The following is a 72,089-nucleotide window of genomic DNA, read 5'->3' as shown; positions in this document are numbered from 1 at the left end:
TCCGATGACCTGGGCAGTAAATTTGAACATAGTCGTCTACACTGAGACTATTCCGGGTCCTGCCCCGGGAGTGTACTACCTCTCCCCTTCGGGAAAGGCCCGTGATAAAATATATATCTTCCACTTCTACCCTGAGTGGCATCTGATCAATCACAAAAGCTTCCTCCTCGACATCCCAATAATCAATGAGTCTCTCGAGTAGACGCACGTTTGCTTTCATATTTGGAAACTTGAAGAATTTTAACAATCCGCATCCCCGTAGGGCATCTAATGCCTCATCATTGTTCATAAATTCATTATCTACGGCTGAGTGCTCTCTCTCACGCCATGTGACAGTCATCCTGGAAGAAAAAATCATTTTCATCCGTTAGTTTTTTGTATAAAATTAGTTTGCTGCGCACACGTGGGTTCACTTGTACACAGTCGCGTGTAGGGCCGTCGTATACGCGAGTTCTATACAGCCAACCCGCGTGTATGCCGCAGAGCGATTTTTTGCAAAAATCTAACGGTGAAACATCAATTAAACTTCCTAAAAACTATCAGAATTGATTGCAAGACAAGTTTAGTGCCTACCTGGAAGTTTTCGACAAGTTTGAACGGTTGAATAAGTCACGGGGAAGTTTGCTCCTTTTGCTCCACAATTTTTGCTCTCCAAGTCAAACGGTGAAAATGGTAAGTCCAAAATTTCTTTTTATAAGTTTTGAAAATGCAAAATTTTTTCAAAATTTTATTTTGTTTGGTTTCATGTCACTTTTAACTTGGGAGCTTGGAATGTCGATATTGGGTTGTTTTTCTGGACATTTTGGACATTTTTCGACGGTTCGAGACGGTTCCATGACTGCTAACCCGTCATGGCAGGTATCGTGTTCTCACTGGCATATAGGTTAGGGACACCATTTTTCCGTTGCATTATGCATACTAGCCTCCATTTGACCGATACATCTGTCGTAGGGTCGACCCCATCATGTTATGGTTCGTAAGCCATTTTCACTCGCCGATTCTTTAAATCATGACATGATGGTAGAGCCATCCTTTTACATGGGCATCCTAGTTAGCACCTCACTGACATTTGTTGCCCATGCTGCTTCGTTTTGAGTAGGCTCGGGAGTCCTCTGTAGTCCCGCCATGACTTATGCATTGAATACTCATTCCCCTTTGCTTCTTCGCTTTGTTCTGGCCTTATACCCTAGAGGCTCCTATGTGTGTTGAGTTGTACTTCTGCATTGCATGTTGACCATTTGCACCTTTTGGCCTATAGCCGGCTTCACTTGGACTCGTGTTTAAGCCAACTTTTGACCATGACGTCTGCAAAATCAACCTTGCATACCCTTGACTTCTGCAGCTTGACATACCCAGATCCGTGGAAGGAACTTACCTCTGAGTGTTAGTGACCAGTTTTTCACCTCCCTGCATTGAGCATAGGAACGTTCCTTTCCCAGGAACTAGATCATCTGTTTCACCGTCACTCGTTCTTTCCACTGTACCATAGCATTCTTTTATTCTTTTTCCGGCTTATCAGAAAAAGACAAAAAAATTAAATATTCCAAAAAAGAGCGGGAACAGGGACATTATTTCCATTTATTGTTGGCAGCTAGAGTTAGTCGTGTCGCCCTTGAACAAAGCACTCAAAACAAAGTCTCCTCCGCATGGGTGGGATTTAGTTTGACTTAGGTACGCCATAACCTTGTTATCGAGTCAGTTCTCCCCCAATTGGTTATCTCTTCCAATCATATGGAGGGTTCGTTCGTGCCCCCTGCATGACGAACTTATACAGATTCATCATATGCTGCCACATAGTCACATTGATTCGTGCTTTTGTTCAAGGGAAGTTAGCCTGAGTCGGCCTTTCTGCGGTGTCTCTTGACTCATTTTTCAGTCGGCCATCCCTGGTTGTCAGTGTCATGCCTATCATCACATCAGTTATATTGGTCCTTTACTCGTGCCGGTTTGAGAAGGTCCCCATTGACTTCTTGCTGGCGGGTCTTGTCCTTATCGACGACGACACATTGCTCTGAGGACAGGCCTAGAGCCGCACCCTGGCCCTATTTTCATTATTGATAGGTCACCTTGTGCTCAACATCGATCAGTATCATGGGTCTTTGACTGAGTGGTTTCCCTTGTGTTCGACATCAGCATACATTATCACACATTGGGATTCGTGCAGTACCTTGGTTTCCATTTGACCCTATTGGTGGATACCTCACCTCTGTGTCGGCTTTCATTATTGGTTGGCTCAGAGGGTTTCTGTCGTGCGCTAGCCACATCTTGTGTACGCCGGAAACGTACTTCGGTTGGGTTACTACATCTTTTTCGTCCGATTCCTTCCACATTATTGGCCTACGGGTTACACTCGCGCTAAATTGATGAAGGATGCCTTAATGCCTTCCTTCTAGCGGATCTTTCCCTATCGACTCCGACTCATTGCTCTGGGGCAAAGATCTAGAGTCCATTTGGCAGTACCTTGGGGTTTGCAGTCATTAGTGGTAGATTCCTCGCTATCGACAGTGGGAAACCATCATTGTATCCTGATTGATAGATTCTTACAGGTGTTCGACTTCAGCTCATCTATTCACACTTGTTAGATTGTACTGGGTACCTTGACGCTCATTATCATTATCGGTGAGTAGTCTCGCGTTTGTTAACGGTATACATCAATGACCGGTAATCAAACGATTTCTCACATGGTCAACTTCAGATCATTTATTCCCATGGTGTAGAAATGTACCACGGCGGTCAGTGAAGACCTCAGGTTGTATCAGCATTCATTGGTTCACTTGATAGTTGCTCCTGTTGCTGCTAGTTGATACCACTCCACCTTATATGTTGCAGTCAGTCACGGCGACATTCTATATGCTGGCACTTGAGTTTGCAGTGTAGTACCATCCTATTCCATCATGTTCAGTTGGTACCTTTTTGGGATCAGTCTTTGATATCAGTGATCCGTTGCATCTTTCAGCATCATTGACAGTCTTATATGTGATATTCAGACATGTACTTACTCATTATGATCAGATGATCCATTATGTATTTTCCAGTCATTTATACTTGTATACTTAGTGGATCCGCTTGTACTTGATATGCGGACATGCTTTACTTTTCCTAAGCATGGGTATGCCCGCCTCAGACAGTGTTTCTTTCTGATCTCCTTTCGGTGGCTTGGCAGGCTGAATTCTGGTGAAGTCCTCCTGGGTTTTTCGGCAGAGTTCCTTTCCTTGTAATTACTTAATATATTTCCGCCATCATGTTCCCCTTCTGACCTCATACATTAGGGGGCATCTGTAATAGCTCCAAATCTCACTCTTATGGTTTGTGATGCTGCACTTATGGCCTAGGGCAACCCCTCCTTCCAGACCTGGTCCAAAAATTAAAAAAACAATGTTTTATTCCCTATACGCGACATTGCCCTGGGTTAAACGCATGTACACGCGGTTCTGTCATACCCAACCCACATGTATCTATTAAAACACTTAAAAAAATAATAAATTCCTCTTTTTCGGGCGGAGATCACGGGTTTTACCTGCTGGATCACCGGTTAGTGCCCGTGGCCCAACTGTTCCCAACCAACTCCTAACTAAAAAACTACTTTGGAGAGGGTATAAACAGACATCAAAGGGAAGGCCAAGGAGGGAGAAAAGAGAGCAAGATTATTATGCTGAGATTTTTCCCTTAGACCAGGTCTGAAGCCCTTGGTGCTTTCTGCACTTCCCCCATTTTGCATAGGAAACCCTTGTTTCCATGTGTATTGGTGATCATTCATCCTTGATATCATCATTGAGTAAGACTTGGAAGGAGCTCTTGTTGGAGGCTTGAGGCCGGAACGAATCCGTGAGGAAGCTTTTCTTGGAGCCTGCTGAAGGTGTTCAGGTGATATCTTTCCGTTATATGTACTTTATTTGCCTTTATATATAAAGAAACACGTCTTTGTTCCCGAAACAATCTTTCTTTATGCTTATGAGATTCTTGTCTTGAATTCTTATGCAAGTGGTTACTTAAAGATTTTTATAACTAACTTTATAGCATAAAGATGGTTTATACATAAGTATCTGTACATGTACTGTTGTGTTCTTTGATTTGTTCATCTTGCAGGTCAAAGGAAGAAGAAGGGAACTCCAAGAAGGGACCCTAAAGGCCTTCTCGAACGTAGGACCTTAGGTACGTACCCTAAACATTAGAATTTGCTTAAAAGTAAAAATGATGGCTGTGTGTGTGTTTCTTTGAATAAGCAATTTTCAGTCTGGTAGAGTCTTAGCCCAAAGGACCCTAGGGGTACTTTCCCTTCAACCACCCTCTGAGCACTTGGTAGACCCAGAATTAAGATGGATCTAAGATGATAGAATTTCCCCTTTAAATAGTCTATGCTCACATGAATACCATGGTATTACCATGGGTTATCATAAACCTGGAGCTTAAAAATTACTATTAGTAATTTATAAAAATTAATAAAATTAATAGTTGATTTTTATTTTATTTTTATTTTAACCAAGCTAAAATGTTTAACATACATTAAATTACAACATCCATTTTTACTCTTGATCCACCAAGCCCTGAGAGGGATCAAATATTTTTTTACTCTATGCTAATTTGCATATCACAATATTTGATACCTCTCGGGGTTAGTAGATCCAGAGTAAAGATGGATCTATGCTGGTTTAATTCCCCTCACTCTATGCTAGTTTGCATATCACGATATTTGATACCTCTCAGGGGGGTTAGTAGATCCAGAGTAAAGATGGATCTATGCTGGTTTAATTCCCCCATTTAAAAAGGCTACATTCCAGGTGAATACCATGGGTCAATACCATGTGCCATTATGGTGAATACCATGGGTCAATGCCATGTTCCATTTTTATTTTTATTAATACGGGTTAATAATGTTTTTTTGCATGGTATTAATAATAATCTAGCCCATGGTATTTGTCCCATAGTATTTTGCCCATAGGTTTCACCTAAATATAACACATTTTTGAGTGTTCGTAAATATAAGGTGACTTATGGAGTAAATATAAAAAAGTGTTTTATTTGTTTACCATACCTCTCGTTTATTTATATTTTATTAACTTACCATACCTCTTTTACAAATATGGTATTTGGCCCATAGGATTCACTTAAATAAAACCTCTTTTTTGAACCTTCATAAATAGAACGAGAGTTATGGACTAAATATAAAAAGAGGTTTTATTTGACTAAATATAAAAAGAGGTTTTATTTATTTACCATACGTCTATTTTATTATATTTATATTTATTTACCATACCTTTTGAGTAAGTATAAAAATACGTTTTATTTATTTACCATACCTCCACTTATATTTTTATTTGTTTATACCCTTGCATGTATATAAGGTGACTTATGGAGTAAATATAAAAAATGTTTTATTTATTTACCATACCTATCATTTATTTATATTTTTATTAATTTACCATACCTATTTTATAAATATGGTATTTGGCCCATAGGATTCACTTAAATAAAACCTATTCTTGAAAATTAGGGCGAATGGAAGGTTGTAACTCCTAATTTCAAGGGCTAAATTTACCTTTTTTACCCTCTCCCTTAAAATAAGGTGGGCTATTTTAGGTGATTTGTAAAAATGTACCATGATACAAAATATTCGCCCACTAAAAATTTAAAACCCCTTAATTTCCCCAAAAGGCGAACATTCGCCCCTAAAATTTTCCATGCTAGGGACTCTTTTTGTCTATGTTGTGCTGGCATCCCCAAGATTTGAGCCGCTTTTTCACGCCCAAAGCCCAGGTCACTGCCCAGAATTGAATCATGTCTTCAAAATATTAAAATAACAAGGAAATGACAATATAAATGCAATCATTTGAATGAGACCTTGACTAGACCCTTACTAGCCATGATATACATTTCGTCAAACATATCACAAATATGTAATCTATAGGTGTAAATAATAGATCTAAGCATAGGGGTCTCATACTTAGCTGAGAATCCCTAAGTAACATTAATGCCTCAACACATCAACTGCCATATCATCCATTAGGTCATAGATACATTGATCATTCATTTACATGTAAAAACATGATGAGAGCCATACATAGCTTTTTTCATAAAACACATAAATAACCAACATAATAGCAGTAGAAATACTCATGAAATCACAACCATATAAACCATGTATAATCCAATATAATACTCATAGAAATAAAAGGATAAATAACTTATATTGATGATGAAAGATCCAAACCCGAGATGGGAATTCCATGTTCCACCCAACCATAGAATGGCTAAGCCAAATCTCTCTTCATCCATTCATCCTCGTGCCATATTCCAAGCATGAATATGGGATCTCATAAAACACATCAATCCAAAACCATCTTGGGCTTCTAGAGGCCATCCACCTCAACCCATCAAACAGTGATTCCACCTCACGGTCAAACATCACAAAACCATCATCAAATCAACCTCTATACAAGCCTTCCAGTGCTCCAGAACTAGTAACTCAATCCACCAAGGGCTCCAAAGAGTTTGTCCAACCAAGGCTACGAGACTAGTAACTCAACCCAAGTTGTTACAGGGCTCCAAAGCATTTGTCCAACCAAGGCTCAAGCACTAATAACTCAACCCAAGCTAAGGAAACATGAGAACCAACCAAAAAAAACAATGAAAATAAACCCACAATCTCCATGGCTATCTAGAAAATGGCAAGGCTAGGCAATCCACTGTCAATCCCAACCATCCTCCATGCCCATGTCATATCACAATCAACAAACCATATGCACATGCCATGCATGCCAAAACTAGTGAGGAAAAAAAATGCATCTCGGTACCTACAAGAAAATATTATTGTAGTTGCTGATCCTGAGGTCCTATTGCGCTTTCCTCCTCTTCCTTTGCCTTCTTGCCCCAAAAATCAAAGTATGCCACACCCTCCAAGAGCACTCCAAGAAAAATCCAAGTCTCCAAGAATATGAGAGAGAGAGAGAGAGAAAATAATGAGAGAGCTCCAAAACTGAATGGAAAAACGGTTACCAACTGATCCTTAGAAGCGTTTTTATGAATGATGCCTTTATTTTCTTCATTTTCCATTATTTTCCCCCTCACATGCAACTTGTGACCTTTCATCTCCATTTTATCTTAATTTCCATTAATTTAAAAAATAAACATGTCTAAAATTCCATTTTTCCTTTCCAAAGCCTTAACCATTGGCTTTGCCAATTTCCTTAGCCATTAATCAATCATAAGTGATCCCTGTAGGAATTTACAGGGTAAGTTCCTCAGACAGAACACCAAAGGACACCACTCACAAACATATCACAGATCAATAAACCAGTATTGTTGACATGGTTAAAACCCTCAAAGAGGGAAACAGTCCACGGCCTGAGCCAACGCGGCCACTTCAGGCAATTTATTAATAAAAGAATGAAAATTTACATAAGCTTCTCTCATGAACGGTTACCCTACAAATGACCCTCCATGCTCTTTAAATAGAGATCATGGACCAATCGAGTGTTAGGCCACGAATCAAGTGTTGGTAATACCGAGGAGAGAATGAATTGTCGGATCACTACATATTGTGACCGTCGGATTGTAAGTTACAAAAGAACATAGTAAAGAAACACACTTTACCTAACTCTACACTAGACCAAGTTATACTTAACTATTTCCTATGTGTCGGAATATCCTAACATCCTCCCTTAAGAACAACTTGGGATAGGATTGAAGGATGTACAAATATGACACAATAGGAGAAGGAAGGAGGCATTAGAGCTTATCCCCCCTTAGTGACAACTTCCTGAACTCCAACCATAAATCGAAGTTTAGTAAACTTCGCCTCTATGAGAGCCTTTGTAAAGATGTCTGCAACTTGATCATCTGTTGAACAATATTGCACTTCAAGAACATGGTCGTGAATGAGCTTTTCGATGAAGTGCATGTGTAGCTCAATGTGTTCGCTGCACTGATGTTGGACTGGATCTTTGCATAGTTGAATGGAACTTTGATTATCACACCAAAGTGTAGTCGGATGCTGCTGCTAAAAGCCAAATTTTGACAGGATCTGATGAAGCCACAGGGCTACCTTACTAGCTTCTATGGCACCACTATACTCTACTTCTGCTGAAGAAAGAGAAATGGCACTTTGTTTCTTGCAAGCCCATGTAATAGGTCCTGATCCAAGAGTGAACACATAAACTGCAATAGACTTCCGATCATCAGGGTCACTCGCCCAATCAGAATAAGTGAAACCAACCAATAGAGGAGATGCTTCTGCATTGTAATGAATCCCAAACTAAACTGTACCTCAAACATAACGAAGTATTCTTTTAGCTGCTTTCCAATGACTTTCATGTGGGTTTTTCATAAACCGAGCAATAAGGCCAACTACAAAGGAAAGGTCAAGATGAGAATGGGTGAGATACAAAAGTTTTCATACAAGTTGACAATATAAGGTAACATCAACTTTAGGGGAAGTACAAGTGACTGAAAGTTTGGCTCCAGGCTGAAATGGAGAAGGGGCTGGCTTATAGTCTTCCATGTGAAAATTCCATAGAAGATCACATGAATTCTTGGACTGGGAAAGGGAAATACCTTCCTTGGATTGCAAGAATTGAAGACCAAGAAACTAATGCAAGTGTCCTAATTCTGTCATTTCAAACTTCTTTTTAAGGCTCGACTTCACATGGTTTATAAGGTTGGTATCACTACCAGTAAGGATAAGATTATCAACATAAAGAACAAGAATGAAAAGAGACTTGCCCACTTTCTTAGTGTAGACAGTATTGTCAAAATGACACCTAGAAAATCCAGTTTCTAAAAGAAAGCTATCCATTTTGGCATACCAAGCCTGAGGGGCTTGCTTGAGACCATAAAGGGATTTCTTAAGTCAACATACAAGTCTAGAGTTTGTTTTCATAAAGCCTGTAGGTTGTTCCATATAGATTTCTTCATGCAAGTCCCCATGCAAGAAGGCAGATTGAACATCCATCTGGTGGACTTCCCATTTGAAAGAGGCAACAAGGGAAAGAACAAGGTGGATAGAGTTCATTTTGGAAATAGGGGAGAAGTTTTTAGTATAGTCAATGCCTTCAACTTGTGAAAAACCCTTAGCAACAAGACGAGCTTTATGTTTATCAACTTTTCCATCTAGTTCATACTTGGTTCTGTAAACCCATTTGCATATAACCAGTTTTTGTCCCTTTGGAAGGGGAACAAGGTCCCATGTATCATTTGCCAATAATGAATGATATTCTTCATTCATAGTTGCGTCCCAATCTGGATGGCTTGAAGCTTTTGCAAAGGTGTTAGGATCATAATTAGCTAAAGCTTGAGCTAGTAAAGAAGAGGCTCTATCGAACTGAGAACGTGTACATCGCTTATCTATAGGATCACCGGCAAGAGCACTTGCTGCATCTCGAGTAGAACATACCCATTTTGGAAGCTGAGGAGCTGAAGGAGGATCCTAAGAAGGTGGGCGAGGATTGTCATCCTCACTGTCATGATCTGAAGAAGAAATATTTGTAGAAGTAGAAGGGATAGGGAGAGGTGGCACATCCGCCAAACTAGGCTCGTAGGCCGATATATTTTTAGCAAACTTTACATCTCTTCTAATGATAAAATTTTTGGACTTAAGTGGAATAAGTCTATATCCTTTGACATCTTCAAAATATCCAACAAAAATACATTTTTCACTCTTATGTTCTAAAGCTTTATGTTTCTCATCTAGAATATGGGCCCATGCTTCACTTCTAAAAACACAAGAGTGACTTACATCTGGTTTAATTGAGCTCCATGCTTCTTCTAGAGTGATATTCTTTAAAACCTTAGTAGGAGTTTGATTTATTATGTAATTTGCACAATTAATTACTTCTGCCCAAAAATTAAGACTAAGTCCTTTAGATTGAAGCATACAATTATCCATTTCCTTTAAGGTGTGATTCTTCCTTTCATCTACACCATTTGGTTGTGGAGTATATGGAACAGTATGTTGAATTTGAATTCCATTCTTAGTGCAAAAGTTGATGAATTTGTTGTTAACATATTCTCTGCCATTATCAGATCTTAGCTTAAGAATTTGATGCCCATATCGTTTTGCAACAAAGGCCTTAAAGGCTAAGAACATGTTAAATACTTCACTCTTGAGCTTTAAGAAGTATACCCAAGTGTGTCTGGAGAAATCATTAATGAAAGTTAAGAAATACTTGTAGCCAGAGAATGAAACAACTGGAAGTGGATCACATAAATCACTATGCACAAGCTGTAAAGGGGATAAGGCATGTCAAGAGGCACGTTTTTCAAAACTATCCCAATGATATTTTCTAGGTACACATCTGGAACAAACACCATCTCTGCATGATATCATTGGAAGACCTGTCACCATATTTTCTTTACATAGATTCTGAAGGGAGCAATAGTTTAAGTGACCAAATCGCTCATGCCAAAGTTTGCTCACTTCATCATTATGAGCAAAAAATACTGAGGGAATATTTGATGACCCAAAGTTGTTAAACTTATACAACCTTGTAGAACCATCAGCAATGCCAATAGCTAAAATCTGTCTAGGATCTCTTAGGTCCTTAATTACAACATCGTGAGGTGAAAATTCAATGATTTTACCTTCACTTGAATGAGTTATCTGATATACAGATAGAAGGTTACAAGATAAGGTTGGAACACATAATACATCATTGAATTGACCATTGTCTATATGAACAGTTCTAGTCCCTACAACACTAAGAGATATATCATCACCAAAATATATATTTTTGGTGTTACAATCATTTAAATAAGAAAACATGGCTTTGTTTTTGGCCATTTGATAAGAATCTCCAGAATCAATGAGCCACTCATGAGAATGAGAAGAAGAAGATACATTTAGTGCATATCCAGATCGATATGCTTGACAACCACATGCAGAAAGTGCTATTCCTGGAGATGAAGTTGAAGTTGTTGAGTGCTCCAAATGAATGTTATGCTTCTTCATTACTTCTTACTTAAGAAAGATCTTTTTTGCCTACAAAACAAAAAACAGAAACCCCAACACGAACATTAAAAAAAAAAAAAACTTATGGCCTGGAGTTAGCTTTAGTCGGAAACTAAATATTTTCCTCAATGTTTCTAATTTTCTGAGATCACACTAGGGCGCGACGGAAAAGAGCATATGCATGAGAAAAATCCTTCCTTTCTATTTTTGATTTGCCCAGATCGCACAGAGTCGTGGGGAAAAGAGCATACGCAGAAATGAAAGGTGTAGATCTGGTAATAAAAAAAAAGAGCTAAATAAACCGAAATAAACAGAGAGAAAAAACTAAAAATTGCAAATAAACACTATATACCTCCAGATGTTAAAAATAACGTAGCTAGGGCTACCAGAAACCTTTTCTCATCAAACGAAAGGGGTTCCTCACTGGAACATATGCTCCTAACATAATATAGTAGTCCTCACAGCCCGAAAGCAGTCAGTAACAGTAGATATAGGAAACGACAGTCGGATGCAGTTCTACCGACTTCAGATTTGGATCACCAACAGATGCGGCCCTCAAATAACTTTGATACCATGTATGAATTTATAGGGTAAGTTCCCCAGACAGAACACCAAAGGACACCGCTCACAAATTGATCACATATCAATACACCAATATTGTTGATGTGGTTAAAACCCTCAAAGAGGGAAACAATCCATGACCTGAGCCAACACGACCACTTCAGGAAATTTATTAATAAAAGAATGAAAATTTACATAAGCTTCTCTGATGAATGGTTACCCTACAAATGACCCTCCATGCTCTTTAAATAAAGATCATGGACCAATCGAGTGTTAAGCCACGGATCAAGTGTCAGTAATACCGAGGAGAGAATGAACTGTTGGATCACTACATATTGTGACCATCAGATTGTAAGTTACAAAAGTACATAGTGAAGAAACACACTTTACCTAACTCTACACTAGACCAAGTTATACTTAACTATTTCCTATGTGTCAAAATATCCGAACAATCCCCATCACTAGGATTTGCCCAACATTAAGCTTGGAATAAGTGTCCCATCAACCATGGTTATTATTTTTCCTTTATTAACTTTTGTTACATGGAATTTTCACCAGGGCTATTATAGAACCCTCCCCCTTGGGGGAAAATCATCCTCGATGTTCAACAAAACTTATAACCACAAAACTGTTGTCAGACAAATATACTGCTGATGGAGCTTTATAACTTAGCTCGATGCAATATTTATAATGATCAACCTACTAAGAAGAAAACCAACATCAAAACATAACAACATAACATCATAATGAGATGAAACCCATACCGCTTATTGGGGCTTTATAACATAGCTCATGGTGGTATTTACATCCATACACATATGTACATATACCAAAACATCACAAAACATATAACAAAACATATATCAGGGCATATACCAAAACATCATAACAAAAATGCTTTTCCTCAACCGAAAAATAAGGAAGGATACATAGCTCGCATCTGATCTACCATCTCCCATGTAGCTTCATCGGGCCTGTTACACAGTAATTTGTCACTGACCTCATCTCAGTCCCCCCGTTGTGTCATACATCAAGATAAACATGTCCATATCTTCCCACTCATGCAAGAAGATTAAGAAAGTGCTCCCTAATGTTGAAGATTGACCCTGTTTTCCTAAGTTTCTGCATCGTCGCTAGTAAACCCTTAAAATCTGTGATGGTTCCCTATAATGAACTGTATTGTTGCGACGTCATCATAGGTGTACACCTATTTCTTGCGACGGTCAAATTTTAGGGCTCCACGTAAGTCTTCTGGATGCTTATTGCGACGATTGGTCTGACGACATCGCAAGGGAGCAATGTATTCGAACCAATTGTCGCAATAAGCATAATGAGCTTCGAAGCTTTATAACTTATCTCGATGCAATATTTACAATGATCAACCTGCTAAGAAGCAAACCAACATCAAAACATAACAACATAACATCATAATAAGATGAAATCCATACAGCTTATTGGGGTTGTATAACATAGCTCATGGCGGTATTTACATCCATACACATATGTACATATACCAAAACATCACCAAACATATAACAAAACATATATCAAGGCATATACCAAAACACCATAACAAAAATGATTTTCCTCAACTGACAAATAAGGAAGGATACATAGCCCGTATCTGAACTACCATCTCCCATGTAGCTTCATCGGGCCAAAGTGCTTCCACTGCACTTTAATTTGTTCGAAGGATCGGTTATGGAGCATGAGCACCTTTTTTTTCAATTTACACTGAGGCTCCGACTGGAATTCTATATTGGTTCTATTAGAGTTGGTTAGTTTATTAGTCGATGGTCTTCAAAAATTCATAGTTTTGCTGTCATACAAAGGGTCAAACTCACAAATTTTTTCACTGTTATGAGTTTGACTAACCACTGCCTGGGAAGTCATTATGAAAGTGGTTTTTCATTTGGTCATCAAGGTCTTTATCATTAATGGGAAGGGGTGTTTGAGTTTGAAAGCTTTCATTATGATTTTTTAGTCGGAATTTTGGGGGTTTGTATGTCAATTTAGCCTATGATCACTATTTTCATAGTCTAGGGGGTCATTACATGGGGTTTCCATTTATCACAAGTTAAAACCATAGTAGTCAAGTTTCATTTGTTAAACTTTTATAGTTTTTTAATGGTGTCTATTATATCCCCATGTTACCATTCCCATGTCCATCGTTCACAATTTATTATTCACTTTTATGTACTCCTTTCATGCACCATTTATCATCATTTCATCCCTCAATTCACACCTCATCATCATTCCATTATAGCCCCCCTCCCCCCCCCCCCCCAAATTCATAAGCCATCCTCATAATTCATAATTCATAATTCATAATCCATGTGGAATAAGGTTGTTGCACAAACTAGGATCAACCATTGTGGAAACTTGAAAATAGGGAAAGGAGAAATTAAAGGATTATACACCATAAAATAGACATTTAAATCCTACCCATTTGATCCATTTTTCCAGAGGAGGTGTGCAACCATACAAAACATGGAGGGCTACTTGGATTCGCTGCACAATGTTGCACAAAATACCTTGTTTTAGCCATCATTTTGAAACAATGTTTCTGAACAATGGAGCCAAATTTCAAAAAACTGAAAGAGTTTTCCTCAATAATAGAACAATTAACAATAACATCCTCCATTTTCTTCATAGGTGTAACAGATCTAGAGTTTCGAATGCATATTCAAAGCTCATTTTGTGCAATTCGTAACTTTAATAGTTTAAGTCATTATTTTACAGAGAATTTTATAAGAATATGGGGAAGAATTTGGAGAAACTAAGAGAGGTTTATCTTAAAAAAAGTTTCATCTACAATAATCTCATTCAACTTTTATACAGGTATTATTGTTTGGGAGATATACCCAAAACATTGTCCCGTTGGGAAAGTGTTGCAGAGGCCATGCCCACACTATTAAACTGATGTTGGAGGGAAGACACCTGTCATTTTTTCAAGGGGTTGACATGGAGCACGTGTGGCAGTGTTTTGGAAAGTTTTAGTGTCTACGGATAAACGCCAACCCCTAGACTAGTAGCTAAGTCTAGAACAAGAGTGCAAAGCATTCTCTACCTTTTTTATAACCAATAGATTAAATAAGATAGTAAAGAATCCTACCTATAGCTTCCACTTAATCATTATATCCCTTGACCAATTCTATCACTCCTTTCTGTACTTAATCCGCTTGAAAAGTACCTGCACACAGATAGAAGACAAAAATTGTTCAAAGCATATGATAATGATCTATTGATTAAAAATAGCATGGAATCAAGTTCATAATACACATATGAAAGCATCAATGAACAATACAAGCATATGGAAAAATATTTGAACACTTTATTAGTAAAAGGAAGAGTTACAACCCAATTTGCTTGATCCTGTATCTCTCCTCCAGTTCAATCCCATCCTCTCCTCATAACAAGCAAGACATTTTGACATCATTACAATACTTGAAACCAACTCAAGTCTCATACTAATAGCATCTCCCTATAATTCAATTATTTCCAGCCCCTGATCACTTAGATGAGTGGTCTTTTTATAGGTGAATGAAGGAAGTTATGCCATAAATGGTGATAATGAATGCCCTCCCAAACTTAGGATTTAGTTCCATGGAGGAAGGGATAAAGGGATTGATGTTCCTTAACTCCCTCCCTCATCCAATTTCGAGCCCAAAGGAGTGGATAGCCTTAGGAAACTTCTAGAGGCATCCTATGGATAAGAATATTCCAAACCCCAATGCAGATTTTACTCAAATTCGCCTAGCGCACCCTGGTAGTGTACTAGGCTACACTGCAGTGCACCTTGGTAGTGTACTGGGCTGCACTGCAGCGCACCCTGGTAGTGTATCTACCTGCACTGATCCTCTTAGAGATAATTTTTGGATGATTTTAGTCATAGAACTTCTTGGGAAGCTAGGCATTCTAATGGTTGACTTCTTTAGGGCATGTAACAACTGAATTAGGGTTTGATGGGCCCTAAAGCACTGATCTATAAGATGGGAGTGATGTGCCCAAATGGATCTATAACAGTTGCCCCCTAAAGCATGAAGTCGAAAATATATATGTCGAGTGAAATGCTTTACCATGTGGAGAGGAGGTTTCGAAGTGGAAGGTGACCTGCATCAATTACAATATATATATATATATCATGATAATTTGTTTTTTTATCATGAATTGCTAAGGGAAAGCATACCCATGCTCAACATATAAAATTTCATTACATGTACATAAATCAGATAGTCATCTACAGATATAGACTCATGTTTCTATAGATATAGACCCAGGATTAGGATGACCACATATGTAAGGCCATTGTACATTTGATTTAGTACTCCTGAAAATATCACAGCCTGGATGGATGAAACTAGATCAGGGGTCGTCAATCTCACTCAATCTTTCGCTCAAGTACAAGTCTAACCATGTGAATAGATGATCTGAAGTTGAACATGGGAAGACATTGTCTGATTACCAGCCAACAATGTAAGTCGTTAACAAACATGAGAGGAATCACCAATAATGATAATGAACCTCAAGGTACTACAATACATTTCGCATGGTGTGAATAAATGATTTGATGTAGAACACCATACAAAGTCTTTTGGTCGAATGCTAGTGATGTCAACCTATCGCTGGAAGTGAGAAACCTGTTGTTGATGTATGCAAGCCTCAAGGTACTGAATGGGTGTTTCTAAGTCAACTTCTTGGATAATTTACTGATGTCAACAAGAAGCGACTCATCGCAGGAGGGCATGGATGTATCTCACATCAATGACACGAAATGAGGTAAATGATTTTGGAGATGAAAAATCGACTGACGGCAGAAGGTTCATGAATGGCGGTCATGAAAATGAAGGTTTATGGTATTGCAAAGGATGAAGTTTGAATTGAATGACTTCTCTTGAACATGTTAGCGACACTAAGATGAGTTGGTAGCATTGACCCAAAACAAAGTAATGGATGCTATGACAGATCAATGGTGTGATAACCATCAAGTTGAATGACCCAACGCACATAGTCATGGTGATGAGGTGAAAGTGTCATGTTCAAGAGCGACTTGCTACCATAAAGTTTTTTCCCCTTTTTCCAATTTCCCCTAGTCATTATTGACCAATACCTCTTTATTTTTTATCAAGCTTGAGGAGGATAACATATGCTTGTTGTATAATTCCACCCTTCGGGTGAATCCATCGCTATTTGATGCTTTAACGAGTTTAGCGAAGGTGAAACTCGGTCTTGTCTTTATGGACAAGTTTGTCACTATTTGATGTTTTTTAACGAGTTTAACGATAAAGATAACTCAGTCCTTTTCATGTTTAGAGATTTTGAAAAGGGATGAAAAGGAAACTCGAAAAGTTCTTTTTCGTAGATTAATCTCTCAAGTCCGAAAAAGCGTAAAATAATACAAGAGAGATATCTTTTCCAATCCGTTAATGAGCTGGAAAAGACAAGTGCTCGATAATATTTTCATATTTAGAGAGTCTGAAAAGAGCTTAAAGAGGACTCCACTTTGAGGAACGAGTGGTTTCTAGGGTAGCAATTGGTTCCAGTGATGTTGGAACTTCTCAAAACATGTTGATTTTTGTGAAGAGGCTGGCTAATAAGACCACTCATTGCAACTGTTCCTAAAAAAGGGTAAAACAACCAAGTGAAAGTGTATGATTGGCCAAAGGGATGGTGGCGATGGGATGAAAACAACCAAGGATGATTTGAAGAAAGAGGCTGATAGACTAGTAATCACGAGGGTTAAAAGAGGAAATGGGTTCATTTTTACACAAGCTTGAACAATAGGGAACTATGCTTGGATTTAGTTTCATGTTTATACAAGATTGAAATGAAAAACTATGCTTGGAATTGGTTTACATGCCCCCAACATGATGAAAGGAAGAGTCTCCTATAACTAGATGGAAGTCGCTGCGGTGAAGTAGGACGGTTATCCAACACCTTTTTGGCTTTGTCCAGATAGGGACAAAGGTGAATGGGGTGATTCCCTTCACATAACCTACAGGGAAACTTAACTTTACCATTAGGTGCATGCCCCCCAAGCTTCATTACATTCACCTAAGTAGACTACTTGTGGCTATCAGGTGGATGGAATGAAGGTTAATTTACAAGATCAAGTGAAAGACTCGACTGGGATTTTATGAGATCTACTCAAAGACTCCACTTGGAACTTGGGACCTTGTTTCATTTTTTAATGAGCTTTACACAAGACAAGGAACTCTGCTCATATTCCTTGTTTCATTTTTTAACGAGGTTGACATAAGACCAGGAACTATCCTTGTATTCCTTGTTTCATTATTTTAACGAGGTTGACGCAAGACTAGGAACTATCCTCATGGGCCCTGTTTCATTTTTTAATGAGGTTGACATAGTAAAAGAACTATCCACATATTCCTTGTTCCATTTTTTAACGAGGTCGACACAAGACCAGAAATTATCCTCATATTCCTTGGTTTCATTTTTTAATGAGGTTGACATAAGACAGGGAATTCTGCTCATATTCCTTGTTTCATTTTTTAACGAGGTTGACACAAGACTAGGAATTATCCTCATATTCCTTGTTTCATTTTTTTAACGAGGTCGACACAAGACCAGGAACTATACTCATGGGGACTATTTCATTTTTTAATGAGGTCGACACAAGACCAAGAACTATCCTCATATTCCTTGGTTTCAATTTTTAACGAGGTTGAAAAAAGATAGGGAATTATCCTCATATCCTTGGTTTCACTTTTTAACTAGGTTGACACAAGACAAGGAACTATCCTCATGGGCCTGTTTCATTTTTTAACAAGGTTGACACAGTAAAAGAACTATCCTCCTACTTTGATCACAACCCATAAGAGGTCATGATGGAGAGATCTGGTTCCAATGCCCCCAATACATGACGTATAACATCACTGAATTGATCATCAGTTGATGTAGGTATGGAACAGGTTGCCACGTAATTAACCTATGGTGGGGATGATACCATTGGTACAAAAGGACCATTTAGGGAGGATGGTTGACTGGGAGCCATATTTGGACTGGGAAAGGAAAGCTGGTCAACGATGACAATTTTGCTTTCATGCAGGAAACAAATCACTTGAAAGAGTGTTGAAACAACAGCTCCCATGTCATAAACATAGTCACGCCCTAGAAGTAAATTGTAATCTAAAGGGCCTGGGACTACCATCACATTTAGATAAATGATTTTTCCTCCCAAGTAATAGGCAACTGAGGGAGGATCCCTATGGTTGACTGGTTCCTCTGTTAAAAGCTAACAGATTCTGGGTAATTGGCACAAGTGGCGGCGAACCAAGTGCTTTCCAAGTAGCTGAGGAAAGGATACTCACAGACGGACCTTCATTTATAATAGTGCCAGATACAATTATATTACAAACCTGTACTAGGATTTTGAAAGGCACATATGAAGGAAGATAGAATCCTTCCAGTTGGTTCCAATCAAAGGAAGTGACTAGACTACTTGGAGGGGGTACCGTAGAAACAGGAAAATTAACCCATCGAGTTATGAGAACGAGAGGATTTTCCTCTTGTATTAATGGAACAGGTGGATTTCCCCCAAGCTCATTTGAATCTGAAGAAAAAAAAGAAATTGAGTGGTATCATATTCACTCTCTTCGGGAAAGGTACGATTTACTGAAGGTGAAATCGGGTCAACTGTTACTCGACCTGTTGATTTGGGTCAGGTAGAGACTCATAGGATTCACTTTCAGAGAGAGTGGGTTTGACCGACGATTGATTTTGGTTAGTCAATACATCAACTAGTGAAGTATTTAGGGAGAGTTTCCTGTAACCGGATGGAAGTTGCTACGATGAAGCAGGATGGTTATCCAACACTCTTTTGGCTTCGTCGAGATAGGGACAAAGGTGCATGGGTGATTCCCTTCACATAACCTACATGGAAACTTAACTTTACCCTTCTTTCCAAGAAATTTACTTCCACTAGTCGATGGTGTGTCACCAACATGATCTCCAAAAGTTGATGACATAGGATGATGTGAACAGGAAGACCATTCTTCTAAGACTTGAGGAATATCAGGACAATTTCGAAGAAGATGGTCTCCCGCACAAATTTTGCATGGAAATCGAACTTTGTGAGGCTTGAAGGACGGTTTCTCATCAAACGTTGCATTCAAAGCCCTGGTTGCTTGGTTGCCCCTCTGCTGAATTTTCTTCTTTTTCTTCTTCTTCCCTTTCTTCTTGTTCTTAGCCACCTGGTTACTAGTACCAATACTTTCACCAGGCGAAGAGGAAGAAGGGGAGGAAGAAAAAACCAAGGAACAAGGCAAAGGGTTAACTTTAGGATCAATTGGAGGTTGATTTTGTCTAGTTGGAGGTGTACTCGATTGCGGAGAAATCACGACATTTTGAACCAAGGAGGTTGAAAAAACCATACTGGCAAGCCAATGGTAAATCTCGGAAGGGACAATGTAGCCATATATGGAGCACCAATATTTCCGAAAGGAGGAATAGGACTAGGATTCCCATCAAAAGGAATTCCTTGATCGGTGGACTCTGGATTTATCGCCATATGTTTCAACCTAAGATCAACTAAGGAGTGAGCATGGAGGATGTTATCCATGGTCAATCAAAGTAACAAAACAAAACAAAAGAGGGATGTTCTAGGAAAAAGGATTACCAAGTAACTGTGAACTATAGAATACCTCCTAGCGAACCAAGAAGCACGAGCTGGAAATCTTCCCAAATGTTGTGTTTGGTGTATCACAATGTATAAGGTGACTGACTCGGTTACCTAAGGATGGATAACAACCTAGTGTTCTCCTCCCATATATACCCGAAAGTACGTAGAGGCCCAATTTGTATAAGCACTGTCTAATGCAAAACTGCATAGTGAGAGAATTCCCATATACTTTACGTACTGTAACACTGCCCTATATACCCGAAGGTGTTGAGGGACAAAGTCCCCTAGGGTTTTGGGTCAACACCCTAGCAGAGCGAGGGTTATCTACAGCAAAAAACAATCATTCCACAAAACCATGATACTTAAATAAGCAAACTACGTGAAGAGAGGTGCACATGGGGGTCCTTCGTTCGAGTAGATCCAACCAGGGTCTAAACCCTCTTGGAGTTCCTCTATATCCTTGAACCTGCAAAACAGCCAATTCAAAGAAGCATAGTAATATATAGGCAAAGTATCATATAGAAATCAACTTCATAACTTATTGAAAGATGGTTAGTTATACATTGAAACAATTATTCATATGTAAACCATAACAATAACATCATATGCATAAAGAAGATTGATTTCGGGAACAAGAAAAATGTTTCTTTATTGCAGATAACTAAAACGAAGCAAGGAATGATATCACCTGAATCTTCCTCTTGCTGGCTCCAAGCAGAACTGTCCTCTGGGTCCGTCCGATCCCAAGTCTTCAAAAGTCTCCTTCCATGACTCACACAAGGATATCTCAACTAGTGAAATGACATCATAACTCAAGGAAACAAGGGTTTCCTGTAGTGGGGGAAGTACTGGAAGCACATGGATCTTCCGAATTGATCAGGGATAATCTCAGTAGAGTCATTCTCTCTTCTCTCCCCCTTTAGGCCTTCCCATTGAAGCCTTTTTATCCTTCTCCCAAAGTGTTTTTTAGTTGGGAATTCGTCGGGAACAGTTGGGCCAAGGGAACTAATAGGTAATCAACAGGTAAAACCCGTGATCTCTGCCCGAAATTAAGGAGATTTAATTTTTTAAATTGTTTTAAGACATATACTCGGGTTGGGTATACATTGACTCACTTACACATGAATTTAGCTCAGGGAAATGTCGCGTACAAGGAGTAAAACACTGTTTTTTAAGTATTTGGACCAAGTCTGGAAGGAGGGGTTGACCTAGGCCATAAATGTAGCATCAAAAGTATCAAGAGTGAGATTTGGAGCTATAACAGATGCCCCCTAATATATGAGGTCAGAAGGGGTACATGATGGCCGAAATGTATTAAGTACATGGAAAAGAAACCTATCAAAAACTGAGAAGGACTTCATTAGATTTCAGCCTGCCAAGCCACAAAAGGAGATCAGAAAGAAACACTGTCTGAGGCGGGAATACCCATGCTCAGAATAAGTAAAGCATGTCCGCATATCAAGTACAAGTGGATCCACTAAGTATACAAGTATAGAAGACTGGAAATACATAATGGATCATCTGATCACGATCGAACAAGTACATGTCTGAATATCACATATAAGAATGTCAATGATGTTGAAAGATGAAGCTGATCACTGATATCAAAGACTGATCCTGAAAGTACCAAATGAACATGATGGAATAAGATGGTACTACATTGCAAACTCAAGTACCAGCATATAGAATGTTGCCATGAATGACTGCAACATATAAGGTGGAATGGTATCAACTAGCAACAACAGGAGCAAATGTCAAGTGAACCAATGAATGTTGATGCAACCCGAGGTATTCATCGACCACCGTGGTACATTTCTATACAATGGGAACGAATTAGCTGAAGTTGACCACGTGAGAAATCGTTTGATTACCGGTCATTGATGTATACCGTTAACAAATGCGAGACTACTCATCGATAATGATAATGAGAGTCAAGGTACCCCAGTACAATCTAACAAGTGTGAATAAATAATCTAAAGTCGAACACCTAGAAGAATCTATTGATTAGGAGACAATGATGGTTTCCCACTATCGATAGCGAAGGATCTACCACTGATGACTGCAAACCCCAAGGTACTGCCAAATGGACTCTAGACCTTTGCCCTAGAGAAATGTGTCGTAGTCGATAGGGAAAGATCTGCTAGAGGGAAGGCATTAAGGCATTCTTCATCAATCTAGCATGAGTGTAACTCGTAGGCCAATAATTTGGAAGGAATCAGACGAAAAAAGATGTAGTAACCCAACCGAAGCACGTTTCCGGCGTACACAAGATGTAGCTAGCGCACAACGAAAACCCTCTGAACAAACCAATGATGAAAGTTGACACAGAGGCGAGGTATCCACCAATAGGGTCAAATGGAAACCAAGGTACTGCACGAATCCAAATGTGTGATAATGTAATATGACGTCGAACACAAGGGAAACCACTCAGTCAAAGACCCATGATACTGATCAATGTTGAGCATAAGGTGACCTATCAATAACGAAAATAGGGCTAGGGTGCGGCTCTAGGCTTGTCCTCAGAGCAAGATGTCGTTGTCAATAAGGACAAGACCCACCAGCAAGAAGTCAATGTAGACCTTCTCAAACCGGCACAAGTAAAGGAACAATATAACTGATGTGATGATAAACAAGACATTGACAACCAACAATGGCCAACTGAAAAATGAGTCAAGAGACACCGTAGAGAGGCCGACTCAGGCTAACTTCCCTTGAACAAAAGCACGACTCAAATGATGACTTTGTGGCAGCATATGATAACTCTGTATAAGCTTGTCATGCAGGAGGCACGAACGAACTCTCCATATGATTGGAAGAGATAACTAATCGGAGGAGAACTGACTCAATAACAAGGTTAAGGCATACCTAAGCCAAACTAAATCCCACCCAAATGGAGGAGACTTTGTTTGAGTGATTCGTTCAAGGGCCACACAACTCTAACTGCCAACAATAAATGAAAATATTGTCCCGTTCCCGCTCTTTTTTGGAATATATAATTTTTTGTCTTTTTCATTAAGCTTGAAAATGAATAAAATAATGCTACAATATAGTGGAAAGAACGAGTGTCAATGAAGAAGATGATCTAGTTCATGGGATTGGAACAATCCTATGCTCAATGCAAGGAGGCAAAAACTGGTCAAAGACACTCAAAGGTATGTTCCTTCCACGGGTCATTGTGTGTCAAGTTGCAGAAGTCAAGGGGATGCAAGTTTGATTTTCCAGATGTCATGGTCAAAAGTTGGCTTAAACACGAGTCCAAGTGAAGCCGGCTAAAGGCCAAAAGGTGCAAGTAGTCAATATGAAATGCAGTAGTACAACTCAACAGGAAGGAGCCTCTAGGGTATATGGCCAGAACGAAGCAAAGAAGTAAAGAGGAATGAGTCTTCAGCGCATAAGTCATGGTGAGACTAAAGAGGACTCCTTGAGCCTAAGGACAATGAATCGGCATGGGTGCCAAGTGACAATAAGGTACTATCCAAGGCACTCATGATAAGGTAGGCTCTACCACAGAAGTCATGATACTTCTAAGCAATGAGAAGGTTCTGCATCATAACTTGGTGGGGTCGATCCTAAGGCCAAAATGGGAAAGGAAACTGATAAGTGCACAGTGCAGGTGGAAAAACCTAACCTATATGCCAGTTTCGAGAACCAATACCTATCAAAACGGATCAACCATAAAAATTTCCAAAGAAGAAATCTTCCAAGTTTTGTAAACATAAATAGGAACACTAGACAAGAAGTTAATACATCCCACTTATAAACTTCATATAAAATCTTGTGTTATAGAATACAAAACTTGAAAATTCATACCTTATATATACAATATGGTACAGGGAACCACGCAACCTTGCAGTTTACGCATAATAGTTCTTCTGGACAAACCCCTTGCAGGGCTCAGGTCAAGGACTCCTTTGGTAGTCAAAACTCATGGCTTCAAAGAGTTCCTCCTATGATGGCAAATCAAATTCCTAGAAATCATGAGAACTACAAGGATCAAAAGAGGGAATTAAAGGGTCCCATTTCCCTATAGGAAGTATCTCTCGGTCAACTGAACAAGTCCTAAGAAGGAGAATAATAGATCAAAGGATCCTTCTCAGAAGCAATTGAACGTTGAGGATTCAATGCCACATAATTCACCCGTGGCGGGGTAGAGTATATATAAACACTTGGAACAAACCAAGGGGTATCCTGCAGTAAATTCGACTTAGGGTGGTAATTATCAGATGCAAGCCGATCAATAGTGACAATATTACCGTTATGAGGAAAGCACATCACTTGAAAGATTGAAGACACCACAACATTCATAGCATAGACATAATCATGCCCAAGTAGCATATTAAAGTCTAAAGGGCTATCAACCACCATCATATCGATGAAGACAGTCTTCCCACCTAAAGTAATAGGAAATTGAGGAAGAACACCCATAGATTCCCCAGGCCTTATATCATAGGCTAACAACTGATTCTGAGCTGTCAACAACTTTGAGGAACCCAAAGCTTTCCGAGTCAAAGAGGATATAAGACTTGTAGAGGATCCTTCACCCACCATACATTGATAGATGTTTGTGGAATTAACTCTAACCTTTATTTGGAAAGGTGCAGCGGAATGAAGACGAGGCTCAACAAGACTATCCTAATCAAAGGAGACACTCCTAGAACTTCGAGGGGGAACATTTGAAGAAACCTGAATGCCCCCTATATCAGAAGACTCTGTAATAGAAATCAGACAGAATCTTTTGTTAGGCATTTCACCCCCCAAAAGAAGAGTGTAATCAGCCATAGATTGCACTGGCTCAACCACATTATCGACCAATGGTTGATGGGAGTGTTGGGAAACCATATTAGATCTAGGAGTAGAAGAACTTTTAGACTCGGACCATATCCTTTGTACCTCTGGAATACCAGGGCACAAATGAGTATGATGGTCTCCCTTGCATATCTTACAAGGGAACTTAGATTTAAAACTTCTACGTCCAGGTTTCTTATCAACATCCATTCCACCAACATGACTAGCAGTGGTTTGCAGAGAGTCCCGAACATGACTTGTAGAGGTTAGTGACTCTTTGCTAGTATGAATTGCAGTGAATAGACTTATGCCCCCAGCATGACTTGCAGCGGCTGAAGCCTCATCTTCGACATGACTAGCAGAGGTTGATGATGAGGTGCTAGTATGACTCATATTGACTAGACTTGTGCCCCCAACATGACTTGCAGTGGCTGAAGGCTCATCTTCAACATGGCTTGCAGGGGTTGATGATGAATGGATAAAATTATTCTTCTTCTCCGTCTTCCTCTTTCTCCTCCTTTTAGATTTCTTATTACAAGAACGACGAGAAAGAGGAAACCTATATTTCTCTTTGAAAGAAGATGAACAATTAACATCCATATGATGCCCCTAAAATAAAGCATTCATCTGAGAAGCTTCAAGAATATCTGGAATATTCGGAGTGGACCACAACCAAACTAGTAGTCCAACATTCAATCCAAGAATATTCAAAGTGGCCATCAAGGGAGTACCAACATTTCCAAAGAAAGGAAAAGCACAAGGATCCCCTTTTGGGAGGGTACCTTGGTTGGTTTCCATGGGAATATGGGCCATATCCAACGTATTCGCAGATCCTTCCCTTATGGGAATGCATAAATGACTTTTCAAGGAAGATAGACACACAATCAAAACCTTTGCCCTCAAGGAGGCAACTCCACAACTTTTGAAAGAAAGATCAAAATCCTTTCAAGATTGGCGGAGTGGTAGGTCATGTTATCACTTAGATTTTCCTTAGAAGTTATTAAAAGAAGGAAAGGATCCAAGGTAACCACAAACCAACTTTTAGACTTGGGTGCTAGCCCACCTAAGTCCAGAGAGGGCTCTCTCTTTATGATTTATCTATGTTTGAAAGGATTTTAGGCTAGTATTAATGTTCAATGAGGTTGTTTTTTTTTAGAGTGGTGGAGTTCTAAAACAAATGGGAAAACTTGGGTTTTAGGCCATTGGGCTATGGAGTCAATTAGGGATGATTCACTGGATCAAGTCAAATTGCTGAGGTATGAGTTCAACAGGCAGGATAACAGAATAGAAACAAACCTTGGGGCCTGAATGGGTGATAGTTGTGCTCCAAACTAGAGGGCAATTAAGAATCCTCAAGTTAGGATTAGAAAGAAGAAAGGAAGATAGGTCAACTAGAAGAGGGCAATTAAGAATCCTATACCAGGGACTTATGAGAAAAACTACGGGGATAGAGGAGCAATTAAGAATTCCTTTATCGAAATAGTTTAGAAGAAAACATAAAAATGGTAGACCATTGATAACAGACAGCAATAAAGATAATTCTGATATACTTTAACTATTTTACCATTTAGATTTAGGATGCATGAAACATTGAAACATATAGAAAACACATAAAATCACAAGGATAGAATACTTATTTTTTATCACACTGCGCAAGAATCTGATGAAATGTCCTCAACTTTCATTCCTTTTCTAGAAAAAATCCAAGGTTGGTTACAAAAGCTTTATCAGCTTGATAGCATAGATTTACAAAGATGTTATAGAATCCACACACAATACTTCGAATGGAGAAGTATTTATACAAAAATTACATCAAAAATATCTCATAACTACATGAGATTTATTCTAGGGAATAGAAAATATCTTTTATAGAAGGATAGGGATAGATGGAAAACTGATTGTTGCTGTCCTTTTATTCATGCATGAGCTGGAGGTTGAAACTTGGATTTGCCTCTTGATGTTGCTTCAGCAATTATGTGCTGGATCTTTGTTTACTTTTATCTCATGACACTTTTTACCTGTATTCTGATACTCTTTACCTGTGTTACCTGACCTTACTGTAGTAAATATTTTATACTTTACAGATTTTCTAAAACAACTCATAGTATCTGTATTATATCAGTCCACCATTCATCATTTGGTATTTTCATTCTTATCAATTTCCTATACACTTCGTCAGCTTCAATGTACTTTGCAAAGTTGGGCTGGACCATAAACAGGTGTTTCACTTCATGCTCAATATAAAAAAGGTTTTCTAAACCATCATACAACACTTTTCCTGTAGGTAGTGCTTTCACTGTGGATGAGCTGGCTTGACTTTTAGCTTGTTTGTGTAGTTTCTCAACATAGTCTCCATGAGTCATCAGCTTGTCATTTATGACCATTGGACTTGGTAGGTCTTTATATCTTAAAATGCCATATTTTAATATAAAATCATCTATGTCCTCTTGAATACTTAGACATCTTCTTTCCAAATTAAGCATCAAGTTATTTTTACTAATAAATTTCTTAATTTCCAGGATGGTGGCAGTTCTATCATCAATATCCAATTGTTCCAGCGGATGCTTACTTTTGCTATTCAGGAAGTTGATCAATTGGGTTGCCTCTTCAGGTTTCTATCCCAATTCTTCCTTAGTCTTTTGTACAGCCTCTGTAGCTAGTTTGACTAACTCTTTCAGTCATTCTTCTATTTTTCCTCTCTTCTTCAGTGTAATTAATCTCTGATAGCTCATAATTTCTTTCCAAGTTGGCAACTATTTCTTTTAGTTTCTTTATTTCAGTTGCTTGGATTTTCATTTCTTCCATGGACTTTATTAAGTCTTCTATTTGCTTTGTTGAAGTTGCTACTGCTTTTGATTGTTATAGACATATTTGGGCACTACAAAACCAATCACATATGTCCATAAACCAAGGGCTTCTAAACCCCTAAAAGTGTTGTTTCATACTCTAAGGGAACAAGGTCAGCTGATTACATCATCTCCCAGAAGTTCTGCATGAAAAACTGCTCAGAATTGGTCAAAACAAGACCATACAGGCTGCTCAGTGCTAAAGGTGCGATGCATCTCACCTGCCACATGCAAAAAGTGTGATGCATATTGAAAATCCCTTCTGTAGGGTGCGATGAGTGAGAATAGACAAATGGCAGAGGCAGTTGGCTAGGTGGAAACCCAAAGAATCTTCTAGAAACTGCCCATTTGACACTTGCCTCTGTAAATTCATCCAGGGATGAGTAAGAGATCATGAAATATCCAAGTGGAACCAAAAACTATCAGAGAGATGACACTAATCAAAGCCCCAAAAGCTGACTCACCCACCTGCAAACATCTATATATGGATCCCTCATCCTAGAGATCCAGAGGCTGGAATCTTGTATTTTGTAAGGAAGTGTTGTTGGTTTCTCTGTGCAACATTGTATTGTTGGGTGATCTAAGATTTTCATGAGGTGAAGAGGGATTTCATGTTGGGAGGATGGCATTGGGTTAGACCAATGGGTTGTAATCCTCTCTTATACTACTTCTATTAATAAAGCTATTTGAGTTTTCCTCCATATGCTTGTGTATCTTTGAATCTTGTATTTGTGTATGCATTTGTATGGTTAATATACATCTGATCCTATATTGTTTATGGTTATAGATATCTATGCTTTGATGGTATTATGCTGCTTTGAATCTACAGGTGTTCTTTGAAGCGGGACAAGTGAGGAAAGAGTGGTGAAGTTCTATCAAAGGGGAAAGGAGAAAAGCAAGGAGCCAAGCAAAAGACTGAGGTTGGTACTCTCTGCTTCTTTCTCATCTATCTCACATAAAGGAAGACATAAGTGACTTTAGTTTGTTTGTTTCTAAGATAGCTACCCATCTTAGTGGGACTAGCAGCTTTGAATGGACACTACACCGGCTATTGTGACGGTGTCGAAAGTACAAGCGCTTACTGTTGTATGTCAACCTCCAGTGTCTCAGGTCGTAATACAACAGCCTCTTGTCTCTGCAACTCGATCACAACCGTCGATCAGTGGCTCATTAACTGAAGCGGATTAGGCTCAAATAGGTACTATAGCCCCTCATCTTGGTCAAACATCCAATATTAGGCAACAACAAATGGTCTCACAGCCATTGCTAGTGCAATATCACCAACCACAATTCCAACAAGCTTACTGAGGACCTGAGCAACCAAGCTTTGTAGGTAATGGGCAACCGTACATTCAAAACGGTTATCAACAATCATATTATAATGGTTATGCCAATCAACCTTATCAAAGTTATCAACATCAAATGCATTATGCTAGTATGCAAAGACCCACTGCTCAGGCGATCCCATCTTATCCTGGGTATGCTTCACCAAACCTGAATCAACAGTTGCCTTTCATCGCAACTTTGGAATTACCAGATCTGAATCGGCTAACAAATGATCCAATTGCTTACGCCCCTTAGTGGCCAGCGATTCCACATAAACTTCTGTCAGATATTCATAAATTCAATGGAAATCTGGGTGAAGATACGTTGAATCATGTGATGACCTTTCATCTATGGTGTTCGTCCAACACTCTCAAAGATGATTCGATTAGGCTTCGCCTTTTTCAGTGAACGTTAACTGGTTTGGAAGAAGAAATGGTACATCGAATTGCCTAGAGCTTCATTCGATAACTTCAGCACCCTTGCCACCACCTTTTTAACCCATTTTCAGTTACCCATAAGGTACGAAACAAGAACGGAGCTTCTTACCAATTTTAAGCGGATGAAAACCACTCACATATCTGATCATATTCATGAGTGGTGAATTCGTCATCGAATGGTAAAGACATATGTTCCTAATTAGTTGTTAGCTGAATGTTTTATTAAGTCATTATTACCTTCTATTACAGAAGATGTGGCGAAGGGAGGAGTTGTCACTGAAGAGCAAGTCATTTCTCGTGCGCAATATCTAGACTTGATCTATACTCAGTCTGGCATGCTCTACGACAAAATTCCTGATGCTCCTAGATCGGAGTTTTCCGTTCCTCCTCCTCCTAAATCGAATAGGGAATCTCATGCCGGCAACAACGTGATTGGCACCTCAAGTACACAAACCGCAAAGGCTACATTTGGTAAAGCCCTTGCAATTTCCAGTAAAAAGGCAAATGACAAACTTCCTACCTCGGAGGTTAATGTCGTGTTGACTGACAAAGGCAAAGAACCAAAGCAACCAGGGGGTAAGAAGAAAGGGAAAATCAAAAAGAAGAAACAGGATGATTCACCTCCTGAAAAAGCTTCTACAAACCCTTCTAGACAAGCAATGTCCTTCAGCATGTCACATATGTGATGAAGACCATTGGACGAAGGACTGTCCATATAAAGCTGAGATTAAGAAATTCTTTAAGAGTTCAAAAACCTCAGCAGTATTAACCGATCCGTTTCCAAACCAAGAAACCAATCTGGTTGCTAGCGACAATGCTTCCCCATCCCAAGTGCTTATGTTTTCTATTTCGAAACAACAAAATTATGATTTGATATTGACAAGGAATAAAGATTACAGGAATCCACAGCTGTCGAACAACAAGGCTGCAGATCAACCTAGTAGTTCGACAACAACTTCAACCGAAGTTGTGCCACCCATCATTCCTGAGCTAACAATAAAGCCACCAAAGGGAGTAGTACACAAATTGACATTTAATCCTCATGCCAAAGTCGCACATAATTATAATATAGTAGAGGACCTGGCCCAATCACCGTCTGCTATGTCGACACTTGAAGTACTGCAAAATTGCCCCTCCTAAAAGCAGGCTCTATTATCAGCGATAGGTGGGATTGACCCAGCGGATTCGAATCTTGTGGCCTTTAATCATAAAGGATATGAACCTAAATTACCAGCTCAACTCGCTTTCCTCATTCAAGTGAAAGCCCTCAAAAAAACTGTTCATCGAACAATTATTGATTAGGGGGCATCTACATGTATTATGTCAATGAGTTGCTGGAAAACTTTAGGCTCACCACCCTTGGTGCGATCCTCAACGATGTTAAAAGAATTTGATGGATGAACATACACTCCGTATGGGATTTTAAGTAACTTGCAAGTTGAATTGGGGTGAAAAATAGTAGAAATTGATGTTGAAGTTATCGATGGAAAACTCGATTACAACATCCTACTAGGAAGGCCCTGGATTTATGCTATGGTTGCTATTATGTCAACATACTTTAGAAAGATTGCATTTCCTTTTCAAGGAGGAATTACAATCATTGACCAACAAACCTTCCTCCCCAACGGTTCACAAGTTATGGGAAGCATCCCGATGATCCATGGAAGCTCTCAATCGCTTCAAAATATCGGAGTAGGCCTCCTAAAAGACCCTACATTGATGGGTACTTTTGCTCTACCGCCTCCGAGTAATCTGGAGGAAGTAGCCACGGTGGAGACTTGCAATATGATATCTTCTATATCTAAAAGATTTATAAGATTCCCGAACATTTTGTCAACATGGATTATTGCCAGGTATTGCCCCCAAGCCCAATAGAAATATTGTAGCAATCAATTTTCTTGGCTTTGAGGGCAAACCCAAATCAATGCTCATCGAGTGTTTGGATAGATAGGTCTAAGGAATATGGTACCTCTTCAGATCCTTGGTTGCATGTACATTCTACAGATGAAGGAATCATTCAGTCAAGATGATAAGAGAGGCACCATGGGAAGATCACCACCATCGTTCCCATCTTCTGGATTACCACGAAGATTATTCCAACGACCTTAATCATCCTTCAGTTTTTTATTTTCTATCAAATACTGTAAATACGATGGATTCCGAGGACAGTTCTTATCTTGTGTCGACCTCGTTAAAAAATGAAACAAGGAGTAATGAGGATAGTTCTTTTACTGTGTCAACCTCATTAAAAAATGAAACAACTCCCTTTCCAAGTCGAGTCTTTCAAAGATCTCGAAGGTAAACCTTCATTCTAACCACCGCGTTGAATGCAATGAAGCTTGGGGGGAATGCACCTCAATTTGAGTCATTATACTGGGGGTATGCAAAATTATAACAAGCATAGTTTTTTGTTTCAAGCTTGTGTAAACATGAAATCGAATCTGAGCATATTTTGTCGCATGGTTCAAGCTTATTAAAAAATGAACCAGGCCACGAGAAGTTTTACGCGAAGTTCAAGCTCGTTAAAAAATAAACCTAGCAATGAGAATATGTTCTACCAGAGTTTAAGCTCATTAAAAAATGAACACACCTGCAGTAAACAACCATTGCAATCGCATAATTATCAGCTTTTGAACCTTGGTTGTGTTCTTACCATCACCTCCACTTTTGTTTAACTGATCATACGCCTCCATTTGATTGTTTACCCCTTTTGAGGAATAAATGCGATGAGTGATTCTACTAGCCATCTTCTTTACACTACCGTGATTGAAAAGTTCCAAACCTTACCTGGAACCAGCTACTATTCAAAAAAATCACTCATTCCTCAAAAAACGAGTCTCCTTTAAGCCCTTTTCACCTGACTCGTAAAATATGAAAAGATTGTTGAGCAATTGAACTCTCCAGCTCGTTAAAGTGATTGGAAGTGCCATCCCTCCTCTAGATTTTAATATTTTTGGACCTGAGGGATCATTACACTAAAATATCGAGTGCTTGTCTTGTTCGGCTCGTTAAAACTATCGAAAAGTCATCCCTTTCGTATTATTTTATACTTTTTCGGACTTAAGGGATTATATTACGAAAAAATATTACTGGAGTTTCCTTTCTATTTCTTTTTAGACTCTCTAAAATTGAAAAGGACCGAGTTATCTTTGTCATTAAACTCGTTAAAACAATAGCGACAAACTTGTCCGTGCAAACAAGAGCGAGTTTCACTGTCGCTAGGCTCGTTAAAACATAGCGATGGGTTTACCTGAAGGGAAAATTATAGAACAAGCATATGTTATCCTCCTCAAGCTTGACAAAAATAAAGAGGTACTGGTTAGCAATGACTGGGGAAAAATTGGGAATAAAACTTGAAGAAAATTTATTGGTAGCAGGTCGCTCTTGAACATGACACTTTCACTCCATCACCATGATTGAGTCAGGTTGGGTTATTCCATTCACCGATCATATCACCATTGGTCCTCCATACCATCCATTTTTGGGGTTAACGCTACCAATCCATTTCAGCGTCATCGATATGTTCAAGAGAAGTCGCTAAGAGAATTCACGAACCTAGATTATGTCTCATCTGCTGCAATACCTTCACGCTTCATTCTTTCATGACCGCCACCCTGAACCTTGTATCATCAGATCATTTTCATCTCCACAAAATCATTTTCTCCATTTCGTGTCGTAGATGTGCGATTCATTAAGGCCCTCCTATGATGGGTCACTTCTTGTTGACATTATCTCATTATCCAAGAAGTCGACCTAGGAACAGCCCTTTTAGTACTTTGAAGCTTCCATGCCTCAATGGCAAGTTTCTCACTTTTGGCGACAAGTTTACATCAATGGCCTTCGACCGAAAGATTTTGCGTGGTGTTCAACATCGACTCATGTATTCACACCACGTGAATTGTACTGCAGTACCTTGAGGGTCATTATCATTATCGGTGATTCCTCTCACGCCTGTTAGCAGCTTACACCATTGGATGATAATCAGGCAATGTATTTCCATGTTCGACACTAGAACATCTTTTCACATGGATTGACTTGTACTTCGGGCGAAGATTGAACGAGTTTGAAGACCTCAGATCTAGTTTCATCCATTTGGGCTGTGATATATTTAGGAAAATAAAGAGACCAAATGTACATCATAGTTGCACAAATAATCATCCAAGCCAACGGATGATGGCTCTACCAGAATCATCAGTCTGTCACACACACGGTTGTCTGTACTATGTACATGAAAATGAATTTATAAAGCTGAGCATGGGAATGCCCTCCTCAGCTAGATCATGAAAATATTATGAAGATAATGTATTGTATTGTATCTTATTATAGGTCACCTTACAGTTTGAAAAACCTCGGATCCTCATGATAAAGCATTTCATCCGACATTAGAAGATTTACGACCTCATGCTTTAGGGGGAAACTTTTATAGACATATTTGGGAACTGCAGCACCAATCACATATGTCAATAAACCAAGGCCTTCTAAACCTCTAAAAGTGTTGTTTCATACCCTAAGGGAACAAGGTTAGCTGATTACATCATCTCCCAAAAGTTCTCCATGAAAAACTGCTCAGAACTGGTCAAAAAAAGACCATACAGGCTGCTTAGTGCTAAAGGTACAATGCATCCCACCTACCACATGCAAAAAGTGCGATGCATACTAAAAAGCCCTTCTATAGGGTGCGATGAGCAAGAGTAGACAAATGGCAGAGGAAGTTGGCTAGGTGGAAACCTAGAGAATCTTCTAGAAACTGCCCATTTGACACTTGTCTCTCTGAATTCACCAAGGGATGAGTAAGAGATCATGAAATCTCCAAGTGGAACCAAAAACTATCAGAGAGATGACACTAATCAAAATCCCAGAAGCTGACTCACCCACCTGCAAACATCTATATATGGATCCCTCATCCTAGAGATCCAGAGGCTGGAATTTTGTATTTTGTAAGGAAGTGTTGTTGGTTTCTCTGTGCAACATTGTATTGTTGGGTGATCTAAGCTTTTCAAGAGGTGAAGAGGGCTTTCATGTTGGGAGGATGGTGCTAGGTCAGACCAATGGGTTGTAATCCTCTCTTCTACTACTTCTATCAATAAAGCTATTTGAGTTTTCCTCCATATGCTTGTGTATCTCTGAATCTTGTATTTGTGTATGCATTTGTATGGTTAATATACATCTGATCCTATATTGTTTATGGTTATAGATCTCTATGCTTTGATGGTATTATGCTGCTTTGAATCTATAGGTTTTCTTTGAAGCGAGACAAGTGAGGAAAGAGTGGTGAAGTTCTGTCAAAGGGGAAAGGAAACAAGCAAGGAGCCAAGCGAAAGAATGAGGTTGGTACTCTCTGCTTCTTTCTCATCTATCTCTCATAAAGGAAGACACAAGTGAATTTAGTTAGTTTGTTTCTAAGATAGCTACCCGTCTTAGTGGGACTAGAAGCTCTGAATGGACACTTCACTGGCTATTGTGATGGTGTCGCAAGTACAAGAGCTTCCTATTGTATGTCAACCTCCAGTCTCTTAGGTCGTAATACAACAGCCTCTTGTCTCTGCAACTCAATCACAACCGTCGATTAGTGGCTCCTTAACTGAAGCGGCTCAGGCTCAAACGGGTTCTATAACCCCTCATCTTGGTCAAACATCCAGTATTAGGCAACAACAAATGGTCTCACAGCAATTGCTGGTGCAATATTAACAACCGCAATTCCAACAAACTTACCGAGGACCTAAGCAACAATGCTTTGCAGGTAATGGGCAGCCGTACATTCAAAATGGTTATCAACATTCATATTATAATGGTTATGCCGATCAACCTTATCAAAGTTATCAACATCAAATGCATTATGTTGGTATGCAAAGACCTACTGCTCATGCGATCCCATCTTATCCTTGGTATGCTTCACCAAACCTGAATCAACAGTTGCCTTTCTTCGCAACTTTGGAATTACCGGATCTGAATCGGCTAACAAATGATCCAATTGGTTATGCCCCTTGGTGGACCGTGATTCCACATAAACTTCCACCAGATATTCCTAAATTCAATGGAAATCTGGGTGAAGATCCGTCGAATCATGTGATGACCTTTCATCTATGGTGTTCGCCCAACACTCTCAATGATGATTCGATTAGGCTTCACCTTTTTTGGCAAATGTTAACTGGTTCGACAGCAAAATGGTACATCAAATTGCCTAGAGAATAATTCTATAACTTCAGCACCCTTTCCACCACCTTTTTATCCCATTTTCAGCTACCCATAAGGTACGAAACATGAATAGAGCTTCTTACCAATTTTAAGCAGATGACAACCACTCACATATCTGATCATATTCATGAGTGGCGACGTCATTGTCGAATGGTAAAGACATTTGTTCTTGATTAGCTGTTATCTAAATGGTTTATTAAGTCATTATTACATTCTATTACAGAAGATGTGGCCAAGGTAGGAGTTGTCACTGAAGAGCAAGTCATTGCTCGTGCACAATATCTAGACTTGATCTATACTCAGTCTGGCACACTCTACGACAAAATTCCTGATGCTCCTAGACCAGATTTTTCCGTTCCTCCTCCTAAATCAAACAGGGACTCTCATGCCGGAAACAATGTGATTGGCACCTCAAGTAAGCAAACCACAAAGGCTACATCTGGTAAAGCCCTTGCAGTTTCTAGTAAAAAGGTAAATGACAAACTTCCTACCTCAGAGGTTAATGCTGTGTTGACCAACAAAGGAAAGGAACAAAAGCAACTAGGGGGCAAGAAGAAATGGAAAAACAAAAAGAAGAAACAGGATGATTCACCTCCTGAAAAATATTCTGCAAACCCTTCTGGACAAAGGAAACCTCCCTCGGCATGTCACATATGTGATGAAGACCATTGGACGAAGGACTGTCCATATAAAGCTGAGATTAAGAAATTCTTTAAGAGTTCAAAAACCTCAGTAGTATTAACTGATCTGTTTCCAAACCCAGAAACCAATCTGGTTGCTAGCGACAATGCTTCCCCATCCCAAGTGATTATGTTGTCTATTTCGAAACAACAAAATGATGCTTTGATATCGACAAGGAATAAATATTACAGGAAGCCATAGTTTTCGAACAACAAGGCTGCACATCAACCTAGTAGTTCGACAACAACTTCAACCAAAGTTGTGCATGTTATCGGGAAATCTAGTGTCTATGCAGAGCTGCTAGTACCACTAAGGCTGGTAGCTACCTTAGAAACAAACAAACTAAAACCACTTTTGTTTTCCTTTATGAGAAGTAGATGAGAGGGGAAAGAAGGAGACCAACCTCTGTCTTACACTTGGTTCCTTGCTTGATTCCTCTCTCTTCTGATAGATCTTTGCCACTCGCTTCCTTGTCTATCCAGCTTCAAAGAGCACCTGTAGAATCAAAGCAGCATAAGACTATCCAATAACATAGATATACTATCACAAACAATATAGGACCAGATATATATTGACCACACAAATGTATATATCATCAATCATACAAGAATGTGGAGGAAAACTTGAATAGATTTATTAATAATCAAGAATAGAAAAGAGGATTACAACCAATTGTTCTGACCCAGCATCATCCTCTCAGCAAGAAATCCCTTCTTCACCTCATGAAAAGCTTAGATCACCCAACAGTATGATGTTGCACCAAGAAACCAGCAGCACTTCCTTATAAGATACAAAATTCCAGCCCCTGGATCTCTGGGATGAGGGATCTATATATAGATGTTTGCAAGAGGGGTGAGTCAGATTTTGAGATTTGATTAGTTTCCTCTCTATGATAGTTCTTGATTCCACTTGGAGATTGATGATCTCTTACTCATCTCTGGGTGAATGCAGAGAGGCGAGTGTCACAGGAGAAGTTTCTGGAAGATTCCATGATCCTCCACCTTGCAGATTGACCCTGCCATTTGTCCACTCTCGCCCATCGCACCCCATAGAAGGGATTTTCAGTATGCATCGCACCTCCCGTGTGTATTTAGGTGGGATGCAGTGCACTTTGACCATGGAGCAGGTGAGATGGTCCAGTTTTGACCAGTTCTGAGTAGTTTTTCATGGAGAACTTTTGGGATAAGATGTAATTAGTTGACCTTGTTCTTTTAGAGGTTGGAACAACAATTTTAGGGACTTAAGAGCCCTTGGTTTATGGACATTTATGATTGGGGTTGCAGTGCCCAAAAATGTCTAAAACAGTTTCCCCCTAAAGCATGAGGTCATTAATCTTTTGATGTCGGGTGAAATGATTTATCATGATGATCCGAAGTTTTTTCAAGCTGGAAGGCGACCTGTAATAAGATACAATACAATACATTATCTTTATAATATTTTCATGATCTAGCTAAGGCGGGCATTCCCATGCTCAGCTTTATAAATTCATTTTCATGTACATAAGAGAGACAATCGTCTGAGTGCAGACTAATGATTCTGGTAGAGCCATCATCCCTTGGATTGGATGATTATCTATGCAGTAATGATGTACATTTGATGTCTTTATTTTCCTGAATATATATCGCAGCCCGGATGGATGAAACTAGATCCGAGGTCTTCAATCTCGTTCGATCTTCACTCAAAGTACAAGTCGATCCATGTGAGAGATGTTGGAGTCGAACATGGAAAGACATCGCTTGATTACCAGTCAATGATGTAAGCTGTTAACAGGTGCGAGAGGAATCACCGATAATGATGATGACCCTCAAGGTACTACAGTACAATTTACATGGTGTGAATAAGGGACTTGGTGTCGAACACCACGCAAAATCTTTCGGTCGAAGGCCATTGATGTAAACCTGTCGCCAGAAGTGAGAAACTTGCCATTGAGGCATGCAAGCTTCAAAGTAATGAAAGGGTTGTTCCTAGATCGACTTCCTGGATAATGATCTGATGTCGACAAGAAGCGATCCATCATAGGATGGCCTTAGTGAATCCCACATCAATGACATGGAACGGAGAAAATGATTTTAATGGAGGTGAAAAATATCTGATGATATAAGGTTCAGGGTGGTGGTCATGAAAGGATGGAGCGTAAATGTCTTGCAGTGGATGAGACACAGGTGAATTCTCTGAGCGACTTATCTTGAACAAATCGGCGACATTGACATGATGGATTGGTAGCGTTAACCCCAAATATGGATGGTGTGATGGACCCATGGTGATATGACCAGTGAACGGAACAACCCAACCCGACTCGGATGCGGAGTGAAAGTGTCATGTTCAAGAGCGACTTGCTATCAATAAAGTTTCTTCAAGTTTTCTTCCTAGTTTTTCCCCAGTCATTGCTGACCAGTACCTCTTTATTTTTGTCAAGCTTGAGGAGGATAACATATGCTTGTTCTATAATTTTCCCTTCGGGCAAACCCATCTCTATGTTTTAACGAGCCTAGCGATAGTTAAACTCGTTCTTGTCTGTATGGACAAGTTTGTCGCTATTCGGTTTTAACGAGTTTAACAACAAGGATAACTCGGTCCTTTTCAATTTTAGAGAGTTTGAAAAAGGGACGTAAAGAAAACTCTAATAATCCTTTTTCGTCATATAATCCCTTGAGTCCGAAAAAGTATAAAACAATGCAAAAGGGATGAATTTTCGGTACTTTTAACGAGCCGAACAAAACAAGCACTCGATCTTTTTGTGTAATAATCCCTCAAGTCCAAAAAGATTAAAATCTAAAGGAGGGATAGCACTTCCGGTCACTTTAACGAGATGGAGAGGCCAATTTCTCGGCAATCTTTTCATATTTTACGAGTCAGTTGAAAAGAGCTTAAAGGAGACTCTTTTTTTGAGGAACGAGTGATAAATTCGAGTAGCAGCTAATTCCAGGTAAGGTTTGGAATCTTCCAATCATGGCAGTGTCACAAGGATGGCTAATAGGATCACTCTTCGCAGCTGTTCCTCAAAAAGGGTAAACAATCAAATGGAGGTGAATGATTGGCCAAAACAGAGTGGAGGTGATGATGAGAACACGACCAAGGCTTCAAAGGTTGATGATAATACATTCACGACTGTTATTTACCAGAAATTGGTTCATTTTTTAATGAGCTTAAACTTTGGGGGGAACATTTTCTCATTGCTTATGTTTATTTTTTAATGAGCTTGAATTCCACGTTAAAACTGCTCGATCCAGTCGTATAATAATGATGTCTCATTTAAAAAATGGCATTTTTTAAAAGCTTTGCCCCACATCCTTTCTTTATGCAAGTTAGGAACGACCAATCCTATGAGTTTAAAGGGTTAGAGGACCTAAAAATTTAAAAAATAAATGGTCGCTCTTCACTTGCATGCCAAAAGGTTTGCATGCCCCTAGGTATAGTGAAGTAGAGTTTCCAGGTTACCCCTCAATTTGTAGACAAAACATTCATTTTATCGGGAAAGGCCTACCCTTTAACAGAGGTATCTTATTCTGGTGTAACCCCATTTTCCTAAATGGACGAGTGTGTCAACCAGTCATATATCCTTCGCGGAAACCTACCCTATACCCAAGGTTTTCCTGTCGAAACAGGCCAGGGTGCATGCCCCCTGGGTTTCAGTCATATCCTCTGAATCACTCGCGCTCATCAGGAGGACAAACTGGGGATTTATAAGACATTCCTTGTGTGAAAAGACCATTCAGGGATGGTATATGACTATTTGCTATGTGTGAACCGGGGAATGAAAGATGGTCTACGAGCTTGACCACTCTTCCTTCATGCAGAAAACACATTACTGTAAAGAGTGAGGAGATAATGGCTCCCATGCAATAAATATAGTCGCGTCCAAGGAGTAGATTATAATCCAGGGGTCCTTGGACTACCATTATGTTCATGTGAACGGTTTTCCTTCTCAATGTTATCGGCACATTGGGAAGGATCCCTAAAAGTCTACTAGTTCCTTTGTCAAAGCCTGTTAGATTTCTCATTTCAGGCAAAAGCGATGGTGAACCAAGTGCTTTCCAAGCAGTTGAGGAAAGAATACTCACAGAAGCCCCTTCATCTATGATGGTACCGGCCATAACCATTCTATATATTTTAGCAATTATTCGAAATGGCACACTAGCCGGTAAGCGGGGTCTGCCTAGTAGATTCCAATCGAAGGAAACAAATAGGTTGCTTGGAGGTGGGACCGAATAGACGACCGGATGCGACTCTGACGAACTTCCTTCCTACGGTAAAAGAACGGGTAGGCTGTCCCATGTTCATCAGAGTCTGTGCTTACGAAGAGAATTTGGATGGTGTCATTTTTGTTCTCTCCGGTGATTGTATCATCTGAAGATGGATCCTCTTAAGGCAAGACCGGGTCAACTGTCGCCTCGACCTTTTGACATTCTTCTGGTGTGGATTCAGATGGTTTATCTTCAATGATAGACGCTTCGGCCGACCACAATGGCGTGTCATCCAGATTTTCAACTAGTGACAGATTCGGCAAGAGCTTCTTATATCCAGGAGGAAGCCATAACGGTGAAACCAGATGGTCGTCCAAAACTCTTTTAGCCTCGTCTAAGAAGGGACAATGGTGGACGGCGTGATCGCCTTCACAAAGTTTACAAGGAAATTTACATTTTCCTTTTTGTCCAGGGGCTTCACTTTCACTAGTTGACGATGTATTTTCAACATGATCATCAGAGGGTTATAACATCGTATTGTGAAAATGAGGAGACCAGTCCCTTAAGATCCGAGGAATGCAAGGACAATCTCGATGATAGTGGTCTCCTTTGCAAATGACACATGGAAATTTAGGCCCGAACGGTGCAGTGTGTGGATTTTCACTAGACAATGCCTGGTTGCCCCTTTTCACCTTTGGCTCCTCCTTCTTCTTCTCTTTCTTCTTCTTCTCCTTCTTCTTCTCAGTTACTTGATTTTTGGCTTTACCAGCTTCATCAAACGAAGAGGAAGGAGGAGAGGAAGAATTGGACGAAGTAGAAGGTTGGGGGGTAACTCTGGTATCGTTTAGTTGCTGACTTGATTGTTCAGGAATCACGGTGTTTTCAATGACAGAGGTTGAGAAGAGCCATATGGGTAAGACGATTGTTAATCCTGGAAGTGACAATGTGGCCATATGGGGTGCACCAACATCTCCCCAAGAGGAGAAAGGACTAGGATTTCCTCCAAGGGGAACTCCTTGGTTGGTGGACTCCATTTTTCTCAACCTAAGACCAACGTAGGAAAGGTGATGTTTATTCTGATTAAAATAAATTTTAGATGCTTTGACACAACTTGTTTTTTCAATTTTTAAGAGTCGAGAAAAAACAAAAGATGACTCTAGTCGCCTTCGATTTTAAATGGGCCTGAAGTGACAAGTGCTCAGATGGACCTTTTCCTTTAAGGAGTCTGAAAAGAGACGAAAGCGACTGCTCTGGAAATCTAGACAGAGGGATTACCAAACCAATCGCAAAACTGCAGAATACTTTTTACGGTACGATAGTTAATCTTCCCGAATACTGTGTTCAGTGCATTGCGATCGATAGGGCGATAGACATGGATTCCCATGGATAAAGGATAAAGCCTATTGTGGTCTCCCAATATATACTCGACGGTACGTGGGAGCACAAGTCCGTACTGGCACTTATCGTCTCAAAGTGGAGGAATCACCCAACTAGCAATGAAAACAATAGTTACCAGGCTTTACGACGCCGGAATACGTCTCTAGCCTAGACTTCTAAATATTGTGCGTTAGATTCCAAAGCGTTTTTAGATTCATTAAATTTATTTTACATTGGATCTTGCTTAAGAAATTTTCCTTTCAGGTTCACCGCGTGATGTAGATGTACAATTCCTGAAATGCAATCTAAGGTGATAAACAATCATTTAATATTCTTTTTGCAATGAAAATCCTAGCTACTAAGGAAAGAGAGACGATATTCTTTCAACATAGAGCAGAGAGCACACACTATATGCACTGTCCTAAATCAAACCAACCAACAGTCTAAATGCAAATGCAGATGCACATGCATGTATTTGTTTTTAGTCTTCTTAATGTGTGAATGATAAAAGGAAAGCTAAGCGCAAATCTGAATTATTTTTCAAAACGACATTACTAACAAGTTTCTTTTCAAGACAAAATGAAGACAATGACGACATTTTGCAATTTGGAATTGAAAACTTGCTTTCGACACTTGAAAAACTACTAATTCAAATCAAAATACAAGAGTAACAATGTAATTGACTATCAAGAACAATCGGATTCTCTTCTATGACTGAAAACGACACTTGCGACACTTTCAAATCAAGAAACGACAGTTCAATTATGCTACTTTTTTGTAAAAGAGAACTGAAAATGGCTCAAAATACATAAAATTTTTTATAGTTCTTTGCACAATAGAGGCGGAATAATGGCAAGGAAGGGGGTTCCAACAGAGGTATACTAACTACAGACAACAAAACTCCTAAATAGATCTGAAAAGAGTGAACACAGAAACCAAAATCTGAGAGTAGAAGAGGTTTTGTCTGATCAGTGCACCTGTAACACAGGGAAAGTGAGATGCAATGCACCTACTAGACTTGGGAAGTGTGATGCATCCAGATTCCAAAGAAGAGACAGTGCGATGGTCCAGGGATGAGACTTCAATTGGGTTCCGGGTCACAGTTTGCAACTCAGTTAAGGGATTTAGGCTGAGCAAGTGGTAATCAGTAAATAAATCACAGGGGTAGATCTAAAGAGGTTACTAGAGCCAGCATAAGGGAAATTAGAGAGCTTGTAAATTGATTGTTCAATCCGAAGATAGATTGAAGTAGCATTGATCTACTTTGCACTTGCATAGCAAATGTAGTTCGAAGGCTAGCTGGCTTGACTTCAGGCTCTGTCTGTAAGTTTATAAAGCAAACAAATATAGACAAAAAAACAATCTATTCGCTTCCCAGTGGAGTCTCCATTTTGTTATCGGGAAATATAGTGTCTATGCAGAGTTGCTAGTCTCACTAAGGTTGGTAGCTACCTTAGAAACAAACAAACTAAAACCACTTTCGTTTTCCTTTATGAGAAGTAGATAAGAGGGGAAAGAAGGAGACCAACCTCTGTCTTGCGCTTGGTTCCTTGCTTGATTCCTCTCTCTTCTGATAGATCTTTGCCACTCACTTCCTCGTCTACCCAGCTTCAAAGAGCACCTGTAGAATCAAAGCAGCATAACACTATCTAAGAACATAGATCTACTATCATAAAAAATATAGGACCAGATATATATTGACCACACAAATGTAAATTTCATCAATCATACAAGAATGTGGAGGAGAACTTGAATAGCTTTATTAATAATCAAGAATAGCAAAGAGGATTACAACCAATTTTTTTGACCCAACATCATCCTCTCAGCAAGAAAGCCCTTCTTCACCTCATGAAAATCTTAGATCACCCAACACTATGATGTTACACCAAGAAAGCAGCAGAAGCATCCCGATGATCCATGGAAGCTCTCAATCACTTCAAAATATCGGAGTAGGCCTCCTAAAAGACCCTACATTGATGGGTACTTTTGCTCTACCTCCTCCGAGTAATCTGGCGGAAGTAGCCACGGTGGAGACCTGAAATATGATATCTTCTATATCTAAAAGATTCAGAAGATTCCCGAACATTTTGTCAGCATGGATCATCGCCAGGTATTGCCCCAAAGCTGAATAGAAATATTGTAGCAATCAATTTTCTTTGCCTGGGGGGCAAACCCAAATCAACGCTCATCGAGTGTTTGTAGATAGGTCTAAGGAATATGGTACCTCTTCAGATCCTTGGTTGCATGTACATTCTACAGACGAAGGAATCATTCAGTCAATGATGATAGGAGAGGCACCATGGGAAGATCACCACCATCGTTCCCATCTTCTGGATTACCACGAAGATTATTCCAGCGACCTTAATCATCCTTCAGTTTTTTATTTTCTATCAAATATTGTAAATAAGGTGGATTCCGAGGACAGTTCTTATCTCATGTCGACCTCGTTAAAAATGAAACGAGTAATGAGGATAGTTCTTTTACTGTGTCAACCTCATTAAAAAATGAAACAACTCCCTTTCCAAGTTGATTCTTTCAAAGATCTCGAAGGTAAACATTCATTCCAACCACCACGTTGAATGCAATGAAGCTTGGGGGGCATGCACCTCGATTTGCGTCATTATGCTGGGGGCATGCGAACTTATAACAAGCATAGTTTTTTGTTTCAAGCTTGTGTAAACATGAAACCGAATCTGAGCATATGTTGTCGCATGGTTCAAGCTCATTAAAAAATGAACCAGGCCACGAGCAGTTTTACGCGAAGTTCAAGCTTGTTAAAAAATAAACCTAGCAATGAGCATATGTTCCACCAAAGTTTAAGCTCATTAAACAATGAACCCACCTTCAGTAAACAACCATTATGATCGCATAATTATCAGCTTGTGAACCTTGGTCGTGTTCTTACCATCACCTCCACTTTTGTTTAGCTGATCATAAGCCTCCATTTGATTGTTTACCCCTTTTGAGGAACATCTGTGACGAGTGATTCTACTAGCCATCTTCTTTACACTGCGATGATTGAAAAGTTCCAAACCTTACCTGGAACCAGCTGCTATTTGAAAACATCATTCGTTCCTCAAAAAGTGAGTCTCCTTTAAGTTCTTTTTATCTGACTTGTAAAATATGAAAAGATTGCCAAGAAATTGGCCTCTCTAGCTTGTTAAAGTGATTGGAAGTGCCATCCCTCCTCTAGATTTTAATATTTTTGGAAGTGCCATCCCTTTCATATTATTTTATACTTTTTCAGACTTAAGGGATTATATTACGGAAAAGGATTACTGGAGTTTCCTTTCCATCCCTTTTTAGACTCTCTAAAATTGAAAAGGACTGAGTTATCTTTGTCGTTAAACTCGTTAAAACAATAGCGACAAACTTGTCCATGCAAACAAGAGCGAGTTTCACTGTCGCTAGGCTCATTAAAACATAGCGATGGGTTTGCTCGAAGGGAAAATTATAGAACAAGCATATGTTATCCTCCTCAAGCTTGACAAAAATAAAGAGATATTGGTCAGCAATGACTGGGGAAAAATTGGGAAGAAAACTTGAAGAAACTTTATTGGTAACAGGTCACTCTTGAACATGACACTTTCACTCCATCACCATGATTGAGTCGGGTTGGGTTATTCCGTTCACCGGTCATATCACCATTGGTCCTCCATAGCATCAATTTTTGGGGTTAACGCTACCAATCCATTTCAGTGTTGTCGATATGTTCAAGAGAAGTCGCTCAGAGAATTCACCAACCCAGCTTATGTCTCATCCACTGCAATACCTTCACGCTTCATTCTTTCATGACCGCCACCCTGAACCTTGTATCATTAGATCATTTTCACCTCCACAAAATCATTTGCTCCATTTTGTGTCGTAGATGTGGGATTCATTAAGGCCCTCCTACAACGGGTCACTTCTTGTTGACATCAGCTCATTATCCAAGAAGTTGACCTAGGAACAACCCTTTCAGTACTTTCAAGCTTGCATGCCTCAATGGCAAGTTTCTCACTTTTGGCGACAAGTTTACATCAGTGGCCTTTGACCGAAATATTTTGCGTGGTGTTTGAAATCGACTCATGTATTCACGCCACGTGAATTGTACTGCAGTACCTTGAGGGTCATTATCATTACCAGTGATTCCTCTCGTGCCTGTTAGCAGCTTACATCATTGGCTGATAATCAGGCGATGTCTTTCCATGTTCGACACTAGAACATCTTTTCACATGGATTGACTTGTACTTCAGGCGAAGATTGAACGAGTTTGAAGACCTCAGATCTAGTTTCATCCATTCGGGTTGCGGTATATTTAGGAAAATAAAGACATCAAATGTACATCATAGCTGCATAGATAATAATCCAAGCTAAAGGATGATGGCTCTACCATAATCATCAGTCTGTCACACAAACGGTTGTATGTCCTATGTACATGAAAATGAATTTATAAAGATGAGCATGGGAATGCCTGCCTCAGCTAGATCATGAAAATATTATGAAGATAATGTATTGTATTGTATCTTATTACAGGTCACCTTCCAGTTCGAAAAACCTCGGATCCTCATGTTAAAGCATTTCACCCGACATCAGAAGATTTACGACCTCATGCTTTAGGGGGCAACTGTTATAGACATATTTGGACACTGCAACACCAATCACATATGTCCATAAACCAAGGTATTCTAAACTCCTAAAAGTGTTGTTTCATACCCTAAGGGAACAAGGTCAGCTGATTACATCATCTCCCAAAAGTTCTCCATGAAAAACTGCTCAGAACTGGTCAAAACAAGACTATAAAGGCTGCTCAGTGCCAAAATTGCGATGCATCTCACCTGCCACATGCAAAAAGTGTGATGCATACTGAAAATACCTTTAGTAGGGTGCGATGAGTGAGAGCATACAAATGGCAGAGGCAGTTGGCTAGGTGGAAACCCAAAGAATCTTCTAGAAATTGCCCATTTGACACTTGCCTCTCTAAATTCGCCCAGGGATGAGTAAGAGATCATGAAATATCCAAGTGGAACCAAAAAATATTAGAGAGATGACACTAATCAAAACCCCAGAAGCTGACTCACCCACCTGCAAACATCTATATATGGATCCCTCATCCTAGAGATGGAGAGGCTGGAATTTTGTATTTTGTAAGGAAGTGCTATTGGTTTCTCTCTGAAACGTTGTATTGTTGGATGATCTAAGCTTTTCATGAGGTGAAGAGGGCTTTGATGCTGGGGGATGGCACTGGGACGGACCAATGGGTTGTAATCCTCTCTTCTACTACTTATATCAATAAAGCTATTTGAGTTTTCCTCCATATGCTTATGTATCTCTGAATCTTGTATTTGGGTATGCATTTGTATGGTTAATATACATCTGATCCTATATTGTTTATGGTTATAGATCTCTATGCTTTGATGGTATTATGCTGCTTTGACTCTACAGGTGTTCTTTGAAGAGGGACCAGTGAGGAAAGAGTGGTGAAGTTCTGTCAAAGGGGAAAGGAAACAAGCAAGGAGTCAAGCAAAAGACTGAGGTTGGTACTCTCTACTTCTTTCTCATCTAAATCTCATAAAGGAAGACACAAGTGACTTTAGTTTGTTTGTTTCTAAGATAGCTACCCGTCTTAGTGGGACTAGCAGCTCTGAATGGACACTAGTTTTCCCGATAATGCTGATGTACTTGATGTTGTTGTTACTGGTAGAGCTGTTGCTGGAGGAATGTTGGGTGCCAAATATGTTGCAATAGTAGATGGCACTACTGTAGAAACCATGGGTATTACAGTCTGAGGCATGGTGGTCGACTCACCCTGTTTGGACTGCAAATATTTTTCTAGTTCCTGCTCTGTTTCTTTCAACTGCTCATTCAACTTAAGGATCAAGTCCATAAGTTCTTCCTCATTTTTTTTCTCAATTACTTCTGCAGTTTGTGGATGTATGAGGGGAGGGATTTTGAGTTGTTTCCTGAGTGCAACAATGTCATCATTCTTTTTCTTTATCAAGCTTTCAGCTGCTTTAACATCTTTGGGATCATGTCCCAATTCAATCACTATGTCTTCTAATGATTTTATCCTTATGTCCTTAGCCTGAGAAGAGGCTTTTTCCAACTGTAATTTTGTTGTAGTATTACTTAGAGAATTCTGCAACTGATGTGCAATGATGGCTTTACTGGTCAATGTGGAATAGACCATCTCACCTGTTTGCTTATGAAGCTCAATCTGATCAATTGGGTGGATGTCTTTAGCAAGAAACTCAAAATTTGTTTTAAAATAATCATCCATGGACTGTGGTTGTTGTACTGTTGGCTTCAAAAAACTCATCTGAATCTTTCCCTCTTTGATGTCAAAGGCTGACATCAACCTTCTCTGATTTGTAGGAGCCATTTTCATATATTTGGCATAGGTTTGAGCCTTGAGCTGCTCATTCCTAGCCTTAATCTCTTTGTACTTTTCTTTCAAATCCTGGCTCTGCTTTAAAGTTGTCTTTAGTGATGACACTTCTACACTTGTTGCCTACTTAGTGCCTATGTTTGAGAGGTAGATGGTGTCTTCCCTGCTAGTGTTGTCTGCACTATGTCACTTCTTGTCTCTTCATACTCCTCTTCAGACAGAGGATTCAATCTCTGCCTCTTCACATATACCTGGTCCAATGGCACTGTAGAGGGGCTAGCCTCATTCCTACTTCTTTTTTAATTCTCTCCTCATTAAGAGGGGTCTGCAATACTAGAGGGTTGCCCATATGTGTATCAGTTTGGGTCAACTCCTCAGAAATGCTCTATGATCCTGAATATTTTCCCTGTCCTGAAGTCTCTGGTTGTCCTGATGTCTGTGCACTATATTCTTGTGTCGGTCTTTGTGAAGATTCTTCAGGCACTTGTACAAAGGAATCCAGATCAAGTTGTCTTTCCAAATCTTTCATAAAATTTTCTAATTCAACTTGTTCAATATCTTGTTGTATGAGTGTTCCCTCCACCCATTAATTTTGATTTGCATACTGTTCTATCTCTGGAATTATATGATGGATGTAGGGGGATAATTTATGCTTCTTTCTTCTATCACAATTGAAGCTATGAGGATCATAAGGCCAGATGAAACTCTTTTTCAATCTCAATCTCTCAAGTATTTCCTCTGCCTCTTTCCCTGCCTTTCTGTTGTTGCAAACAAATGGTCCCAGGTGATCCTTTATCCTTAACTCAGCTTTCTTCTTAGCTTTCATAAAATGGATTTCATCAGAGTTGATCATTTGCCTGTAGTACTCTAGGACAAATAATCGCATGGTGAGGTATTTGGGTAGTTTAAAGGGAGGCAGCTCACACCCATAAATCCTAATCTCGGTATGGTTCTAGTACAAGTACTAGTCTCCAACCTTATATTGCTTTGATAACAGAAGAATTCTCTTGATATCATCACTGATTCTAGGAGGGGGACTTCCTATCAACATGGTATTTACTGGATGCACAAATTGATCAATAAGATGTGTATAAGGATAGGGAGAAGATGGTGAATTATCAAAAATGGAATTCCAAAAGATAACTGACCTGGGGTTCCCTCTAGTGTCAAGATTTTGCACAGAGAAAGGGAATTTATCAGTTTGGTAGTAGAGGAAAAGGTGATACAGGACTGAATAATATTTAAATACTCTTTCATTCTCTAATCTCATGAATTGGTCATGCATCTTATCAGCAATGAATGCAACATAGTCATATTTGCATGCAGGTGGTTGGCCAGGGGTAAAAATAGTCATGTAGGCTAAGGTCAACTCATCTACATACTCACTAGTGGTAAAACCCAAAATGCAAGCAATCATGGTGATGATATCCTGGCCCAAACTTGTAAAGAAGCTTGACATGTAAGGAGGGGGGTGTTTTGGCCTGTATTTTTCTTCCATGAAGGTCTGACAGACTTGGTTAATTTTAGAATTGGACAACCTTGATGATTTTTCAAGTAAATCGGCAATGGAAAGGGGAGAGAGGTTCTGGCCAGGCTGTAATTGCAACATTTCATTTATAGACTCAGCTGTAATGGTGAAAAGGACTTCCTGGTTAGGGGACATTACAACTCTCAAATTGGGGTCATAGTTTGCATGGCATTGGTGGAGAATATCTGGGAAAATATGGACAGTGGGGAATTGATATTTACGGAGGTTGTACTCCCAAAGACCTATTTTATTATAATTGTTCAGGTAATTGTCCCGATACCTGTAGTATAGCTTTAAGGGGGTTTCATCGAAAGCAAAGTCCTTAATTTGAAAATATTTATTGGCCAAGGGAAGGTAGCCCAAATCCTTGTGGGGAGTAGTGATTGGAGTAACATTTAGGGTGACAGGAACTTCCATCCTTGGTTCTTGTGTATTCAAGGAAGAAAGTTGGGGTTTCAAGGGTTTCAGATAAACAGGTGCTAGGGGAATTCTTGGGACTAGGAAACAACTTTAATTGTACTGAATTATTTGAGTTTAGAGAAATTTAATGGAAGTTCAGTACAAAAACAAGGTTTCTGAGAAGGAAATGCGGTAAATACCTGTTTATAGTTGATTGTCGGGACAAATGGCTATGGTGAAGGTTTTGCAGGGTGCGCACAGTAGTCTGCAGTGGTCTTGGAGTTCAGCGACTGATAGTGGTTGGCGGTTGGGAACAATTTGCTGGTCTGGACATTCTTTGTGCATGCATGGAAGCAAAACTTTCCTTTTTTCAGTAAAAAGAGAAAACCATGAATATTTTTGTTTTATGTACAAAGTCAATGACCTTTTGGAATTTGGCGGGTGAATGGAAAACGACAATTGGAGTTAACTGACTGATGGGGCACTTTGTCATTTAGCAAAAGCTGTAAGCGGGAGCGGTAATGGTTTTCATCGCACAACTTTTGGGAGGTTGGTGGTTTTGGCAGAGGGTCACGCAATGCCACAAATCAAATGACATGTAGCATTGGAAAAAAGTCAAAACCACTTATATCACGTGGTTAATGTTCGACCAAAAGGTCCGCGCGATATGAGCGAGGACCATTGGATGATGGAAGGGAGATCAGATGGTAGTTGGCGGCGGAAGATGTTAGGGAATTAATGGAGGGGACCCAATGGCTTAATTATCATAATTAAAATGACTTTAATTATATCGGGGATGATGGTATTGGTGGAGAGGTTATTAATTAATCCAGATGACTAATTAATCCCTCGTTTGGGGGGTTGGCTCTTAATTAATTGTGGTTTGATTTAATTAATACAACTTAATTAACTTTATTTATGGTTTATTTTTCAATCCTTCAGAATGGGATATTTATTTATTTTTTGGGATTTTTATTAATAATAATACGGGGGAGCGTAATGTGTTTCTGGAGTTAAATAAATAATAAAAATTAAAAGTTAATATGACCATGGGAAAAATAAAATGCGCTAAGTAAATGTTTCCGAAAATGCATTCATCATATAACATTATGACTTAGGCTAAAATGTGTTTTTGGGGGGTTTTTATGAAGAACCATTTATTTTTCCTAAGTAAAAGAGTGATTTTACCTTAGGAAAAGGATTTGAAGGAAATGAATGAATTATGGAAGGGCTGAATTTTGATGAAGGGGATTTAGCACTTAGGCCTTGCAAGTTATTGGGCCGAGGGTCCAATCCCTCTAGAAGTCAGAGAAATGCTCTGAGCCCCTTTAAATTTCAGGTTGTTGGTGCCTTTAGTACTTATGGGAAATTAGTAAAAGTTAGGGAGAAATGAGTGAGGAAGTTAATAAGTTTGACTTTTATCCATGATGTAAATGTTTTCATTGTCATCCATCTCTTTGCCAAAATAATGTAATGATGAAAGCAAATGATTTGAGCTTTTAACTTAACCATTCATCATACATAATTCTTCAACCATTCATCTACTTACCCTACCTACTTATCCTACCATTTTTTCTTCTTTTATTAGGGTGCACTTAAACTGGCAAACCCTTATCAAAACCTTTTCTTTTCTTTTACAATGGTATTCTAACTAAGTCTAGCCTTATTACATCCAAGGGCTCAGATTAAACTGTTGAGCTCCTTTATTCACTATACCTAATCTAATTATCTGCCAAGATTACACTGTTTGGTCATATTTTATTCTCTATCTCTAAGCATGAAATTGAAAACATGGAATAACCAAGATTAAACTATTTGGTTACCATGGATTGTGGCATAAGTAACAAGTTGCACACAATTTTTATTATACAAAAAGTAAAATAGCAGTGGCATTTGGGCTTGCACACTTTCATGGTATTTTATTTTTATTTGGTGTTCATTTTCTTTTATTTTTTGACCTTTTTCTTTCTTTTTGCCCTTTGATTTTTCTTTTAGGGCATACCCTCTTTACATTTTTTTATTTTTTTATTTTTTACAAATATGGAAAACATTTGCAACAAGAAAAGGTATGTACATATTTCAGAGCTAAACCAAGTCAATCATGATACATGACACCTATTGGTATAGGAACATAAAAATGGCTCCACTTGGGGATGACTTTTCCTGGTGGAAAGTCAAGAACTGTAGATCAATGGCCTTTGAAAAAATTTGATTTTTACTATGAAAATCTCCCTTTCCCTGCTGCTTTATTGGTATGTATGACAATAATACTTTTGAAGCTTAGGGCCTTCTCTTCGGGCTTCAACTTCAAAACTTTCCCGTCTAATCAACATTGAACATTATGAAGGATATACTATGTACAACTGAACTGGTAAAATTAGTAAATTGGGTCAATGTATTGCTTTAACATTCGACCATTGACTGGTCCTTCTTCGATCTCTGCACCATCCAATTCTTTAAGAAAGTAAGCATTATTACCTCTAAAAGCATATATAATGTATGGAACTTTCCACAGGAAGTCAAACTTCCCATGTTTCCCTTTGTCCTCTCTTCTTGAATCCCACTTTAACGCTTTGTCTCCCAGATAGAAGTCTTTTGCTTTGGTCCTTTTGTAAAAAATCTTCTTAAGTTTTGATTGCAGTATTTGGGTTCTGTTGTATACTTCCTCCCTAGTTTGTTGTAAATGGATAGTCTGGTTAATTCTCCTTTGTATATCATTCGGTTCCACTTGGGCTTCTTGCAGTAATTTCATGACTGGAACTCCTAAAGATGAGGGGAAAAATGCCTCCATTCCATACACTAGCTCATAGGGACTGGTTCCAATTGATTTCTTAGTTGTAAGCCTATCTGCCCACAAAGCATTGGTTAATTTCTTATTCCAAGTTTTCTTATTGTCTTCCAATAGTTTTTTGATAATATTCATTAGACTTTTATTGGAGGATTCTGCAAGTCCATTCCCTTGAGGATAGTAAGCTATGGAATGACCAAGTGTTATATGATATTTGTGACAAAAATCAATCATTTTCTTTGACTTGAAGGCTGCAGCATTATCTGTGATAATTTTTTCAGGACAACCAAACCTAGACAGAATATTAGCCTCTAGAAAACCTATTATTACAATATCAGTGGCCTGTCTAGAGGGAATAGCTTCTATCCATTTGGTAAAGTAATCAGTTGCAGTGAGTATCCATTTATGCTGAGCAGAAGAGGGTGGATGGATTTATCCAATGAATTCAAGACCCCATTGTTGAAAAGGTTTTTCCTATGGAAATAGGTTTCAAAGGCAAGGGTAAAAGTTTTCTTTTGCCTTCGAAGATTTGGCATTTATAGCAGGAAGTTACAATGTTTTTAACATCTGCAAACAAGGTTGACCAGTAAAATCCAGCTCTTAGAATTTTGTCAGTAGTTGACTTCCAGTAGAGATGTCCACCACAATCCCCTGCATGAAATTCTTGGAGTACTTTGTCAGATTCTTCTTTTAATAAACAATTTAACAAAATGCCTTCATGATTTTTCCAAAATAAAGTATTATCCATAATGCAAAATTTCGAAGCTTTCATTTTCAAAAACCTACTTTTAGTTCTGGATAACCCTGGAGGAGCCTGCAGGTTTTGTAGAACATATATAATATCAACGTACCAAGGGAATCTAGAAAGGGCTGGCTGATCTGTGGAGTCACCATCTCCTGTTCGTTATCCAGTTCTGCAATAAGATTTATGTCTAGGGCTTGGGAATTTGTTTCTGCCATAAGTTTGGCCAAACCTTGACCTTTAATTAACTTGGTAGGTTTTATCTCTATATCATATTCTAAAATAGTAGCTATCCATTTTCCCTTTTTGCCATCAACTCCATCCTGTGTTAGGATATCTTTGACTACAGCATTGGGAACATAAGCTATTACATGAGAATACAATATAAAAACTCTGAAATCCTTAATAGCTTTTACCAAAGAAAAAGCTTGTTTCTCCATTATTTTATACTTTAATGAGGCATCTCTAAGTGATTTACTAAAAAATGCTATTGGTTTTTCACATCCTTGGTCGTCCTTTTGTAGTAAAACTGCAGCTATGGTGTGTTCTGATGCAAAGGAAAAAATCATGAAGTCTTTGTCAAATTTTGGGCTTGTAAGGATTGGTGTTCGAGTTATGGCTAATTTTATTGCTTTCAATGATTGTTTAGCCTCTACTGTCCACTTAATAGTCAAATCTTTTTTCAACATGTTATTCAATAATCTAATTAGTTCAGCTAAGTTAGAGATGAATCTCCTTAAAAAAATTATTTTTCCTAAAAATGCTTGAATTTATTTAATGTTCCTTGGGTGAGGTATTTGCAAAATAGCTTCAATCCTAGTTGGGTCAATCTGGATTCCATCTTTAGAAATAATATGGCCTAAAATTTTTCCTTCTTCCAAACCAAATAAAGATTTCTTTGGGTTTAGTGAGATGCCATATTTTCTGCATTTAAGAAATACTTGCCTGAGATGATCCGGATGTTGTTGATTTGACTTAGAAAAGACTATTATATCATCAAGGTATATAACCAGGAAATCATGGATTTCCTCTGCAAAGGCAATATCCATTACTCTTTGAAAAGTGGCCCCTGCATTTTCAATCCAAAGGGCATTTTGACATACTTGAAGGTGCCCCATGGTGTTGTGAATGCAGTTTTTTCTTGATCATCAGGATGGACTAAAATTTGGTTGTAACCCGAGAATCCATCTAAAAATGAAATCCTTGTAGAACTTACTACCCTTTGCATTATGTGATCCATTTTAGGTAAGGGATAGTTGTCTTTGAGTGAGACTTTGTTCAAATTTCTCAGGTCAACACATAGTCTGATTTCCCCTGTTTTCTTTCTTGTAGGGACAAGATTGGACACCCAATCTGAAAACCTAATGGGCGCAATGATTCCTGCTTCATACATTCGTTGAATCTCTTTTTCAATGGAAGGTAATAAAGCAGGATTTACTCTTCTGAACTTTTGCGTAAAAGGTTTATGATCTTCTTTCAAAGGAATAGTGTGTTGTATAATACTGGTATCATAGGATTTTAAGTCCTCATAACTCCGGAAAAAACATCCTAGAATTCTTTCATTAGCTCAATATATTTCAGTTTTTTTTTCCAGGGGTAATGATTTAGACAATTTTATTAGTTTAGGATTCTCTTGAGTTCCTATGTTGCATTCCTCAATGTCTGCCTTCAAAGGCTCCATCTTAGGCTTTTTAGGAATATCATTTGAGTCGAATAAATCGTCCAAAGGAGTTAGTCCTTTGGGTAAGAAATTATCTTTGACGTTTATGACTTCAGTTTCATCATCAATTATTTCATCAATTTCCATCTATTTTGAATCTTTAATATCTGTTTTTTTTAGTTTTGTAGGATTAAGTCTATCTTTTATTTGATTTCCTTCTAGCTCATTTATTTCTACTGCATTAGAATAATTACAATTTACTGCTATGTCAGTATCTATGTTTGTATTTACAAATTCATTATCTAAAGTTAAAAAATTATTGATTTGCTGATCATTCTCAAATACTTGCCAGTTCTTTAAATTGTCAGGAATTGCAGGTCTATGCCTAACCTCAGTAGTATACTAATGATTAGGCTCAAAAGGAAACTTACAAGTACTAGCAAACATGACTAGGCTGTGAGCCTGCATGTTGTGTTTTCAGGGGATAACAACAAGTTTGGTTTCTAAAAAGGTATTTAGTATTTCTATGATTATTCCTCTATAAACTCCCAACCTAGGATCCTTCGTCATGTAAACTCATTTAATCTGTTTAACTATCAGTTCAGAATCTCCCATGATTGATACCCTTATAACTCCTAATCTTTTGACTAGCTTGAGGCCTAGCAGGAGTGCTTCATATTCTGCCATATTGTTTGTACATTTGAAATTTAATCTATAGGAATGTCCCTCTGCATGATAATTTTCTAGGTAATGTATCCATACACCTGCTCCTGCACCTAATTTATTTACTGAACCATCAAACTCTAAATGCCATAAGGTTTCATGTTCAAAGTTTTCATCCGGGGTAGTGGAATCTTTCTTAACTAAGGCATCTGGATTTTCTTTTTCATTTGATATCTCTTGAATTTGGATAGTGGAATTTTCTTTTATAATTTCTTTCGTTTCTACTGCTATATCATTTAAAGTATCTTCTGGATTAGTTTCTACATTATAGAGAATAAAGGAATCCATATCAGAATGCACTGATTAAATAGAAAAGTTTTGAGGTCTCTCCTGACTACTCACTACATACTTCATTAAAGTTTCTCTATATAGCTTCTTTGGTTGTCCAAAAATAGATATGGTAGCATATGACATGTCTAATTATAGAGACCCCTGAAGTTTGGCACCCCAGGATCTGGACAACAACATGCCATACTTGGGTGGTATATCAGCAACAACAATGTCCATGAGTATAGTTTTGGTAGGATACTAAACTAGAGAGACACACAAATCTTTTATGAGACCTAGGCATTTAACCTAGCTTGAATCAAATGAGAAAAGATCCTTGTAAGGTCTAGTGATATCTAAGTTAAGTTTTTCCATTACATATCTTGGCATAAGATTGTGTGAGGCTCTAGAGTCTAGCATGGCATTGTGTAGGGTTTTATCGTGGGTGTTAAGACTGATATAGAAGGGAGGTACCCCTCCTTCAACTGGTTTTCCATTAACATATGGTCCAAAAAGTAAATTTGGTTGATCATCAAATAAATTTATAGAATCTTCATTTTCAATGACATTTAATGAGTTAGTTATATGAGACTTGTAAGCATCATGTTTTACCAGTTCTGCCAAAGGAACCGAAATTTTAAGCTTGGCAACCTCAGCACCCAGATTAAACGGAAAAGGTGCTTTGTCTGTTTGAACTTTTGGATTTCTGTTAGCAGTGTTTTGTATGTCTTCTTCTCTTTTAGGATTTGGGACATTCTTTGCTGATTTTTCTAATTCAATCTTTGGAGACTCTTCCAGTGTTTCCTTGGAGGGAAGAGAAGTGGAAGGTTGTTCGTTATTGGGCTGACTATCAGACACATCTTTTATAGTGGGGCTGGGAGGATTTTGATTTGATCTAGACAGGATTCGAAGGTTTTGGTTATTGGAGTTGTTTTAATTTTATCATATTGATTAGGAGTTGTTTTCTGGTTTTGTTCTGGAGCATCAGTTTTTCTTCTGATTCTTAAATTGCACTTTTTATGTACCTCAAAAACAGTGAGGCTTCTACATAGTTTTCTTGGAAAGGTGGTATGATATTCTGGTTAGGAATATTCTTTCTAGCATTTTGGTTCTAATTTTTTCTAAAGTTAGGATTTCTCTCTGAATTACCCTGTTGGCCATCCCAAGGAGATATATTTTCAATAGTTTCAACTCTGTCCAATAATTTATCTATTCCTTTAACTATAGCATCCATTATTTGTTCAAAGGGTGTATTTTCTTCATTTGCCGATATTCTTCTCTCGTTCCTAGCTTTGGCTCTTTTGGAAAGTAGGTTAGCCTGAACACTTACTGCTACGCTTTGCATTTCTTCCAAAGTGGGGGGGTTCCTTTCTCTTAACTGGAAAGCCATATCTGAATCAAATCCATCATGAAATTTGATCAGGGCCAAAACAGGTGGGGGTCTAAGTTCAAGTGGAATGGCAGTATAAACACTTTTGAACCTAGTGCAATAGTCCTGAATGATTTCATGAGGTCCCCTTTTAAGGTTCTCATATTCAGATAAAATCTGCAGGGGGTCCTTCCTTTTCTCCCATCTATTTAAGAATTGTTGGTAGAGAATTCTTAAGCTATCTATACTTTGGGGGGCTAAATATCTAAACAAAGTTCTAACATCCCCAGTCAGACTCTGAACAAAAATTCTCATTTGAACATCAACTTTGTCAATTTCATATATCTCAAAATAGTTGGTCATTTTCTTAGTGTGATGTTGAGTTGTGTAGGTTCCAATGCCATCAAAAGTAGTAATTTTACTCTGATAGTCCTGAGGCATGGCACCCAGGGGAGAAGACATCACAAGGGGAGCATATCTATTGGCCATGATTCTAGGTTGGGTAGTAGTATGAACAGGAGTTGGGGTAACAAGAGGTGTTTGGGTTTTGGAGGAAGAACTAGAGGTAGTGGTGAGATGTTGAGTGATGATTGGTTGGGGAGGAAGTGAAGGGATGAAGGGAGGGGTGGAATGGATTTCAGAAGAGTGAGGGAATAATGATGACCTAGCAGATAGAGAAGTAGTTTCAGAAAGTTCAGGTGTTCTATTAGTGGTAATAGATGACTGAGTGGAATTCTGCATATATCGATCAATTGACAAATTAGCTCGTTGGGTTTCAGGTTCTTCGAGGAATTCTGGATCTTGGACTAAGTCCAATAGTTCAATGTCAGATGTGGTTCAAAACAGAGAGAGTTAAAAATGTTCATAAAAAGGAAGTTCTTCTAGGAAAAGCCACTCAACAGGACATGATTGTGATCTGAACAAAGGTCCGGGGCTCAATGAAATTTCTGGTCTTCTAATGATTCTCTAAATTAGGCTGGGATTTTCAAACACAGGGGGAAGATTTGGATCAGGGTTAGCCCTGGTGTAATGAGTTCTTCCTGAAGCCAGATTTCGAGCCTTTCAATGCTATTCTTTTATGGATTTTACAAAATAACTTCTATCACTCCTTTAAGATACTTCAAATTAAGCTTTTTAAGGCTTCTTAAAGGTTTGTTTTGACTGAGGATTAGTTCTTCCCCAGTATGGTTGCCACTATGTTATCACTCAGATTTTCCTTAGAAGTTATTAAAAGAAGGAAAGGATCCAAGGTAACCACAAACCAACTTTTAGACTCGGGTGCTAGCCCACCTAAGTCCAGAGAGTGCTCTCTCTTTATGATTTAGCTATGTTTGAAAGGATTTTAGGCTAATATTAATGTTCAATGAGGTTGTTTTGTTTGAGAGTGGTGGAGTTCTGAAACAAATGGGCAAACTAGGATTTTAGGCCATTGGGCTATGGAGTCAATCAGGAATAATTCACTGGATCAAGTCAAATTGTTGAGTTATGAGTTCAACAGGCAGGATAACAGAATAAAAACAAACCTTGGGGCTTGAATGGGTGATAGTTCTGCTCCAAACTAGAGGGCAATTAAGAATCTTCAACTTAGGATTAGAAAGAAGAAAGGAAGATAGGTCAACTAGTAGAGAGAAATTAAGAATCCTATACCAGGGACATATGAGAAAAACTACGGGGATAGAGGAGCAATTAAGAATTCCTTTATCGAAATAGTTTAGAAGAAAACATAAAAATGGTAAACCGTTGATAACAGAGAGAAATAAAGCTAATTCTGGTATACATTGACTATTTTACCATTTAGATTTAGGATGCATGAAACATTGAAACATATAGAAAACACATAAAATCACAAACATAGAATACTTATTTGTGATCACACTACACGAGAATCTGATGAAATGTCCTCAACTTTCATTCCTTTTCGAACAAAATCCAAGTTTGGTTACAAAAGATTTATCAGCTTGATAGCATAGATTTACAAAGATGTTATAGAATCCACACACAATACTTCGAATGGAGAAGTATTTATACAAAAATTACATCAAAAATATCTCATAACTACATGAGATTTATTCTAGGGAATAAAAAATATCTTTTACAAAAAGATAGGGATAGATGGAATACTGATTGTTGTTGTCCCTTTATTCATGCATGACCTAGAGGTTGAAACTCGAATTTTCCTCTTGCTATTGCTTCAGTAATTGTGTGCTGGATCTTTGTTTACTTTTATCTGATGAAACTTTTTACCTGTATTCTGATACTCTTTACCTGTGTTACCTAACCTTATTGTAGTAAATATTTTATACTTTACAAATTTTCTACATCAACTCATAGTCTTTGTATTATATCAGTCCACCATTCATCATTTGGTATTTTCATTCTTATCAATTTCATGTACACTTCGTCAGCTTTAGTGTACTTTGCAAAGTTGGGCTGGATCGTAAACAGGTGTTTCACTTCATGCTCAATATAAAAAAGGATTTCTAAACCATCAAACAACACTTTTCCTGTAGGTATTGCTTTCACTGTGGATGAGCTGGCTTGACTTTTAGCTTGTTTGTGCAATTTCTCAACATATTCTCCATGAGTCAATAGCTTGTCATTTATGACCATTGGACTTGGTAGGCCTTTATCTCTTAGAATGCCATATTTTAACATAAAATCATCTATGTCCTCCTAAATACTTCAACATCTTCTTTCCAAATTAAGCATCAAGTTCTTTTTAGTAATAACTTTCTTAATTTCCAGGATGGTGGCAGTTCTATCCTCAATATCCAATTGTTCTAGTTGATGCTTACTTTTGCTATTCAGGAAGTTGATCAATTGGGTTGCCTCTTCAGGTTTCTCTCCCAATTCTTCCCTGGTCTTCTGTATAGCCTCTGTAGCTAGTTTGACTAACTCTGTCTATTCAAAAATGATCTGAATAGTAGACCAAATATCATTGATAGAATCAATGATATTGGTCCATAAAATCTCTCTGATATCTCTCAAAGGCTTTTCCAATGTTAAGTCCTGCTCTAATGTCTTGATTCTTTCAGTCATTCTTCTATTTTTCCTCTCTTCTTCAGTGTAATTAATCTGTGATAGCTCATAATTTCTTTCCAAGCTGGTAACTATTTCTTTTAGTTTCTTTATTTTAGTTGCTTGGATTTTCATTTCTTCCATGGACTTTATTAAGTCTTCTGTTTGCTTTGTTGAAGTTGCTGCTGCTTTTGATGTACTTGCTGTTGTTGTTACTGGCAGAGTTGTTGCTGGAGGAATGTTGGGTGACAAAGATGTTGCAATAGTAGATGGCACTGCTGTAGAAACCATGGGTATTATAGTCTAAGGTGTGGTGGTCGACTCACCCTGTTTGGACTGCAAAGCTTTTTCTAGTTCTTGCTCTATTTCTTTCAACTGCTCATTCAACTTAAGGATCAAGTCCATAAGTTCTTCCTCATTTTGTTTCTCAATTACTTCTGCAGTTTGTGGATGTATGAGGGGAGGGAGTTTGAGTTGTTTCCTGAGTGCAATAATGTCATCATTCTTTTTCTTTATCAAACTTTCAGCTGCTTTAACATCTTTGGGATCATGTCCCAATTCAATCACTAGGTCTTCTAATGATTTTATCCTTGTGTCCTTAGCCTGAGAAGAGGCTTTTTCCAACTGTAATTGTGTTGTAGTATTACTTAGAGAATTCTGCAACTGATGTGCAATGATGGCTTTACTGGTCAATGTGGAATAGACCATCTCACATGTTTGCTTATGAAGCTCAATCTGATCAATTGGGTGGATGTCTTTAGCAAGAACTTCAAAATTTGTTTTAAAATAATCAGCCATGGACTGTGGTTATTGTACTGTTGGCTTCAAAAAGCTCATCTGCATCTTTCCCTCTTTGATGTCAAAGGCTGACATCAACCTTGTCTGATTTGTAGGAGCCATTTTCAGATATTTGGCATAGGTTTGAGCCTTGAGCTGCTCATTCCTAGCCTTAATCTCTTTGTACTTTTCTTTCAAATCCTGGCTCTACTCTGAAGTTGTCTTTAGTGATGACACTTCTACACTTTGTTGCCTGCTTAGTGCCTGTGTTTGAGAGGTAGATGGTGTCTCCCCTGCTAGTGTTTTCTGCACTGTGTCACTTCTTGTCTCTTCATACTCTTGTTCAGATAGAGGATTCAATCTCTGCCTCTTCACATATACCTGGTCCAATGGCACTGTAGAGGGGATAGCCTCATTCCTACTTCTTTTTTGAATTCTCTCCTCATTAAGAGGGGTTTGAAATACTGGAGGGTTGCCCATATGTGTATCAGTTTGTGTCAACTCCTTAGTAATGCTCTACGATCCTAAATCTTTTCCCTATCCTGAAGTCTTTGGTTGTCTTGATGTCTGTGCACTATGCTCCTGTGTTGGTCTCTGTGAAGATTCTTCAGGCACCTATACAAAGGAATCCAGATCAAGTTGTCTTTCCAAATCTTTCATAACATTTTCTACTTCAACTTGTTCACTATCTTGTTCTATGAGTGTTCCCTCCACCCATTCATTTTGATTTGCATACTGTTCTATCTCTAGAATTCTATGATGGATGTAGGGGGATAGTTTATGCTTCTATCTTCTGTCACAGATGAAGCTATGAGGATCATAAGGCTAGATGAAACTCTTTTTCAATCTCAATCTCTCAAGGATTTCCTCTGCCTCTTTCCCTACCTTTCTGTTGTTGCAAACAAATGGTCCTAGGTGATCCTTTATCCTTAACTGAGCTTTCTTCTTAGCTTTCATAAAATGGATTTCATCAGAGTTGATCATTTTCTTGTAGTACTCTAGGGCAAATAATCGCATGGGGAGGTATTTGGGCAGTTTAAAGGGAGGTAGCTCACACCCATAAATCCTGATCTTGGTATGGTTCTGGTACAAGTACCAGTCTCCAACCTTATATTGCTTGGATAACTGAAGAATTCTCTTGATATCATCACTGATTCTAGGAGGGGGACTTCCTATCAACATGGTAGTTACTGGATGCACAAATTGATCAATAAAATGTGTATAAGGATAGGGAGAAGAAGGTGAATTGTCAAAAATGGAAGTCCAAAAGATAACTGACCTGGGGTTCCCTCTAGTGTCAAGATTTTGCACAAAGAAAGGGAATTTATTAGTTTGGTAGTAGAGGAAAAGATGATACAAGACTGAAGAATATTTAAATACTCTTTCATTCTCTAATCTCATGAATTGGTCATGCATCTTATCAGCAATGAATGCAGCATAGTCATATTTGCATGCAGGTGGTTGACTAGGAGTAAAAATAGTCATGTAGGCTAAGGTCAACTCATCTACATGCTCACTAGTAGTAAAACCAAAAATGCAAGCAATCATGGTGATGATATCCTAGCCCAGACTTGTAAAGAATCTTGACATGTAAGGAGGGGGGTGTTTTGGTCTGTATTTTTCTTCCATGAAGGTCTGACAAACTTGGTTAATTTTAGAACTGGTCAGCCTTGATGATTTTTCAAGTAAATCGGCAATGGAAAGGGGAGTGAGGTCCTGGCTAGGATGTAATTGCAACATTTCATTTATAGACTCAGTTGTAATGGTGAAAAGGACTTCTTGGTTAGGGGACATTACAGCTCTCAAATTGGGGTCATAGTTTGCATGGCATTGCTGGACAATACCTGGGAAAATATGGACAATGGGGAATTGATATTTAGGGAGGTTGGATTCCCAAAGGCCTATTTTATCACATTGTTCAGATAATTGTCCCGATACCTGCAGTATAGCTTTAACGGGGTTTCATCAAAAGCAAGGTCCTTAAATTGAAAATCTTTATTGGCCAAGGGAATGTAGTCTAAATCCCTGTGGGGAGTAGTGATTGGTGTAACATTTAGGGCGGCAGGAACGTCCATCCTTCGTTCTTGTGTATTCAAGGAAGAAAGTTGGGGTTTCAAAGGTTTCAGATAAAACAGGTGCTAGGAGAAGTCTTGGGACTAGGAAACAACTTTAATTGTACTGAATTATTTGAGTTTAGAGCAATTTAATGGAAGTTCAGTACAAAAACAAGGTTTTTGAGGAGGAAATGCGGTAAATACCTGTTTATAGTTGATTTTCGAGACAAATGGCTATGGTGAAGGTTTTTCAGGGTGTGCACAATAGTTTGCAGTGGTCTTGGAGTTCAACAACTAATAGTGGTTGGCGGTTGGGAATAATTTGTCGGTCTAGACGTACTTTGTGCATGCATGGAAGCAAAACTTTCCTTTTTTCGGTAAAAAGAGAAAACCATGAATATTTTTGTTTTATGTACAAAGTCAATGTCCTTTTGGAATTTGACGAGTGAATGGAAAAATACAATTGGAGTTAACTGACTGATGGGGTTGTCATGCGGAAAGAGTCGTTAGTGCGGACACAACTGACCTCCCTAGAAGCAAAAGCTTTCTAGTGACAAACAAAACAAATAAACCCTACTTTTCTCTAAACATGCATTGCAAATACAAGTAATCAGGGGATCTTTAACATACCTTTAGTCCAACGCTTTGTAGTAGTCTAGCCTCGCCGATCCGGATGAGCTCCTCCTTCTCTTCGAAACCTGCATTCACTAACAAGCCAAAAGATTAAATAACACCTGATAAACTCATAAAACAATACATATCTATCATATAGACCAAGGAGTATATGAAACAAACCATGAATAACAATCTGTTGAGAAAAATAAGTTCATTTGCATTAAAAGGTAACAAAAGGAACCATTACAACCTGAGCCTTGGTGTTGTGCAAGTCCCTCCTAGGGTCCAACAAGAGTTTTCCTTTACTTTGATCAGCTCACCCACTCTCAAATAAGGCTAGGAAAGGATGGGAATCTCTCCTCTCAAGCTTTACAAGGGAGTCCTAATTCCAGCAGCATCTACCCTTAGGAATGTTCAGCTTTCAACCTCCTCTCCCTTTGGCCCAATGCCTATATTTATAGTGCTCTAGAGGAAGTTATTCAGGTCCACCATCAATGGGATAAGCCCCTCTTTGGATGGGATAGCTCCCCTCTTGATGGGATAATTTCCTCTTTGGTAGGGATATATGAACCATCTGGAGGCGCTTCATACACGTCAAACAAGCTTCTAGAATGCTCTAGAAATGACCACAAGTAACTTTTTTGGAGTGAAACTTGCGCCTTTTGACCTTTACAGGAGTACGCACCCATTTTTTTATATACAGAGAGTACAAGTACGCAGGTATTGTGAACTTGGGGTGCGTACACGTAGGTAAGGCTAAGAGAAACTGCGTACCCAGAGATATATAGATTTTTATTGACTTTCTCTCTTTCTTGAAGTTTGACATGGAGAGCAGAGGTATGAGGCTTGCCAAGGAGGATAGTATGACAGTTGATGGAGCCATACTAACTACAAATAGTCACGGTGACAGATTTTAGTGTAACAGATTGCCCCCTAAAGTGCGAAGCCTGTAGTAGATAAGGGTTTCATATCATCTAGGAAGGGTGAAGTACTTTATCATTTCAAGGATTATCTTGTGGAGAGCCTAGTCGGAACCTGCAAGTATTCAACACAAAATACATATATAAGATCATATCATCGTTGAGGTAGGCATTCCCATACTCAGATTGAAAACTTTAACTAACAAACTAACTACAGCTCTGATACAGGAATGATTCTGCAGTACATCATAATCATAGACTTTTGTAGACACAGTATGGACGCAGCCATCTGTTTATGATTAGTCTACTGTAAAATGAATACAAAACTCCTCGCAGCCTGGATGGTGGAAACTAGATCCAGGGTCTCCATTTCTACTTCCCGAACAGGTACGATTCTATCCATGCGAATAAATGAGTTGATGTCAAACATGGTAGAAACCACTTGATTACCAGTCAATGATGTAAACTGTTAACAAGCGTGAGAGAGACCACCAGTGATGTCAATGGTTCTCAAAGTACCCAGTACAATCCATGAGATGTGAATGAATGAGTTGATGTCAAACATTTCATGGAATCCTTCGATCGAAAGTCAATGATGTAAACTGTCGTCAAAGGCGAGAAACCTGCCATTGATGCATGCAGACTTCAAGGTATTGACGATTCCTAGGTCATCTTTCTAGATAATGTGCTGATGTCGATAGAAAGCGACCCGTTGCAGGCAAGTCCACAACACGAAATCATAGATCAAGTTGAATAAATGTAGCTGTAAGGACTGACTCAGGGATGGTCAAAATGGATGACGAGTATTTTGAAGATGAATGTTTATTGCAGAGACCTCTTGAACACATAACGACATGACAGATGGCTTGGTAACATTTGAACCAAAGTTAATACCCGGCTAAAGACTTTCGATGTGGTTTGATCAACTGTGAGGCAAAGGATTTCCCAACCTAGGTGAATGAAAAGTGTCGTGTTCAAGAGTGGTAATAAGGCTTCTTCTGAGACAAAGGATAACAAATGGGCTCATTTTTCTCTCTTTTCCCCCACCATTTCTGGCAAGTACCTCTTTATTTTTTACAAGCTTGAGGAGGATAACATATGCTTGATTATAAGCTCATCCTTCGGATGAGTCCAACTTAGTTTTGATTCGAACCCTAAGAAGGAGTGGTCTGTTCCTGTTTGTAATTGAACAGGTCCTTTACTGTGAAATTTTAACGAGTCCAGTATAGGAGAAACTCGGCATTTTTCATTTTTAGAGAGTCTGAAAAAACTTAAGAAGACTCCAGGTTGAACTTTTTCGTAAAGTTGTGTCTCCCAAGCCCGAAAAAGTATAAAATAATACTTGAGAGAACCGCTTAGTCTTGCGACCAAGGAGTATTTTCATGATTAGTGCCTCTGACCTGAAAAGTAAAAAGCGATCAAGGACACGTCGTTTTATTTCCAGTCTCGAGTTTGAAACGACAAAAACCCGGCAATCTTTTCCTGTTTTTTACGGTCAGAAAAGGGGCTATAAGGGGACCGTCTTTTAATTCCGTTTTAACGAGTGTAAAAGAAACGCTCGGCAATCTTTTCATGTTTTAGGAGTTAGAAAAGGGCTTAAAAGATGACTCTGAGGTTTTTCACCTTTTCGTAAGTTTTAACGAGTTCGAAAAAATGATAAAAATGTACTCATATGGCCGACTTTCAATTTAATTTACGAGCAAGAAAAGACGGAAAGAACTCGGCATTTTCATTTGTTTTACGAGAATGAAAGATAGTAAAATAATCTTGGGATTTTCATGAGTTTAACGAGTCTTGAAAATAACCGAAATTGACTCGAGATAGGTTTCATTTTTACAAAATCTTGAAACAGAGAAAAACTATGCTTCAGAGTAGTTTCATTTTTACACAAGCTTGAAACAGAGAGAAAACTATGCTTGATGCCCCCTAAGCGTAACTGCTAGAGTGCATGCCCCCCCAGCTTCATTTCATTCAACCAGTTGGATGAAATGAAGGTTGAGTTACGAGATCATTTGAAAGACTCGACCTAAATTGTAAGAAAATTATGCAAAACACTAAAATAACTAACCTAAACTTAACATCTATGAGATCTAGTCAAACTCTCGACTCAAGTAGAGGAGGATTTGTTTCATTTTTTAACGAGCTTGACACAGGAAAAGAACTATGCTCGGATTTAGTTTCATGTTTACGCAAGCTTGAAATGAAAAACCATGCTTGTTAAAAGTTCGCATGCCCCCAGCATAATGATGCAAATCAAGGTACATGCCCCCCAAGCTTCATTGCATTCAATGAGGTGGATGGAATGAAGCTTTACTTTCAAGGTCTTGGAAAGACTTGTGGGAGTTGTTTCATTTTTTAGTGAGGTTGACACAGGAAAAGAACTATCCTCAAAACCCTTGTTTCATTTTTTAAACGAGCTTGACACAAGATAAGGAACTATGCTCATAACTATTCTCTACAACTCCTAACAAAAACTATACTCTAAAAACCTTGATTCATTTTTTAACGAGCTTGACAAAAGACAAGGAACTATGCTCTAAAATCCTTGATTCATTTTTTAATGAGCTTGACACAAGACAAGGAACTATGCTCATGACTACTCTCTACAATCTACCTACTTAACCTACCCTTGTTTCATTTTTTAACGAGCTTGACACAAGACAAGGAACTATGCTCTAAAATCCTTGATTCATTTTTTAATGAGCTTGACACAAGACAAGGAACTATGCTCAAAAAGTTCGCATGCCCCCAGTATAATGATGCAAAGCGAGGTACATGCCTCCCAGGCTTCATTGCATTCAACCAGATGGATGGAATGAAGGTTTACTTTCAATATTTAACTTGAAAAGGGAGTTGTTTCATTTTTAAGGAGGTTGACACAAGAAAAGAACTATCCTCATACCCGATTCATTTTTTAACGAGGTTGACTCAGTAACAGGAACTATCCTCATACCTGATTCATTTTTTAACGAGGTTGACTCAGTAACATGAACTATCCTCAAAACCCTACTTTCTACAATCTACCTACATATCCTAAAATCTACCTGATTCATTTTTTAATGAGGTTGACTCAGTAAAAGAACTATCCTCATGCTAGCCTGTTTCATTTTTTAACGAGGTTGATACAAGAAAAAACTATCCTCGTACTCACTGATTCATTTTTTAACGAGGTTGACACAGTAAAAAAAACTATCCTCGCAAACACTGATTCATTTTTTAACGAGGTTGACACAGTAAAAGGAACTTTCCTCGTACTCACTGATTCATTTTTTAACGAGGTTGACCCAGTAAAAGGAACTTTCCTCATAACATCCAATTTCATTTTTTAATGAGGTTGAGAGAGGAACAAACTATCCTCGTTCACACTGATTCATTTTTTAATGAGGTTGACACAGTAAAAGGAACTTTCCTCGTTAGCCTGTTTCATTTTTTAACGAGGTTGATACAGGAAAAAACTATCCTCGTTCACACTAATTCATTTTTTAACGAGGTTGACACAGTAAAAGGAACTTTCATCATTAGCCTATTTCATTTTTTAACGAGGTTGGCACAGGAAAAGGAACTATCCTCGCACTGACTGATCATGGCTTCCAACTGGAAGAAAGACATGTCAATGGACACACCTTGATCATGGCTTCCAAGAGGTCTTCATCAGAAGGAAGAATAGTGCTCTGGAAGGAACACATGTCAAGGGACTCAAAAGGGATAAGAACATCGTGTTCAAGTAATCCCATAGAGTTTTCCATGTCAATTACCGGATCTAAATCAAAGGAAGATGAGCAAACAGTGAGAGGCTCACTTTCATCGGTAACTGAAAACATGGGACCAGTTGCCACATAATTAACCCGTGGCAGGGTAGATACCACTTTAGAATCAGGAACATTTAGGGCTGTCATATTATTGGTAGTCGAAACAATACTAGGGAATGAAAGCTGGTCTACAGTCACAATATTTCCATTGTGAGGGAAAGACATCACGCGAAAGAGTGTCGATACGACAATTTTCATTGCATAAACATAGTCTCGTCCAAGGAGTAAATTGAAATCCAAGGGACCTCGAACTACCATAAGATCAATACAGACAATTTTACCCTCCAAGGTAATAGAAAACTTAGGAAGGATCCCTAAAGGTTCACTAATGGTTCTGTTAAAAGCTTTCAGACTCTACATAATAGGCGCAAGCTGAGGGGAACCCAAAGCTTTCCAAACAGTTGAGGATAAAATACTAACATAAGCACCTTCATCTACCTGAGTACGATGTATGTCCCTACCACCAGCCTTGACAATGATTTGGAAAGGGATGGAGGAAGGAAGACGAGGTTCTAATCAAAGGAAAAGACCTCAGTACTTGGAGGGGGTTCTGTAGAAACAGGTGTAATGCCCCCCGGCATAGAAGAATCTGATGTAACATGAAGAACCTGAGCAGTATGAAGTTCACTCTCTAAAGGGAAAGTGGGATCGACCGAATGTGAAATTGAATCGACCACTTGATCAACTAATGGATCATCAACCTGAGTGACATGAGTTTCACTCTTCAATGGGAGAGTGTGATCGACTGTACTTGAATTTAGATCAATCACTCCGTCAGTTGACGGTAGGTTGGGAGAAAGTTTACGGTAACCAGTTGGAAATTCTTGCTGTGGAACAGTAAGGTTTTCCCACAATTTTGAGGCTTCATCCATGTGAGGGAAAATGTGAGTTTGATGACTCCCTTTGTATAACTTACAAGGAAACCTAACTTTACCCTTTTTCCCAGGAACCTGACTATCACTGGTTGATGGATCAATGGAAAGTTGATGAGATTTTTCTGACCATACTTCCAAGACCTTTGGTATACCAGGACAATTGACAAGGAAGTGGTCACCCTTACAAAGCCTGCAAGGGTATTTGGGTTTACGATGCATGTCGGAGTTTTCCTCAACACAACTAACACTTACAGTCGTGGTTGGTTGGTTGACTTCTTTCTTATCTTGCTTCTTCTTCTTCTTCTTCTTCTTCCCTTTCTTCTTCTTCTTAGCCTCTTGGTTACTAGCATCAAGGCTTTTACCAGGCGAAGAGGAAGAAATGGAGGAAGAAAAATTAGGCGAAGAAGGTAAAGGGTCAACAGAAGGTTGGTGATGTTGAGATGGTGAACTCTGTTGAGGTGAAGCATCCGGTTGAGATGGAACAATTGAAGTATTTTGGGCCAACGAAGTTGAAAATAACCATATCGGTAATCCTATTGTAAATCCAGGTAATGACAAAGTAGCCATATAAGGAGGACCAACATTTCCAAAGTAAGGAAAAGTACTAGGATTCTCGTTAGGAGGGGTTCCTAGGTTGGTAAATTCCGGAATGTTTGCCATTATATTAAACTTCAGTGAATTTTATTAACAATTTATAACTAAAATTAACAATTCACAATTCACACCTAACAATTAAAATTCACAATTCACACCTATGGTCTCTAAAAGTAAAAACAAACAAATTAACATGCGCTATCAAATCTAGGAGTCAAACCATACACAAACAGTAACCTTCCGGACCAAAAACACTAGTTGGGGATGAAATCCAACATCGCAGAATTCAGTACAGAAGTGGCGGGTGGAATAGTTACCCCGGAAACCTGCTTAATGAATAGACTGGACCAAGTTCCTCCACTTTAACCGTCTCGAGTGAAGTGAACCCCCCAGAAAATCCAAGTGAGTCTAGCCGACGTCTGCTCCAGGTACAGTGGGATCTTCCCTCCACTGTCACCTTGCGTAGAACCCTAAAGATAATGGTCACTAAGGTCACCAATAGCAACAAATACACTTGGGGGAACAATCTACGACCCGATAGCACGCAAGGGCAGAGTAACAAGCTCAATCCCCTTGCCGGCTCCTTGACAATAATCCAAGGTTTACCGACAAGTGACCCCAGGCTCCTCGACAATAATCCGAGGTTTACCGTTTGTAGTACGTGCGTATCTGGCGTCTTTCCCAATGAAGGAGGATTGATCCCCTCACTGGTTCGGACACGGTCTCGTGCTTCTCCTTTAAGAGGAGCTTTCCCAGAGCATAAATGTAACAGTTGGATTTATCCTACCACAAGATGAGCTACTTGTTTGGTTTTGCTGTCTTGGAGAGTTAATTACTCTCCTACTCCAAGACACTAGCCTAAGCTATGTTGGTGTTTCAGAGCCCTAGAAATGTAAAAATTACTAGATGAATTTTAATTAAGCACTGTGTTATTAAGGTTGTTTTTACTCAAATGGATAAGTGGATACGAAACCAATGGTGTTATGACCCGACTCAACTGAATGCAATCGAATATGATAATGTAATCCTTTCAATTTGATGAATCCTAACTAAAGTAAGGAGGGAGTTTCCATTCACTTCCAACAAATGCAAAAAATTGATCACTAAGAGAAAATATAACAAATTCTCTAATGCACTAATTTTATCAAGAAAAACTAATGCAAATCAACTCCAAACCATTTTTTTTATTTTTATTTTTGTGTAAATTCAAATCAAAGAAAGCTGATCTAAATATACGGTTGATTTTTCAGAATATAAACTATGCAATTGTAATCTAAGCACAATTCACTTGAAAAGTATGCAAATGTAATCTATGCACATTTTTCATTAATATTCTGAAGATGAGAATTCTAAATATGCAAATGTGATCTATGCAAGAGAATTCTCAAACACAAGATGATTCTAATGTAATCTAAGAACCAATCAAGTGCAAGTCGAGAAAATTGGGCGAGAGTTCCAAAGATCAAAAAATAAAAACACTCAAAGGCGATTAACACTCATACACAATTTAGCCCCCCCCCCCCCCCCCCCCGGCGAATGAGGGGGAATTTTTTTTGCAAAAACAAAATCAAAAAGATGCAAAATTGTTAAAAGACTAAGACAAACCTCC

Source organism: Pinus tabuliformis, chromosome X (assembly GCF_031772625.1).
Source record: "Pinus tabuliformis cultivar Carrire ecotype Pingquan chromosome X, CPIR1, whole genome shotgun sequence".
NCBI classification, from domain to species: Eukaryota; Viridiplantae; Streptophyta; class Pinopsida; order Pinales; family Pinaceae; genus Pinus; species Pinus tabuliformis.
This window is presented reverse-complemented; position numbering follows the sequence as displayed.